Source organism: Camelina sativa, chromosome 12 (assembly GCF_030686135.1).
Source record: "Camelina sativa cultivar CO46 ecotype springtype chromosome 12, ASM3068613v1".
Classification (NCBI taxonomy): Eukaryota; Viridiplantae; Streptophyta; class Magnoliopsida; order Brassicales; family Brassicaceae; genus Camelina; species Camelina sativa.
Window position 1 is genome coordinate 29,833,263 of NC_141891.1, and position 52,165 is coordinate 29,885,427.

The following is a 52,165-nucleotide window of genomic DNA, read 5'->3' on the forward strand; positions in this document are numbered from 1 at the left end:
AGAGGTGTTCATGTAGGCGTTTTGATCTAGAGAGGATGCCATGCGTACATGCTATCGCAGCCGCATATACGGCCAACGTATCAGTTATAAACCAACACCATCCATACTTCCGCAGAGACAGCCTCTGCAGTGGGTATGCGGAGGCGATAATGCCGATAGATACATCATGCATCATTCCTACTGATATTACACCGTCCAGATGTAAACCGCCTTTTGTTAGGAATCCTCCAGGAAGGCCAAAGATGACGAGGAGGAAGTCTTTTGTCGAGGTTGCGTTGGAGACGAAGCGGCCCCGCAAACAGCATGCTTGTTCTCAGTGTCAACAGGTTGGCCACAACCGTACAACATGTCCAGCTAATACGTAGTGCATGGGCGACAATAGACGTGTTATCTTTAATTGGCGTGAGGATAATACTCTTTTTTCGTAAGTGCCAACATAGCTTTTTGTAACATGTTTATGATGGCCCTTTTTAATTTCTAAGCCCACATTTTTGTTTAACTATAATTGTTGGAGAAATTGTTGCCGGCTGCCCTAAATGGGCCTATTACTCGTGTGGGCTTTTTAGAAATCTCAAGCAAACGGTTTTCTGTTTGAATAAGAAGCTTTTTAAAGCGAAATATATCTGTTTGTGGGCTTTATATAGTCCATTAGAGAGGACATAATTCGATGGTTGGATAGTGTTGACATGTTCACTTATCGTAGATAACTATTGTTATGTACGTACATATATTGCGGAGTACTAAATTTTATATTTTGTTGACAAAACATAACCATATATTATCCATAATCAGCGTAACATTGGGTTCATTCAAAAGTACAAACACACCGGGGAAAAAAAAGTTAATAAATTGCATAGATCTGTGCCGGTTCTTTAAATAAATATGGTCCCTGAGTTCTCCCTTTCGCCCATATGGTTCCTTTATTCTCAAGGTACTGCATTCTCCCCTACGTGCTCCATTATATGTTCTATATAGTAACGTTCAGCGATTTCAGATCTGCGGTAAATATAGAAAGTGTATTAACGTATTTGATAGTAGCAACAAATACAATTAGGTCTTTTAGTAGGAAAACAAAGAGCTTACATCTCCTTGTGATGTTCCATTCCCTCGAAATCTGGTTTTATATAGAACAGCGAAGAGGCGGTTGTGTTGACGAGGCAAGGAGCACCTTCAGAACATTTACAAAATTAGTTGTATATGGTTTCACAAGGCTGGTTTCCTTATGTGATCTATCAAATCGAACATACCTTCGTAGCTTCCAACCTTCCAGAACCGCAAAATACAAAAGACAGGTTCGGATGTAAAAGTAAGATGACACCCGAGTGCTTCCCAAGCATTTATGAAGCGAGCAGCATAATCATCTAGGGCACGACACTTGAGGGTTTCATTCCTACGATTTTCTCAGGTTAATATTGAACGGGAATACAAAATAACTTTAAATGTAAATGTATTGAAAAGGTAGCACAAATCTCCTTTACCTCCCATTCAGTAGGGTGAGGACAACTTCATTGGCCGCATTTGCCCCCTCGAGTAATCTTCTATCTTCCACCCCAACTACACACCCACAGACATCTGATTCGGGGTAGACACATACTTTAAATGTTATGACCTATGTATTTTGATATGAAATTGTCTACTAACCTATTTATTTAGTATGAGGCCTAAAAACTAGTGATAATCACAAATATATCAATTAGCAAACGTTTTTAACATTGTTTCAAACGATTTGTGTAATTGAAAATTGAAGATAAGCGTACCGAATGATACGGGATGGGTAATTCTCCCTCGAGATATATCACCCAAATCTTCGAAACGGAAGTAGTGTTTTTGATTCACCAGTGAGAGCAGGCCCATCGTCGACTCATCAGTAAATTTGATTTGGAAAGGATGATGTGTATTCCTCTCCCTAAGTGTTGGCTGGATGACCTTGAAATTCCTAATTTCATACCAATCACCATCAAAGATATACTTCCTCATTTTCTTATAGGTCCCTGGTAAAAACGCCACCTCGATTGTGTCACCCTACAAATTGCATATCAATTGTGTAGAAGACCACTGCGTTGGTTAACAACTTCGTGCAAATATTTTACAAAGCAAAGTGGACTAACCCGTGTATCAGCAAGGAGCAGAACCCGCTTCCAAAAGAACTCAGTAACATACCACGAATTCAAGACCTTCGCTTGGATAATCTAATTCGTTTTTCCTGGTCTAAGATCAGCGATGGCATCAACTCTAAACTCCATGGTTTTTTCTGATAAGATCCTGTTACTCGTGTCTACCCTGGGTTTGGAAAGGAGACAGGGTGATGCTATTTAAATAAAACAAAACGTCGCGACTCTTCGCTTTCTTTGTTTTTCTTCGGGTTTATATTTCAAATTTACTTTAATTCGTAGTTTACATATTAAAAAACCATAATTTAATTGCCGGTCCAGCAACATTGGAGGCCCAATGCGAAAAGAAATTGTATTGTTTACTTTTAAATTGTTTTTCTCAGTAAGGCCGATGTAATTTTTGAAATTTTTAAATGGGTCCTCAACTCAAACTCTAAAAATTGAGGCCTTCTGATGTGCGTTCGAATGGGCTTATTAAATTTGACCGAATGTTGTTTGAGTTTAAGAAATAAACAACAAATCCATACCGAATGGGCTTATTAAAATTGAGGCCCGATACCTTGAAATCATAGGGATGTGAACACTTCCCGACTTCACCAACCGAATGCACAGTAGTAACAAAACAATACATTTCTCGTACCAAACGTAAGGACCCATGTACCCACACACACTTTGTTGTACATACACAATTGGCAGATATATCTATTGTGTATAGTTCTTTTGCAAGATAGAACAGTTACAAAAGGAAAGGAAACAACATCAAGTGGTACATGCTTAAAAATAAGTAGAAGAGAAAACCATTGAAACAAAAGGCCGGATTCAGTCCGCGTAAAGCCTATGACGTAGATATTAGTACTGCGTTTATAACAGAAGGCATTTAGATGAAACGTTTAGGGCGAAACATCTAAAGAGATAATATAACTAAAGGATATAGATTTCGCCAACCACCAAAGGCCGCAATTGTTGCACACCATGTCATAGTCTCGATAGTTGAGAGAGTACAGACCATGCTCCAATAAACACAATTTAGCACATTCCGGAGAAGGGATCAAAGGGGCAATCGGATAGACGAATGTATCCTTGTACGTGTTTTCTCGCGCCGTCTGATATCTACCCAGCAACATGAACAACTCCCTGCCCAAAATCCTTGTTTGAGTTGTATTTAGTTGGTAGTGGTATTCCAAAAACATGTAAAGATAATGACCCGCCATGTCGAGGTTCCCATGTAACATAGAAAAAAATCCACATGCTAGTGTGGCATCATCTCTTGCGGTACGTTACGAGTTAGAAGTGCAATACCTCCCTCAATGTCGCTTTCCTCGGCAACAACCCGGAGACCTTCGTAATAGATTGCCTTTTCGTTCCCAGCATCAAGGCATTTTTCGAAGATACGCCAGTGCATCCCTTCCTCTTTTATTCTACGATTTCGATGATGTAATTTTTGGAACCAAGAAGGATGGCAAGTAATGCTGGAGATGTTAGCATCCTTGAGAACTTGAGGCCTAAGCGCTGTTTTGACTCCTCGAGGTCCTGCCTTGACTATTGGAGCTAGGTAGTTCAAACCATCAACTGCGAGAAACCCGAAGATGATAATCAACATCTCATCTGGTAGATGAGGCATTTTTTGAGACGCTGACGCCATCTTGCTGTGATTTTTCAGTAGGAACTACAACTTGTACAGAAGGGTGTTTGAAGAACACAAAGTTCAGGTTGCACTCAGTGGGACTGGTAATTATAATTTATAGAACGCTAACGAGATACGTATTTAGCTAACACCCTACCCGTTTATTGTTGTAATGCGCCGAGACAAACGTCACTTACTACTGTTTAATTAAAACTCGCTGAGATAACACGACTTGGGGGGTAGGAGTTGTCACTTCGTCCAACCTACTGCTGTCATGTCTACCCTAACTAGAGCCTAGCGGAATTTAAGAGAAATAATTGTCTAAGTAGTCTATAACGCATTTGACATCCGTTATTATGGTGGCGCCACGTATATACTAATACGAAATAGAAGAATCTGCGTCAGCGGATATATTTATAATTAATTTGCATAAAGGGGGTTTTGCTCACCCAAACAGTAATTGCATAAAGGGAGATAATACCTGAACTATTCCTTCCCATTCTACGAACACGCAAATTGCAAAATCTAATACGTACAAGGCCTAAAGTATATACTATTGTACGTACACTGAAATTATAAACGTTGTTATTACACTAATATCTTTCAGGTTGTGTACGTCTTAGTATTATATATAAGTGGTTTTGCAATGGGTAGGTACGAGTTTTAGGCACCCAACCTCTTAGTTTTCGTAAACAACATATTAAGTAGCGATAGATTCCGCGTTCTTATGAAGGATACAACCTAGGTGTTACATGAACCAAAATGGTAGTACAACAGGGAGACATTGTAAACGGATTTAGTTGCCGTAGAAGGATTCTAGAAGATATAAGAACTGCGTTGAAAACATGATATTCGTTACATATTACGTTTAGGGCGAAACATATTATGAGAAAAGTAACTACAGGATCTCGGACATAGCTTTTGCCAACCACCAGAGGCCGCAATTTCTGCAGCCAATGTCATAATCTTCATACCATTTGTTTTTGAAACCATGCTTCAATAAACACAATCGACCACATTCCGGAGAAGGGATAAAGGGAGCAATAGGATAGACGAATGTGTTCCTGTATGTGTCTACTCGCGCCGTCTGATATCTACACAGCAACCGGAACACCCCCTTGGCCAGAAACCTTGCTCGTTCCGATTTAAGTGGGTAGTGATGTGAATCAAACAGTTGAAGAAAATGTCTAGCCATCTCGTAGTTCCCATCTAACATAGAAAAAAACCCACAAGCGAGTGTCGCTATAGATTCCGCGGGAACATTACGAGTTAGGAGTGCGATACCTTGCTTAATGTCTTCCACTTCGGCAACAACCCGGAAACCTTCGAAAAAAATTGCCTGTTTGTTGCCAGCATCTAGGCATTTATTGAAGATACGCCTGTGGATCCCTTCATTTTGGACTCTACCATTTGGGTGATGTGGTGCTTGAAAGCTCGTCGGATCCCAGCATAAGCTGAAGATGTTAGCAACCTTTAAAACTTGGGGAGAGAGCGCCGTTTCTACACCTCGATGACCTGCCTTTAGTATTGGAGCGAGGTACTCCAAACCATCAACTGCGAGAAAGCCGAGGATTTTAATCAATATTTCATCGGGTATATCGGCATTTTTCGAGTTGCAGTCGTCATTTTCACTTGATTTTTTTAAAACAATGTTTCGTATGTGTTGCAACTTGTGGAGGGTACTCTAAATAAAGGGAGAGTTGTAGTTGGGAGTTGCAGGGTTTTTAATAATTATGGCAATGAACGGCGACATGCATAAGTGCGCCTTTTAAGCTTTTTTTTTTTTTAAATCCGCGTGATGTTACCAATCAAGACATATTCTGTAGTTTTAGTTTTTTTTGGAAACGCAAAATTACTGTTGCGGTTTCCAAAACAGTTAACACATGAACCGCATATACTTGGAGCCCATGAACCGCATATACTTTACCCAACTACCATTTACCTAGCGGTTTCATAAATTCCGCACTGAACAAAGCAATAATTTGATTTTTCTTTTTTGTTTAATACTAATACAAGTTACAAATCCGCACATAATTCGACATAGAGAGAGGTCAAACTATAGCCTAAATACGTAGTAATCATTGTTCCATACGAACCATGTGTGAATATATTATTTGTTCACACCCTTAGTTCACACTGTGACCAGATTTCGTAACTTAGTAATGATTACAAACACATCATGTTAAACGTACTCATCAAGACACATCGATGAGATATAAGTCACATCCCTCTACTTACTTGTTAAACAACTCTTCTACGTCTTCCCATATAAGACTTTTGCGGGTATCAGTTGTCACATCGCAGTTGCCAACTGGTGTCATGTCTGACAATAGACGTTAAGCTGAGCGGGTAGTGAATAATCGAGATTGAGATAGTAGATTATAGTAGTAGACTTCAAATCCGTAATATGGTTATGACACGTGTATACTAATAGGGGATGTGGGGGATTATATATGGTTATGATGTAAAGAGGCCTAAAATATTCCAACCGGCCCATTAAGATTCTCAAAACGACACTCCATCTATATTGTTAGTGGATGTTTATAAACTCTTAATAATTAGTGGTTTGATGTTACCTCGCCATCTTGTCACGCAGTTATATCAAGTATCATTTATATCCATACCAAATACTTCCCCAACCATATCAAACGATTGTATTATAAAATCGTTTGCATTACAATGTGCACATAATACTTTCACTACAAATATGACCAACCCAAATCTTCCTGACGATCTGTTGGCGCGAATAGCTAAACTAATGGCAGCAAAACACTGGTGGTACATGCAGTCACTCCTACGTTCGGGAAGTAGAGGCAAAACTATAGTTTACCGTCGCGACGTCTTGAAAGAGGCAAACATCTTCAACATGTGCAGTGACCCCGATGATATCATGTTTGGTGGTCGACACCGGAAGTTTTTTGAAAGGTGCCTTGATGCGGATAATCCAACGGCCATATATTATGAAGGCTTTCGTCTTGCAACAAAAGATGGGGACATTGAAGGGGCCGTAAATTTACTCCTGCGTAACGTACCAACACATGCCGACGCTACTCTTGCGTCTGCCATGTTGTGCATCTGTAAAGGGTCCGGAGTCCAGGCGGGTCATTTGCTTCAGCTGTTTTCTATAAAACACTACCCACTTGACTCCGAAGAGGTTGGAGATATGTGTGAAGAACTCATCACTGAGCTTATTCACTATGGAGCATCACACAATACAACTTATGGTGTGTTTTTTGACTACCCTGATGATGGGGAAATAACAACTCCTGCGTGCGCACTAAAATGCGCGCTCTCAATGAGGAAGGAAGACGTACTCAATATGGTGGGCCCTTACAAGCATCGTTGCAGGAAATGCACAATCTGGTGGTGCGCTCGCCGAATTAGTCAAATGCTTTGGTAGTTTTATAACGAAACATGTTTGCATTTCCTCGTTTCCGTGTACACCCTATCTCCTATCAATTCTAATTTTAATATTAAACGAAGTATTTTGTCATCGATGCACCTTTGCAGAATAAGTCAAGCTAATAAACGTAACCACGAACTTTGTTAGATGTGATAACTGGCTATTAGTTTTAGTAAAACTAATAGTTTATCGAATATCTTATTCTGTACGATACATGGCTAAGACCTACATCAACAGTTACATGCACGTGTAGCTCGAATTGCATATTACCCTTTCATACTTAAAATTGAAACCACTATATTTAATATATAATATAGGGAAATTAACAATGTGTTTGTATCTAATAGTAGTCGTATTTAATGCAATGACATGTTGGTATTTTTAATGCAATGGCCAACTGATTTGACGTCCATATAAGTGAATTTTAATCCATATGACTTGCAGGGTTGTAGATGTCAAATATCAGTTATGTAATTTTACTTATATACGTACACGAGTACCAAAGAACCAACATAGCTTGTTGAATACTTTTGGCGTGGCTAATAAACATAATTGAATCATTACATTTTTATATAAATATATTCCTATGCAATCAGTACATTTTACTGTTAAATACCATCGAATTAATTACCTGTTATAGTAAAAATAAAATTACCACTGTTCTCACTATATATAGATGTGTGTACGTAAGAAGATGTTTTGTTCCCTACACACAGCAAATACCATCCACAGCCCATATCGTCTCCAACAAAATAAAAAACAAAAACAAAAACAATGAACACCCCTCCGAACGAGATATTCCTGGCCATCAAGCTGCCAAACCCTACAAGCCTCCTTGTCAATTTTATTCCCGTATCTGTCACTCCTATCCCCGTATTGGTCGAGGCGCTGAACACTGTCGACCTCCAAACTGTTCAACTTCGTCCGTTCATCACGTGGCCACAGTCCATCACTATGGAGTCTAAGTTCAGGCCCTACTTTGAGCTTCTCCTATACAGGGGCCACATCGTAGCGAACTATCTTGACGGCGTCAGGCTAGCTTCAAACTCCCCCACCTTTGCTGAAGGTATGGCAAAGCTACGCTATTTTGCACCAATGGATCCGTATGCGAATTTCGCTTATGTGCTGTTCGCAACGTTTACCGGCCAAGTGACAGAGGCCGAGGCGTTTGGCAATATTTTCTGGTTCATGGTCCCTCACATGACCACCGCCGTTGAAGTCGCTGGCCTGGTTATGTACCATGTTGCGAACCTCCATCTCGGTGGTCCCCTTTTTGAAGTGAGATCGTCGCCTTCTCTCCTCCACCGCCGTAGGTGTACTTGCAGTAGCTACCTCACTGGGTGTAAGTCCTGTTTTTTCTACTGGTATGCACAGGAGTTGCGCCCGTTCTTTTAAGATCCTCTTTTCATGTTTTTATTTTTTTTGCGGATTAACCTTAGTGACGATGTTTTCAACTAGGTTAATGTATAAATATTATGTACTTGATGGTTGTTTTTTTCTTTTTGGAACCTCGAACCGTTATCCGGTGTATGCCGGAGTTTATTTTATAATCAACGTATGTATTCTATTTAGTGTTATCCCGCCATCGTACACGGTGCCACACCTATGTATTTGTGTACGTACAACGTAACAGGGCATCGTACATAAATACATAGTTGTACATGGGGAACCTTACTAGTTCTATTGTGTGTGACGTGTACGTACACATGGACTAGTCCCGTTCATATCGTCTTGTTTTATTTAATAACATACCCTACAAATTATCGATGTACGTACCACCGCTCATATAAGTTCACATGTACGTACCAGACGTATACAACAGCACATTAAAAAAAAAAAAAAATAAACTTTAAAGAGCAGCCATTGGAGATTATACAACTAAAGGATTTCACATATAGATTTCGCCAACCACCAAAGTCCGCAATTAGTACACAAGATGTCGTAATCTCGAAAGTTTATAGAGAAGAAACCGGATTGGATACAACAAATGGCGGCACAGTCCGGGTTAGGGATGAGGTGAGTAGATGGATAGACGAATGTATCCTTGTACGTGTTTTGAATTGCCACCTGGTATGTAAACAACAGGCGAAACACAGACTTGCCTACAAAGCTGACCCCATGCGATTTGAGAGGAAAGTGATGTGCATCAAATAAGTGAAGAAAATGAACCGCCATCTGTTCGCTTCCATATAAAATAGAAAAGATACCACATGCCAGTGTTGCCTCAGCGTCTGCGGGAACGTTACGAGATAGAACAGAAATGCCTCGCTTGATGTCTCTCTCCTCCGCAACAATCCGGAGGCCCTCGTAGTAGATTGCAACTTCGTTTCCAGCTTTGAAGCATTTTTTGAATATACGCCTATGAATCCCTTTATCTTGAGGGCCACCATTTGGGTCGTCTGACGTTTGGATCAATAACGGATCCCAACAGATGTTGTAGATGTTTGCATCCTTTAGAACATAGGGGTCGAGCACCGTCTTCAGTCCTCGCCGACCCGACTTCAAAATTGGAGCAAGGTGCGACAGCCCATCTACTGCGAGAAGCCTACAGATTTAGAGTAAAATATCATCAGGGAGATATGGGAGCTTATTGTGTGCTTTCGGCATTTTTTCTTTTTTTTGAGATTTCGTTATCGGAGCTATTATATATGCTTCAACAATAAAGGAGGTAGGTTGTGAAATTCGTATATAAACTGTACAATATAATTACTCTGCGTGTCCTTTTAGCACAATGCGTATTGAAGAATAAGTTACACAGAGTAATTAGTTGGGAAAAGGTGTACGTAATGCTTACGCAACATCATACTGGTTCACACGATAAAGGTTTTTCTCTCGTCGTCTTGGTAACCAAAAATATATACTGTACTCGTTGGGCAAAGTTTATAATTATTACTTGCTTAAAAAGTGATCAGTAAACACTATGATGAGATAATAGTCATTTCAAAATATAAGTAAGAATGATTTTACACAAAAGAAGATGTCAAATCCCTGCATGTACTTGTCGCATTTAATGCTATAGCTATTGGCTGTTCCGGACGTCAAATTGGAAAGTTGTGTAGTTCGTATATAATTTGTCTCAAATCCGGTTTGTAGAAAAAGACACGTTTCCGTACTAGCATATTTTACAAATAAAATTACACGAATTCTCTAACTTTATAAATCAAATATGTGGCTGTTCAAGATAGATATTATTTTTAACTACAGTTTATTTGTCTTTTTGTGGTTAATGCATGAGAAAGACATGCATAAATTGTATACCTTTTTATTATGCTCTTCGCCCTTAATCTAGAAAAGCTAAATATTTGATCTACCTTTACTCTGCTTGTAAATCTGAAACCGCTAATAACCGAATATTATTTAAAACAAGCCTGATTAAACCATCTCTTGAAGTGTTTATCACAATTATGGTACAGGGTTTCGAATTGAGGGAAACATAATTTTGGTCTATCGATGCTTGTTAACATTTATGAGTTTAATGGTTAAGGTGTGGGCTTAGCGATATCCTCTTTCGTTTTGGTCGGGATCTCGTTATTAATTTATGATTCCCGGTTATTTGTTAGTCTTGTAAATATACAAACTATACATATGTACGTATACTACATTGGGAAGGTACGTACATTTAGGGTCTTATTAAACGGACACCATAGAAAGTTGAAAGGCCGCGCCGTTTCGAGATTTCGCTCTCCGTAAATATTTAAATTGCTCTCAACCTTCGTCAAATCCTAACATAGTTTAAAGTAAGAGATATCCAAAATCTGAGATCACCATGAGCTTCAGAACCGATCGTATTGCTGAACTGGACCGTGAGAGAAGGAATTGGTGTTGGTGTATCCACGCCAAGGTGTTGAACGCTTGGTCGATTCACGAATGCTTTATAAAACGAGTTCTCCTCCTTGTGGACGAAGAGGTTAGTTGAACAAGTCTTTCTTAATTCGCTAAATCCAACAGTTTTTGATGTATAACAATTTATATGTTATGAAGGGTTCCACAATCGAAGTGGCGTTTCTACAAGGTGAATACCCAAATATCCCGCCAAACCCTGAAATCGGTTCCTGGTACGATATTCGGGAGTTTAAATTAATCAATCCAACTCTTAAGGAGAGGAATACTCATCACCCATACCAAATCAAGTTTACGCATGAGTCAACCATGGATGTGATCCAACCTTTGAATCACAAAAATTACTTCCGCTTCGAGGATATCGATGATATAACTCGTGGCAGAGTTACTCATCCCGTTTCTTTCGGTATGTTTTATCTATAATTTCTTTAATATGTATATATTAATGTCCGTGGAATTATGAACTTGCGATGGTTGCTGAGATTCATTTAGTGGTCGTTTGGTCAGTTGAGGACGTTACTTTTAAGTGTATCATTTGCAAAAGTACAAAATAAACGTTACATCCCCATTTTATTTTCCCCCCCTTAGATGTTTGTGGGTGCATCGTAAATGTGGACGTCATAAGAAGACGTTACGATGGCAGGTGTATTGAAGTTATCTTCACTCTCCTGAATGGCAGGTTAAGTACCTATTATGCTATAGACATAGTAATATACATATATATATTGGAACTTCATAGGTTTAAATTTGAAAGCAACTGTGCGTTAATGCAGGAATGAAAGTGTCAAATGTCGTCTCACAGACTTCTATGCCCATCAATTCCTCTCTGATTGGGAATCAAAGGGATGTCATGTTCTCCACAAATCCGAGCCAGTGTTTTGTGTCTTCTGGTTCTTTAAGGTTGGGAGTTATGAAGGTACGTCAGATGAAATTGTTATTATGATAGAAGCAAGTACATGTAATTTGTCTAGCAACTCAATTACGTAATTGTGTGTAGGCGTACCATGTCTTGTACACACCAAAGCGTCTTCTAAATTCTTCATTCGAGCAGATTTCGAAGGACTTGGCCATCACAATTATTATATTAATAATTGGTATGAAAGCGTATGTGTTCTTATCTGTTCAGACTCTCACATGTACATTTAATTTTTTAAACTTATAGAAGTGAGTTTGCTGCACAACACTACATTAACAATGTGATGGGACACGATGGGACAACAATTGAAACAATTGCCCAGGAAGCAGAAAGCTCCGGAACCCATACAAAATCTGCACGGACGTTCGTCAGACTGTCCGCGGAATGAGGAATGAAAAACAAACGAGAAATAGAAATCAAATGTTGTTTTCTATTTCAAATATTGGTTTAATTTCGTGAGAATATGTACAATGGTTTTATTATTAAAACGTACTCTATCCTATTTATTTAATATTCGAATAATTGTTGAAATTGAGATAGAAAATAATAGGGAGAGTTTTGAATATTAAAATTGTTATTATTAGTAGCTATTTCACAAAAATATTAGTAAATGTTTATTTCTTTTTGGACATTAAATAAAGTAAAAGAAATGACGGAATGCTTGTACTATCTCCTAATAATAAGACGAATGTTTGTATTATCTTATCAGAAAGATAATTTATTCCCCACACCATAGTTGATGTACGTTGGAAGTCATAATATATTGTGATAGTCGTCTACGTACAGAAGCTTAAATAATCGTACAATCAATACTAGTGAATAGCAACCCTCTGGATTGATCTACTTGAGAGGAAGTGATGATAATTATGTAACTGGATACACATCAATTAAACATAATGATGAGAAAACTATCATATCTAAAGCAACAATAAATACGACTCTCTTCGAAGTTGTCACATCAGAGAACCTACAAATGTCATAGTCTAGGCTTAGGGTTAGCTGATGGTTGAGTTACAGCCGATATTTAACGAATACGAATATAATGAATTTGAAATCCGATAACATGAAAGTGACACGTGGTTCGCACTACTTATATGTTTTAGTAATTATAATCGAGTAGGCGTGCATGAGAGCTCATAAATCTAAAATGGGTTCCTTCGTAATTAAGTAGTTAACAAAAGGGTAATTTAAAACGAGGTCATAAAGAAAGTAGTATAAATTTCCAGGATTTTCGCCAAACTCCCCAACCACCTCTCACATCGTAGGTTATATTAGTGGGCAGGCGGCAGTTTCCGTCTATTTGGTTCTGCACATATTGCTATTAGTTAACTGAACTCCCAAAAAATGGCGTCTGCTAGCCGTAAGAAGATTGATCTGCCAGACGAGATGTTGATAAAAATAGCCAAGCATCTCGTAATTGATGGGTTCTGGCGCCTTGGCCCATTATTAAAGGCTGGTCGGCGAGGAGTGGATGCGGTGCTTGCCCCAGAAGTTCTGAAGGTTGCCAGCATCTACCACATCTGTGAACATCCTTCTTCATTCCAAACGACAAGGAATCCAAATGGTGAACACCAGGAAGAAGGGATTCACAGGCGTATTTTCGAAAAATGCTTGAAAGCAGGGAACAGCATAGCAATCTACAACGAGGGCCTACGGATCGTTGCCGAGGAGCAAGACATTCAGGGCGGTATCGCACTACTAAAAAACAACGTCCCCGAAGATGCCGAGTCCACTCTTGCATGTGGAATTTTCTCTATGTTATATGGGGACGAGCAGATGGCGGTTCGTTTTCTTCACCAATTTGATGCACATCACTATCCACTCCAATCAGAGGGAGTTCGGCTTATCGGGGAAGATCTGTTCCAACGGTTGAGTATGTTTAAGACGGCGCGTAAAAACATGTACAAAGATTCTTTTGTATATCCATCCAGTTCGTTGATCCCTTTCCCGGACTGTGCCATGAGTAGTTGTTTGAGATGGGGCAGGTTATCGACCGACACACGTTATTATGACATCATCTGTGTAAATTGCGGAGTGTGGTGGGTGGCCAAATCTATTTGTGAAATCCTCTAGGTGTATCGTCGGTTCCCTTCTGTGTTGCGTTTCATCTCCCCACGTATGTTTCATTAGATAATTAAATTACTATGTAATGAAGATGTTAATTAACGTGGATGACAATCGGTGTCGTTTTGGGCGTTTTGCTCATTTTAATCCGAAAATGTCTAGTAGATGTCGTATTGCTCCTTATATTCCTAAATAAATATCAACAGTGCAGTGAAGACGACGTGTACTTAGTTTCACCGGGCAAACACACCAACAAATATCAACACTGCCGCCCAAACATATTTTTACCATTAACAAACATAAGAGAAAAAAAAAGTACAGCTTTACAAGGCCTCGAACTCGTGACACTGAAGGACACTCATGGCCAATCCTATCACTGTACCACCGCACCGTTTTTGATATTGAATCCCCTATAATCGGTAATACAATCTGTAGCATAAAGCCCTTGGTATATCGGCACTGTATCAAGCTTACGACGCCGTTCGCAACTATTGGAAAACGACACAACTTGGAAAACTTCATGTTGTTTTTCAATACAAAAAACGACACAATACAGAAAGTTCTATAAAAGGCCAACCGAATATAATAGATATATTATAAGATTCAGGGAAATTAGGGTTCATTGAACTGATTTGGGGGAAACAGAGAGAGCCGCTGCCGTAGATGTTGGATTAGATTTTGAGAGTTGGATATTCGGATAATAGTTTAAAGTTCCTCTTTTCTTTATTTTCACTCCGTCAATTACGTTATCAGTTTCGTTCTTAATGTTTGCTTTGCCAAACACGAGTCCAGTCAAGTATGACGATGCGGAGTATGGGATCCCGGCTGTTTGTTACTGTGGTGAAACGCCAAACCTACAACCTTCTTTTACAAGGACAAACCCAGGGAGGCTTCACTACACTTGTAGAAATAGAGAGGTAAGTGATTTACAGTTTCGCCGAGGTTGATTAAAGATCAGATTTATTTGCATAATTTAACTTTCGTGTAAAAAAATATTTTTAAATTAATGCAGGATGGGGACTATCACATTTTTAAATGGTGGGATGAAGCTATGATGGAGGAACTGAAAACAGTGAAGGAAGATATTCTAAAGTTAACTAGTTTGAATTTGCGTGAAGCGCTTCAGGCACAAAAAGAGGACATTGCTAACATCTTAAATATGCACAAGGAAAATCAGATGGAGTTGGAAAGGATGAAGACGTTGATTGCGTACAAGAGTGATGGATTAATTATGAAATTAAAACTGACCAATGTGTTTGTTGCGACTTTGTTTATAGTAGCAACAATGACCTATTTCTTAATGTAGTTTTGTCGTTTTATTAGAGTAGTATTTTGGGTTGTGGGTTAATTGTTTGAAATCAAGTTATAAACGTTATATTTGGTTTAGTGACATATTTTGTCGTCTAAAAAAAAGACTGTTTGGAACCTTGTCGTGTTAATATTATCGACCAAACCCTTCCAATTAAACATAAACATTTGTACACGTTTGTACACATACGTCTAACATTAAGGGTCGGCAGTATTAGGAAGATGCTTACCAAATTAAAATAAATATATATAATTAACCATGCGTATTACACACAAACATTTTACATCAAAATATTCCTATCCACGTTAGATAGATTGTTTGGATGTAGGTAATAAAGATAATATAAAGAGTTCAGCAACGTGGTTTAGAAGTTTATAATGTAAGCAACATTGACAAATGGAAACATAGGCTACGAATCGTCTTCACTCCGCTCGCGCTGGTCGAAGTATTCCAACCGGAGTTTGAAATCTCTAACCTCAGGGAAGGGTGGTTCAAATATCACTTTAGAAACACCCGGTTGACTAACCACTTCCATCCCTCCTGCGGTGTGGAAAAATAAGGAAAAAGGGTAACCAAAATTAGTATTATGAAGTAATCTTATATTGAAAAGGTGATTGAATTATTTTAAATACGTTTGCCTAATCCGTACCTCCATCCTTAAACTTGGGCCTCCAGAATCGCAAGACTACAACTGGTTTGCCTCCGCATAGCCAAAAATTGCGGGTGAAATCATCGACCATTTCATCATAAGCCACACATTGCAAGTGATGACCCCTACCCAAAGAGACACCTTACGTTAATAGGACGGTATATCTTTAAAGTGTGTGAAAGCTAATAATCGCCAAAACGACTCACTCGAGATTCGTCAATGAAAACCGTTTCAACCGGGTCCTCTCGGCAAAACGTGGAGCAGTTGGATCGTCCACCAATATTCTTTGTTCGACGTGAGTTACTTGCCCCATCGTATCTATGGTTTCATTTCATTAGAATTATGGTATTGGATTTGATATTAAAAAACGTAACAACACAATGCAACGTTACCTAAGCAGCAGTTCTGGGTCCAAGGAGGCCATCGTTCATAAATTTGGTCGAAGGGGACGTAGTCGATGTAGTGATTGGTCGACAAGCAACGAATGTTGTCCACAACCGTCCTAGCAGTGAATATGATCCGGTAGTTGGAAGCTACGACCTTCACAGCGGATGTGTCGTCAGTGACGACGAAATTAGAGAAGGTTTTCCACAAACCCTCCTCAATCCCCGCAGAGAACTGGGGCAACAGGTCCTCGGTGATTGTTGCCTGCATCTTATCGCCCTAAGAATACGAAAAAAGTTCAACCATGATCTACATGAATCATTTAATATTAAGTGCATATAATATGATGATGAGACGAGTCACTTACGAACACATCCGAAACAACCATTTCGAAGGTGACGATGTTCGCTTCTCTCTTTCTCCACTTGCGGATGATCTTAACAGAAACCTTCCAATCAGAACGCTACGTCTGGAGATCAGATAGCCTGTCGAAATGCACCATGACTTTGTTGCACTTATGTTTACTTAGTGATGTGATATTTTGGTTTTTGAGAGACGAATACATACTTCAACGGGTGTGTATTTGTCTTCTTATATAATCCGCGAAGAAACACAAACGGATGTATCATATTGTGGTTTTTCAAACGTCGTGACTGCAATCCAGACAGATACATAGCATTTAGATAATTAACACGTGTAACAGCCGGTTAAGCGAAGACGATACATCGCATGCACCACTTAATTATGACCCTATAGTCGACGTTATATATAGCCGGAAAATATATTGGTTCATTTAACAAACCAATTCAATGTAAAACTTTATAAAACATCAAGGAATAGATCTCATCTGGTATAAACTGACAGATAAAGGCTGATATATAGTGCAAATGAACCAATAACGTTGAAAAACAGTATATTATGAATAAAAATAATTAAAGACAAGCTCAGCCATTGCACTGTGTATAAATAAAAAATTATTTTTAAATAGTTTAGTAGTAGAGGCAAAATCTTCTTTCTTGCTAATAGACGGAAAACTGACGCCTCAGCTGCGACGGCGGAATCTTCTGTCCGATAGGGTTGTTTTACCTCCCAATTTCTTGAATCAAGGTGTTTAGATCTGGGATAAGTACTACAAAACGACACTCCCTACAAGTCGGCGACGGAACATTTAAGGAAGAAGAGATTACAGAGGTCGGGTGAAATCAGAAAAAGGCGAGTAGTTTCGATCCCTCTATCATCACCGGTGTTGAATCAGAAGGTAAGTGTTTGTCTTGACTTCCTACTTTAAATTGGAAGAGGGATTGTTCCCCCAAATTCTATATTACGTTGGAAGAGTATATAGCAAATACAATTAAGTATCGATTTGAGTAGCCCAGGATGTGAAATCAATGAATAGTTTTGTATTTGCGGCGGGCAGAGGCTAAATAACCCTAATCGTCAACAGAAGTGAACTTTGGTAGACATTGGTATTAGGGTTAATTGGTTTAGTGTACGTACATATTAATATGGTATTAGGGTTACTTCGTGGTGATAGGATGGATCCCGAGGCTGTAGAGATCGTTCCTCAATTGAGCTTGGATCTACCGAGGAGGTTATTTGCTCTTGACCGTTACCCTCTCAAAACCAAGATAAATGCGTATTCAAAACCGGAATATCTTTCTACAATATCGAGGGTGCTGAGTGGAACAAAGGAAATGGAAAACTTGTTAGAGTCTCCATTTGGGCAGCTTTTTCGTATCCCTGCTAACAAGATCTCGTTCTCCGGTAAACTTGTTCATGGATTTGTTTGCCGTCAATTGGTGACCAAAAAGCGGCATGAGATGTGGATTGTGTTTGGTGGCAATCCAATCAAGTTTGGTTTACAGGAATTTGCAGAGTTGACAGGGCTCGAATGTGGGAATTATCCTAAAAAGAGAGATGTGGAAAGAGCTACAAAAACGGATAAAGGATGTAAGACTGTTTGGGAGGTTCTATTCGGGGAAAACATGGAACCAACGATCTCCGAGTTGGTAAAAAGGTTGGAGACTGAGGAAATGGAATCGTGGCAGAAACTAGCTTTAGCGCTGATTATAATAGTTGATGGAGTTCTAACATGCGCCACGCAACCAGTAAAACCAGATCCGAAGACAGTGGAGATGACCAAGAATATTGATTTTTTTTTAAAATATCCATGGGGAAGGTTGTCATTTGAACGGACGCTGGAGACTATAACAGGATTTAAATGTCCAGCAGACGTAGACAGCTTAGTAAAAACTTTCAAGCAACAATCAGTTGCTGTTCATGGATTTCCTCTAGCACTCCAGCTGCTGGCTTTCCAATCTGTCCCTGCAATTGCAAGATTAGTACCATCTGACGTTCAAGATCAGGCGTTTAATCAAAGATTGATCCACAATCTGGCTAAACTGCGGCCAATCAAGACAGCAGACATCTTCGCATGCGAGGCTGCTAAAGAGGTATGTACTTATCCCTTGTCTATCAGATATAATACGTTAACAACCTGAATCTATAAGTTCCGTAAAATGTATATATTTTTGTAATCATATTATAGGTGGTTATTAGACGGATGGTTGGTAGTGGGGATCATTGTGATAGTCGAGAATTGGCGTGGCGTGACGAAGAGGAAGACCATCAAGTTGACAACATTGAAAATCTTATTAAAGCAGGCCACAAATGGGATGAGGCAATATGGATGGGAGGTGATGATAGGTGTCCAAAACAGACACGTCCCGAAGAGAAAGGTATTAAAAACATTTATACATTACAAAGGGATACACTATAAAGTTAATTTTTTAAAAATTAATGGTTAATTAGTGATATAGTTACAGTTGACTGTCGGAAGAGGAAAAGTGCAGACACCGCAACAATTGACAATAAGAAAGAGAAGAGCACGAGAACTGATGCGCGACCGGGGGGTACGCACGTTGTTCATGAACGTTTGGACGATGACCAATTTGAAAGGTTTAAGGCGGAACTATACCGGTTCTACAGGAAACAAGAAGCTCTGATGAAGGAAAATCAGGCAAACATGGAGATTTTCGTACGTACAGAGATCCGCAAGGAGATTAGAGCTGCACTATTAGAGGTTAAAAGAAACGAACATGAGGAACCTTCTGACGCTTCGCATACAGTTTCAGAGAAGAAGTATTCAAAAAAAAAAAGAGGGAGAGAAGGTCAGAAACAGGGGATGCGCTGCCACTGCTAAGGTTGATATGACAAATAGTTCAGTACTCATATTAATGAGTGGGTCACCGATAATAACGACTGTGGCCTGAACGAACCATCCCCGGACAATGGAGTTAATGAATGTCGCTAAGATTGTGACGTGGGGGACATTGCTGTCGAGTTATCACGGAATGGAGATTACAACACTAAATTCGTAATAAAGCATTGTCCACCTTTAATTGAACAGATATTGCTGCAGCTGAATACTAAAATGGAACCTGATCTGCATTGTAACAAAATGGTAGGTCAGGAAGTAACCATAAAAGGGATAACCATCTGTGGGTTTCATATATATTCGGTAATTTGTTTATCTCCTCTAATCTACACGTGTGCAAAATTTTGCTTCTAGCAACGGACCTACTACGAACACGCGTCTTAAAAGTTTCATTATTTTGAATAGGAGGATGGGAAAGAACTGCATCAAGAAGGCGGGAAACTTGAGTTCGAGTGGTTTAACAGTAACGGAGGGGACAGAAGACGTCAGGAAGGCGAGTCAGATGAGGGTTGTAACAAAACCGAAATACCTGTAGAAAATGAAACTGCAGTTGACGGTGAACAAGAGGCAAGTGTCTAACTTTGGTGATTTTGAGTATTTGTGACATTTGTGTACGTAAGTATGAATCTATGTACGTACACCTTATTAGGCCGAAGTCCAAGCACTACAAATTGAAAGCGATGGCATGGAGGGCTGTAACAAAACTGATGGACATGTACAAATAGAAACAACAGTTAACCTCCAATTGTGCAAACTTATTTTTTTATTTCGAATATTTGCCATATTTATAGTGTCTACTAAGATGGTCCAGTGTACGTCACAACTAATGTATGTACGTGCATCTTATTAGGCCGGAGACCAAGCAATACCCAACGAAAGCGATGTCGAAGAGGGCTGTAAAGAGACTAGAGGTCAACCAGATCAAAGTCCCGGGGAGGAATGTATTCCCGGTGAGTCAGACAATTTAGTGCCGCAGACGGTTATTATTGTGGATGAAACAGGACGGGCTGAGATATTGATAATGGAGATACATGCGAGTCAACCATCCGAAGCCATAGTGATTAAAGCAGGGTCGGTTTCATACGACCCTATGGAAGATGTTGCCAAATTCACCGAGTTGATAAAACAAGATAATGTGTAAGTGTAGTATATATTACTCCGATGACATATTGATATCCTCAATCATTGATATAGGGTATCCATAATTAAAAAATTGCACAGGGTACACACCTTTTTCGGATTCCGCAAGGCAGATATCCTATTCTTCTCTACTCTTATATCGTCTCAAAAATGGGTCCATAGTCAGGTACATATTTTAAACTTTAACTACACGATTTTGGTGTGTTCATGGTTTCTTGTTGGATTTAAATCCCACAACGGGTTTGCATTTAACTGCATCTGCAGCACATGGAGATGATTGCCCTAACGCTGTGGCACAAAAACGGAGAAGAAATGATAAAACAAGGACCATAATTTTGGACGACGTTCTGTTTTACGAGTTGACAAGAAGGTTCCAAGCATTCAACAGGAGCACAGCGAAACGGAATTTCAGATGGGATGAAGTACTCATTGACATTGTCAATGGGGAAAGGATGCACCACGAACCAAGGTTGAAGTGGGTTACAGATGTCGACGTTATATATGCTCCAATGAACTGGAAATCTAAGCATTGGGTAGGAGTGGGCATAAATCTTATAACGAGACATGTTTCCATTTACGATCCTTTGATGACCTCCACCAGAGAAACCCTTGTAATGTCCCGGATCAAGCCGGTTTGTGAGATGATACCGTACCTACTTCAGAGGGTTATCGATGTCAACTACCCTCTCGATCCATTTACCGATGAAAGGGTTAGCCTAGTAGGACAAAACTTGAGGACGGGAGATTGTGGACCTTTTACTATGAAGTTTTTAGAACTGTTGAGCATGGGTAAACCGATCACTGATTGCTTGAAGATCTACGACAACAATATTGACAATTTCCGAAAGAAGTTCGCGATGGACGTCTACGAAGCTGGTATTGGTCCAATAAATTAAGTAGCGAATAAACATTCTTCCTGGTTGTACTTATTACTTTCACGCAGGTGGTCCATATGATCCGTAACAGTCTCTTAGGATGATTATGGTTCGCTGACTTTGAATACAATTTAATTGCCTCGCTCATCATATCATAGGATTGCCAGTAGGGACAAGTTAGTGTGCTCATAATGGATAGAAACTAAGCACCAACCATCCACCTAAAAATAAAGTCTATAACGGTAGAAAAACGTACGTCTGTACACAGACCATAATAAGGCTGTTCCTTAGTTGATGGTACGTACATATATGAATATACGTACGTCTGTACACTGACCATAATAAGGCCGTTACTTAGTTGATGGTACGTACACATCTGATAAAGGCCTAACATATACTAATACTGGTTAGAAAGACGTCATAATGATACATATCTACACCCTCCAATATACAAAAAACACTACACCTGAAGAGGGTTTACAAACAACCGATAGGAGCTATTTGAGTGACCAGACCTCGGAAAATCTAAGAACGACATCCTCAAATCCCACATGTTACCAAAATAATGACCAAACACGCATCTTCTATTAGCAACACGCGTAAAATCAATCTTCAATTTTGCAAAATCATACTGCTCCGGTAATGTACATGGAACCTCTTCAACTTTTTGATCCCGAGTTGAACTCAGCTTCTGGATAATCTACTGTCTCCAACGTAGCATCTAGTTGGAGAAAGCAGTCTCGGTCTGGGACCTCATCAAACACGTCTGCAGCAAGTTTCATCCTAATAGAAGGCATGGCCGCATCACATAGGCCTGTGTAATTTACTCCAAGAGCTATACACTCTAAGCACTTCAACGTGTACACACCACAGTCACCTTGTTGATAGTTCTGTGGGAGTGTTTTCACCCGGTAGTAACTAAATGCCGCCGCCCCGATATGCTCATCTTTGTACCTCCGGTTATATGCTTGTATCAAGCGTGGAATCATTTTTGCGAACGGCTTGCACTTCTTTTGTAGACTCTCGTCGGTTCTACCGCTGTTTATGCTATCGTAAACTCTTAGCCTCCGCTGGACTAAGTCAGCTTCGATGGCTACCCAATGGTTGTTATCGAGGTTGTATGGGAAGAGCAGGGTGTCTACATCGTCAACCCACACTTTGTTTGTCATTCCGTATTTTGGCAGCCTTCCCACGTACGTCTCAAAACAACCTTCTCCAAAAACCCATTGATTAGAGGCTTCCATTTTAGGGAATTCGAGTGCCTACATACTAACAAACAAAGGATCGAGAAAAGCAATACGATCTGTTTTATATGGGGATGGTGTTTGCGTCCCCCTAATACGGAACATATGCATACATGTAACCATGTGCTGCAACACGAGTGACATCTATCAGGCATTAGTATACCATAGTTAACTGCGTCAAATGTTATGCTACGAAGCTTACCGCATCCCATAACCAGCCGAATGTTGTAGTTGGCCACAATTGTTTAGGGGTCAGGAGGCGAAAATAAAATTCGGCATTTCCAGTGGAAGGTACTTTAGCCCTGAATACCAAAATTAACAAATCAGTTATAGATCGTAGTCCTCAAATCCGAATATAGACACTAATTATATAAAACTCTAAATGAAGACTTACAAATCATCAGTTAGGAAGGACATCAGCTTTGCAATTTTCTCAGGACTTGCCTCACTAAAAGGATCGTACACTGCGGGAGATAGGACTACAATGTTGCTTTCACGTCGGGTCATTAATGCAGCTCGCATTGATTCGTCATTAGGGTTGGTGCCCACTGGATCTACTAATAGAAGATCAAGCTCTCTTGATGGAGGAAACACCTTTTGTAACAAATATGCAAAATACATGGCTTTCTCCTTATCTTTCACTGTATGAGACGATGCACGACTCCTGGTCTCATTGGTTAAATCCACAACAGATTCGCACTTTCGATCCGACGAGCGAGGGTTACCACCACTTACCGGATGGATAACATTAATAGGAACGGGTTGAGCACCTGCTCCATCAACTTTGTCATTATACTTTGCTCTTTTATCGCCTTCCTCTGTCTCCCAACTCTGTACTCTTTTGACACGCTGTACACTGTCTACCATCTGCTTTGGAATTCGCTCTACACTGTCCTCTGGTTCGATTTTAATACTCCCAGACCACATTACCTTATCCTTAATGGCTAACGGATTCCTAACACAACTAGCAACTTTATAACCATCCTTGTCCGAATGCTTTATCTGATATAGCCATGACTTGAAACAAAAGACATGTATTTGACGTTATTTACAAGACATTTGAAATATAATATGACGCTGTTAAAATAGAGACAAAGTATACAAATTGCTAAATTGTGTGTACGAAAAAAATCATATATCAAAATAATTACAAAATTAATTATACAACTTCACAAAACTGAAATTGATATTGTTTCCTCGAATATATAAATACAATGACTTCATACTGAACAATAGATATATAATAACAATTTTATCAATACGGTACGCAGATCATACCTCCTCTATTTTTTGTTCGTCATTTCTTAATGTAAGAGGTCCTTGCGTATGCGCTCCTCCATCCGTTGTGTTGATAACAACTTTCTTCAATAGTTGAACGTCACTCTCAAAGTTACCCATCCTACTCTCCATACCTTGAAGTTTGAACACAACTTCCGCTATTGCTCTAGAAAACGATATCTGAATATTATCCATTTTCGCCCCTAGTGTTTCAACCATAGTAAATAACCTTCCACTACCATCTTCACCCTGCACACCTGAATGCTTATCTCCAGACGCCTTCTCTGCTGAACATTTGTCCCCAACACTTTCTTTCTGCTCCTTCGCATTATTGGGGACATTACGGATGCTGGTTGGGGCTGTTTCAAGGAAATCATCGTCACTTACCCCTGCAACATGTTGCCTCCTCTCCCTCTTCTTCGTATGTTCCCCCTTCCTTTTTTTTACACAATCCCATTCTCTTTCATCCACTCTTTCATCCACTTTGCCATTGATCACGTCTAACAGCAGATTATCCAGTTTCTTCTTCAAACCTTCTCCTACACCATACACACAATACTGTCCTGGCCAATCTGGATATATAAACTCTAAAGGTTTAGGTACTAAATGCTTCACCTGAAGCTGCATTTCAGATACCATAACTTTTAATAATCTATCACAAAGAAAAAATGCAGACAAATAATGTATACGTAAATTGAAGGCATACCTCCCCATTATTAAGGAGTTTGCTCCCGGATATGAAGGCTTCGATATCCTTCCTTGGCATCCCTCCTCTCCACCTTAACAGAGGCAAATCTGCACCTTCTCTTACATTCCTGTAGCTAGCCCCCAGCACCTTCACGCTCTCAAATGCCCATATCAGCAATACATGGACACATCCATGGAGGGTATAAGCATTGTTAGGTAACCCAAGGACTTTGATGGAATCAACTAAACTCTTGAATCCAACCCTACCCCATTGAAAACTCTCAAATGCTTCTTCATTCAACGCCCGTTTAGCGTATTCCAGAGGAATCCGACTGTTCCTTGATAAACCAAGCACTCCAACATGAACAAGATACAACCGAGCTATCTGCGTCTTCATTTCATCAGACCACCCACGGCAGCTTCTCAAACCCTCAACTAGCTCCTCCCAGTTGGGTCCATTAAAAGCTTTCACCTTTAAAGCCGCCCATAAAGGTGTATGATCGACTTCAAACTCTGTTTCATCAATCTTCTCACAATTCAAACCACTAATTTCTTCATATTCATATAGAGAGAACCTCAACGGCTTTCCTCCAACCAAAAACCATACCTCCGAAGGAATGTTTATTGCCAATTGATTGGACAATAGATAATGGATGGTCTTCCCACAAAACAGGTAGTCTGATTCGGCTAGATCCAATAGAACTCCCAGCTGCGAATTCTTTCTTATTTTGTCATACACCTCATCACCAACAAAGCCTTTCAAACCACCAAGATTGGACAAACTACAATCGTGGTGCATGCTTCTCATTGGCAGTGGAAAATTACCAACCCCATACAACCTACTTGGATACCTCTTGCTTGACCCCATATCTACGACAGAAGCTTTAGTTTAGTTATTAATTCAATATCACAAAACATTTGTTGCTTAGATTAGCAACGAAGCAACATGAAGTCACACAAATATCTTCCGAAAAACAGAGCTCAACAACATACAGAAAACTAACATACAATACACAAGGCCTACTATGTAATACTCGGGTATAAGAAAACAGTAAGCAATAGAGACTAAACCACGATATAGAAATTTACCTCTGAGCAAATCGCTTTATTTCCCTCCTCCTCTACTTCAAACCACCTCGCCGTCAACTCGCCGTCAGTGGTCCTCCAGCCAAACGTCCTCCACACAGATTCTTTTCACGCCGCAAGCTATCTAAAAATAGCTGATCTCAACCCAACAATCGTAAGACAAACAACACAAAGATTCAAGAGATCGACTTAGGTTTTTGATCTTTTTATTTTCCCCTTTTACGATCTTCGTTTTAAAAGAGAATGGCATAAATCGTAATAAAACACACAACTCAGATATAGAAGTAATTTGCAAACTTTTATGTGTTATTCTAGTAACACAGAAATCTCAATGTGTTAGTCTAGTAATAAACCTACTTTTATGCAATATTCTAGGTAATTTCCCTTATTTCTTTAACAAAAGATTTATAGGTTCTTAAAAATAGTTTTAATTTTATTACTTTCTATAAAATTGTTTGGAGTGTCTCATATTTGTCTATAAAATTATTTTAATATGAGACACTCCAAACAATTTTATAGAAAAGTAATAAAATTAAAACTATTTTTAATCTGCTGTTAGACGTGATCAATGGATAATCTGCTGTTAGACGTGATCAATGGCAAAGTGGATGAAAGAGAATGGGATTGTGTAAAAAAAAGGAAGGGGGAACATACGAAGAAGAGGGAGAGGAGGCAACATGTTGCAGGGGTAAGTGACGATGATTTCCTTGAAACAGCCCCAACCAGCATCCGTAATGTCCCCAATAATGCGAAGGAGCAGAAAGAAAGTGTTGGGGACAAATGTTCAGCAGAGAAGGCGTCTGGAGATAAGCATTCAGGTGTGCAGGGTGAAGATGGTAGTGGAAGGTTATTTACTATGGTTGAAACACTAGGGGCGAAAATGGATAATATTCAGATATCGTTTTCTAGAGCAATAGCGGAAGTTGTGTTCAAACTTCAAGGTATGGAGAGTAGGATGGGTAACTTTGAGAGTGACGTTCAACTATTGAAGAAAGTTGTTATCAACACAACGGATGGAGGAGCGCATACGCAAGGACCTCTTACATTAAGAAATGACGAACAAAAAATAGAGGAGGTATGATCTGCGTACCGTATTGATAAAATTGTTATTATATATCTATTGTTCAGTATGAAGTCATTGTATTTATATATTCGAGGAAACAATATCAATTTCAGTTTTGTGAAGTTGTATAATTAATTTTGTAATTATTTTGATATATGATTTTTTTCGTACACACAATTTAGCAATTTGTATACTTTGTCTCTATTTTAACAGCGTCATATTATATTTCAAATGTCTTGTAAATAACGTCAAATACATGTCTTTTGTTTCAAGTCATGGCTATATCAGATAAAGCATTCGGACAAGGATGGTTATAAAGTTGCTAGTTGTGTTAGGAATCCGTTAGCCATTAAGGATAAGGTAATGTGGTCTGGGAGTATTAAAATCGAACCAGAGGACAGTGTAGAGCGAATTCCAAAGCAGATGGTAGACAGTGTACAGCGTGTCAAAAGAGTACAAAGTTGGGAGACAGAGGAAGGCGATAAAAGAGCAAAGTATAATCACAAAGTTGATGGAGCAGGTGCTCAACCCGTTCCTATTAATGTTATCCATCCGGTAAGTGGTGGTAACCCTCGCTCGTCGGATCGAAAGTGCGAATCTGTTGTGGATTTAACCAATGAGACCAGGAGTCGTGCATCGTCTCATACAGTGAAAGATAAGGAGAAAGCCATGTATTTTGCATATTTGTTACAAAAGGTGTTTCCTCCATCAAGAGAGCTTGATCTTCTATTAGTAGATCCAGTGGGCACCAACCCTAATGACGAATCAATGCGAGCTGCATTAATGACCCGACGTGAAAGCAACATTGTAGTCCTATCTCCCGCAGTGTACGATCCTTTTAGTGAGGCAAGTCCTGAGAAAATTGCAAAGCTGATGTCCTTCCTAACTGATGATTTGTAAGTCTTCATTTAGAGTTTTATATAATTAGTGTCTATATTCGGATTTGAGGACTACGATCTATAACTGATTTGTTAATTTTGGTATTCAGGGCTAAAGTACCTTCCACTGGAAATGCCGAATTTTATTTTCGCCTCCTGACCCCTAAACAATTGTGGCCAACTACAACATTCGGCTGGTTATGGGATGCGGTAAGCTTCGTAGCATAACATTTGACGCAGTTAACTATGGTATACTAATGCCTGATAGATGTCACTCGTGTTGCAGCACATGGTTACATGTATGCATATGTTCCGTATTAGGGGGACGCAAACGCCATCCCCATATAAAACAGATCGTATTGCTTTTCTCGATCCTTTGTTTGTTAGTATGTGGGCACTCGAATTCCCTAAAATGGAAGCCTCTAATCAATGGGTTTTTGGAGAAGGTTGTTTTGAGACGTACGTGGGAAGGCTGCCAAAATACGGAATGACAAACAAAGTGTGGGTTGACGATGTAGACACCCTGCTCTTCCCATACAACCTCGATAACAACCATTGGGTAGCCATCGAAGCTGACTTAGTCCAGCGGAGGCTAAGAGTTTACGATAGCATAAACAGCGGTAGAACCGACGAGAGTCTACAAAAGAAGTGCAAGCCGTTCGCAAAAATGATTCCACGCTTGATACAAGCATATAACCGGAGGTACAAAGATGAGCATATCGGGGTGGCGGCATTTAGTTACTACCGGGTGAAAACACTCCCACAGAACTATCAACAAGGTGACTGTGGTGTGTACACGTTGAAGTGCTTAGAGTGTATAGCTCTTGGAGTAAATTACACAGGCCTATGTGATGCGGCCATGCCTTCTATTAGGATGAAACTTGCTGCAGACGTGTTTGATGAGGTCCCAGACCGAGACTGCTTTCTCCAACTAGATGCTACGTTGGAGACAGTAGATTATCCAGAAGCTGAGTTCAACTCGGGATCAAAAAGTTGAAGAGGTTCCATGTACATTACCGGAGCAGTATGATTTTGCAAAATTGAAGATTGATTTTACGCGTGTTGCTAATAGAAGATGCGTGTTTGGTCATTATTTTGGTAACATGTGGGATTTGAGGATGTCGTTCTTAGATTTTCCGAGGTCTGGTCACTCAAATAGCTCCTATCGGTTGTTTGTAAACCCTCTTCAGGTGTAGTGTTTTTTGTATATTGGAGGGTGTAGATATGTATCATTATGACGTCTTTCTAACCAGTATTAGTATATGTTAGGCCTTTATCAGATGTGTACGTACCATCAACTAAGTAACGGCCTTATTATGGTCAGTGTACAGACGTACGTATATTCATATATGTACGTACCATCAACTAAGGAACAGCCTTATTATGGTCTGTGTACAGACGTACGTTTTTCTACCGTTATAGACTTTATTTTTAGGTGGATGGTTGGTGCTTAGTTTCTATCCATTATGAGCACACTAACTTGTCCCTACTGGCAATCCTATGATATGATGAGCGAGGCAATTAAATTGTATTCAAAGTCAGCGAACCATAATCATCCTAAGAGACTGTTACGGATCATATGGACCACCTGCGTGAAAGTAATAAGTACAACCAGGAAGAATGTTTATTCGCTACTTAATTTATTGGACCAATACCAGCTTCGTAGACGTCCATCGCGAACTTCTTTCGGAAATTGTCAATATTGTTGTCGTAGATCTTCAAGCAATCAGTGATCGGTTTACCCATGCTCAACAGTTCTAAAAACTTCATAGTAAAAGGTCCACAATCTCCCGTCCTCAAGTTTTGTCCTACTAGGCTAACCCTTTCATCGGTAAATGGATCGAGAGGGTAGTTGACATCGATAACCCTCTGAAGTAGGTACGGTATCATCTCACAAACCGGCTTGATCCGGGACATTACAAGGGTTTCTCTGGTGGAGGTCATCAAAGGATCGTAAATGGAAACATGTCTCGTTATAAGATTTATGCCCACTCCTACCCAATGCTTAGATTTCCAGTTCATTGGAGCATATATAACGTCGACATCTGTAACCCACTTCAACCTTGGTTCGTGGTGCATCCTTTCCCCATTGACAATGTCAATGAGTACTTCATCCCATCTGAAATTCCGTTTCGCTGTGCTCCTGTTGAATGCTTGGAACCTTCTTGTCAACTCGTAAAACAGAACGTCGTCCAAAATTATGGTCCTTGTTTTATCATTTCTTCTCCGTTTTTGTGCCACAGCGTTAGGGCAATCATCTCCATGTGCTGCAGATGCAGTTAAATGCAAACCCGTTGTGGGATTTAAATCCAACAAGAAACCATGAACACACCAAAATCGTGTAGTTAAAGTTTAAAATATGTACCTGACTATGGACCCATTTTTGAGACGATATAAGAGTAGAGAAGAATAGGATATCTGCCTTGCGGAATCCGAAAAAGGTGTGTACCCTGTGCAATTTTTTAATTATGGATACCCTATATCAATGATTGAGGATATCAATATGTCATCGGAGTAATATATACTACACTTACACATTATCTTGTTTTATCAACTCGGTGAATTTGGCAACATCTTCCATAGGGTCGTATGAAACCGACCCTGCTTTAATCACTATGGCTTCGGATGGTTGACTCGCATGTATCTCCATTATCAATATCTCAGCCCGTCCTGTTTCATCCACAATAATAACCGTCTGCGGCACTAAATTGTCTGACTCACCGGGAATACATTCCTCCCCGGGACTTTGATCTGGTTGACCTCTAGTCTCTTTACAGCCCTCTTCGACATCGCTTTCGTTGGGTATTGCTTGGTCTCCGGCCTAATAAGATGCACGTACATACATTAGTTGTGACGTACACTGGACCATCTTAGTAGACACTATAAATATGGCAAATATTCGAAATAAAAAAATAAGTTTGCACAATTGGAGGTTAACTGTTGTTTCTATTTGTACATGTCCATCAGTTTTGTTACAGCCCTCCATGCCATCGCTTTCAATTTGTAGTGCTTGGACTTCGGCCTAATAAGGTGTACGTACATAGATTCATACTTACGTACACAAATGTCACAAATACTCAAAATCACCAAAGTTAGACACTTGCCTCTTGTTCACCGTCAACTGCAGTTTCATTTTCTACAGGTATTTCGGTTTTGTTACAACCCTCATCTGACTCGCCTTCCTGACGTCTTCTGTCCCCTCCGTTACTGTTAAACCACTCGAACTCAAGTTTCCCGCCTTCTTGATGCAGTTCTTTCCCATCCTCCTATTCAAAATAATGAAACTTTTAAGACGCGTGTTCGTAGTAGGTCCGTTGCTAGAAGCAAAATTTTGCACACGTGTAGATTAGAGGAGATAAACAAATTACCGAATATATATGAAACCCACAGATGGTTATCCCTTTTATGGTTACTTCCTGACCTACCATTTTGTTACAATGCAGATCAGGTTCCATTTTAGTATTCAGCTGCAGCAATATCTGTTCAATTAAAGGTGGACAATGCTTTATTACGAATTTAGTGTTGTAATCTCCATTCCGTGTCAAATACTTACATCGGATACGATTTTAGTTGGTGATAACTTGACAGCAATGTCCCCCGCGTCACAATCGTGGCGACATTCATTAACTCCATTGTCCGGGGATGGTTCGTTCAGGCCACAGTCGTTATTATCGGTGACCCACTCATTAATATGAGTACGGGTTGTATCCTACGGTCAAATATATAAAGCGTATATGATAGGTGCATAAGCATAAACACCCCCATTACGTTGATTGAGTCGTATTCTAAAGAGGATCTTGTTGTCCATTACCTGGCCTCCAACTAAAGAGTCACCACTTACAGTGTGTTGACCATCTATGGCATCCTTCGAACCATCATTATTCCGATCACCCTGTGCACACCACGATAGCAACATAAATTAATATATGTAAGTAGTGAGAAAATTACTACCCTTAAGCTATTTGTCATATCAACCTTAGCAGTGGCAGCGCATCCCCTGTTTCTGACCTTCTCTCCCTTTTTTTTCATAACCATTACTGAACTCATTCTTCTAAACTTTATAGTTTTCCCTCTTTTTTTTTTTGAATACTTCTTCTCTGAAACTGTATGCGAAGCGTCAGAAGGTTCCCCATGTTCGTTTCTTTTAACCTCTAATAGTGCAGCTCTTATCTCCTTGCGGATCTCTGTACGTACGAAAATCTCCATGTTTGCCTGATTTTCCTTCATCAGAGCTTCTTGTTTCCTGTAGAACCGGTATAGTTCCGCCTTAAACCTTTCAAATTGGTCATCGTCCAAACGTTCATGAACAACGTGCGTACCCCCCGGTCGCGCATCAGTTCTCGTGCTCTTCTCTTTCTTATTGTCAATTGTTGCGGTGTCTGCACTTTTCCTCTTCCGACAGTCAACTGTAACTATATCACTAATTAACCATTAATTTTTTAAAAAATTAACTTTATAGTGTATCCCTTTGTAATGTATAAATGTTTTTAATACCTTTCTCTTCGGGACGTGTCTGTTTTGGACACCTATCATCACCTCCCATCCATATTGCCTCATCCCATTTGTGGCCTGCTTTAATAAGATTTTCAATGTTGTCAACTTGATGGTCTTCCTCTTCGTCACGCCACGCCAATTCTCGACTATCACAATGATCCCCACTACCAACCATCCGTCTAATAACCACCTATAATATGATTACAAAAATATATACATTTTACGGAACTTATAGATTCAGGTTGTTAACGTATTATATCTGATAGACAAGGGATAAGTACATACCTCTTTAGCAGCCTCGCATGCGAAGATGTCTGCTATCTTGATTGGCCGCAGTTTAGCCAGATTGTGGATCGATCTTTGATTAAACGCCTGATCTTGAACGTCAGATGGTACTAATCTTGCAATTGCAGGGACAGATTGGAAAGCCAGCAGCTGGAGTGCTAGAGGAAATCCATGAACAGCAACTGATTGTTGCTTGAAAGTTTTTACTAAGCTGTCTACGTCTGCTGGACATTTAAATCCTGTTATAGTCTCCAGCGTCCGTTCAAATGACAACCTTCCCCATGGATATTTTAAAAAAAAATCAATATTCTTGGTCATCTCCACTGTCTTCGGATCTGGTTTTACTGGTTGCGTGGCGCATGTTAGAACTCCATCAACTATTATAATCAGCGCTAAAGCTAGTTTCTGCCACGATTCCATTTCCTCAGTCTCCAACCTTTTTACCAACTCGGAGATCGTTGGTTCCATGTTTTCCCCGAATAGAACCTCCCAAACAGTCTTACATCCTTTATCCGTTTTTGTAGCTCTTTCCACATCTCTCTTTTTAGGATAATTCCCACATTCGAGCCCTGTCAACTCTGCAAATTCCTGTAAACCAAACTTGATTGGATTGCCACCAAACACAATCCACATCTCATGCCGCTTTTTGGTCACCAATTGACGGCAAACAAATCCATGAACAAGTTTACCGGAGAACGAGATCTTGTTAGCAGGGATACGAAAAAGCTGCCCAAATGGAGACTCTAACAAGTTTTCCATTTCCTTTGTTCCACTCAGCACCCTCGATATTGTAGAAAGATATTCCGGTTTTGAATACGCATTTATCTTGGTTTTGAGAGGGTAACGGTCAAGAGCAAATAACCTCCTCGGTAGATCCAAGCTCAATTGAGGAACAATCTCTACAGCCTCGGGATCCATCCTATCACCACGAAGTAACCCTAATACCATATTAATATGTACGTACACTAAACCAATTAACCCTAATACCAATGTCTACCAAAGTTCACTTCTGTTGACGATTAGGGTTATTTAGCCTCTGCCCGCCGCAAATACAAAACTATTCATTGATTTCACATTCTGGGCTACTCAAATCAATACTTAATTGTATTTGCTATATACTCTTCCAACGTAATATAGAATTTGGGGGAACAATCCCTCTTCCAATTTAAAGTAGGAAGTCAAGACACACACTTACCTTCTGATTCAACCCCGGTGATGATAGAGGGATCGAAACTACTCGCCTTTTTCTGATTTCACCCGACCTCTGTAATCTCTTCTTCCTTAAATGTTCCATCGCCGACTTGTAGGGAGGGTCGTTTTGTAGTACTTATCCCAGATCTAAACACCTTGATTCAAGAAATTGGGAGGTAAAACAACCCTATCGGACAGAAGATTCCGCCGTCGCAGCTGAGGCGTCAGTTTTCCGTCTATTAGCAAGAAAGAAGATTTTGCCTCTACTACTAAACTATTTAAAAATAATTTTTTATTTATACACAGTGCAATGGCTGAGCTTGTCTTTAATTATTTTTATTCATAATATACTGTTTTTCAACGTTATTGGTTCATTTGCACTATATATCAGCCTTTATCTGTCAGTTTATACCAGATGAGATCTATTCCTTGATGTTTTATAAAGTTTTACATTGAATTGGTTTGTTAAATGAACCAATATATTTTCCGACTATATATAACGTCGACTATAGGGTCATAATTAAGTGGTGCATGCGATGTATCGTCTTCGCTTAACCGGCTGTTACACGTGTTAATTATCTAAATGCTATGTATCTGTCTCGATTGCAGTCACGACGTTTGAAAAACCACAATATGATACATCCGTTTGTGTTTCTTCGCGGATTATATAAGAAGACAAATACACACCCGGTGAAGTATGTATTCGTCTCTCAAAAACCAAAATATCACATCTCTAAGTAAACATAAGTGCAACAAAGTCATGGTGCATTTCGACAGGCTATCCGATCTCCAGACGTGGCGTTCTGATTTGAAGGTTTCTGTTAAGATCATCCGCAAGTGGAGAAAGAGAGAAGCGAACATCGTCACCTTCGAAATGGTTGTTTCGGATGTGTTTGTAAGTGACTCGTCTCATCATCATATTATATGCACTTAATATTAAATGATTCATGTAGATCATGGTTGAACTTTTTTCGTATTCTTAGGGCGATAAGATGCAGGCAACAATCACCGAGGACGTGTTGCCCCAGTTCTCTGCGGGGATTGAGGAGGGTTTGTGGAAAACCTTCTCTAATTTCGTCGTCACTGACGACACATCCGCTGTGAAGGTCGTGGCTTCCAACTACCGGATCATATTCACTGCTAGGACGGTTGTGGACAACATTCGTTGCTTGTCGACCAATCACTACATCGACTACGTCCCCTTCGACCAAATTTATGAACGATGGCCTCCTTGGACCCAGAACTGCTGCTTAGGTAACGTTGCATTGTGTTGTTACGTTTTTTAATATCAAATCCAATACCATAATTCTAATGAAATGAAACCATAGATACGATGGGGCAAGTAACTCACGTCGAACAAAGAATATTGGTGGACGATCCAACTGCTCCACGTTTTGCCGAGAGGACCCGGTTGAAACGGTTTTCATTGACGAATCTCGAGTGAGTCGTTTTGGCGATTATTAGCTTTCACACACTTTAAAGATATACCGTCCTATTAACGTAAGGTGTCTCTTTGGGTAGGGGTCATCACTTGCAATGTGTGGCTTATGATGAAATGGTCGATGATTTCGCCCGCAATTTTTGGCTATGCGGAGGCAAACCAGTTGTAGTCTTGCGATTCTGGAGGCCCAAGTTTAAGGATGGAGGTATGGATTAGGCAAACATATTTAAAATAATTCAATCACCTTTTCAATATAAGATTACTTCATAATACTAATTTTGGTTACCCTTTTTCCTTATTTTTCCACACCGCAGGAGGGATGGAAGTGGTTAGTCAACCGGGTGTTTCTAAAGTGATATTTGAACCACCCTTCCCTGAGGTTAGAGATTTCAAACTCCGGTTGGAATACTTCGACCAGCGCGAGCGGAGTGTAGACGATTCGTAGCCTATGTTTCCATTTGTCAATGTTGCTTACATTATAAACTTCTAAACCACGTTGCTGAACTCTTTATATTATCTTTATTACCTACATCCAAACAATCTATCTAACGTGGATAGGAATATTTTGATGTAAAATGTTTGTGTGTAATACGCATGGTTAATTATATATATTTATTTTAATTTGGTAAGCATCTTCCTAATACTGCCGACCCTTAATGTTAGACGTATGTGTACAAACGTGTACAAATGTTTATGTTTAATTGGAAGGGTTTGGTCGATAATATTAACACGACAAGGTTCCAAACAGTCTTTTTTTTAGACGACAAAATATGTCACTAAACCAAATATAACGTTTATAACTTGATTTCAAACAATTAACCCACAACCCAAAATACTACTCTAATAAAACGACAAAACTACATTAAGAAATAGGTCATTGTTGCTACTATAAACAAAGTCGCAACAAACACATTGGTCAGTTTTAATTTCATAATTAATCCATCACTCTTGTACGCAATCAACGTCTTCATTCTTTCCAACTCCATCTGATTTTCCTTGTGCATATTTAAGAGTTAGCAATGTCCTCTTTTTGTGCCTGAAACGCTTCACGCAAATTCAAACTAGTTAACTTTAGAATATCTTCCTTCACTGTTTTCAGTTCCTCCATCATAGCTTCATCCCACCATTTAAAAATGTGATAGTCCCCATCCTGCATTAATTTAAAAATATTTTTTTACACGAAAGTTAAATTATGCAAATAAATCTGATCTTTAATCAACCTCGGCGAAACTGTAAATCACTTACCTCTCTATTTCTACAAGTGTAGTGAAGCCTCCCTGGGTTTGTCCTTGTAAAAGAAGGTTGTAGGTTTGGCGTTTCACCACAGTAACAAACAGCCGGGATCCCATACTCCGCATCGTCATACTCGACTGGACTCGTGTTTGGCAAAGCAAACATTAAGAACGAAACTGATAACGTAATTGAAGGAGTGAAAATAAAGAAAAGAGGAACTTTAAACTATTATCCGAATATCCAACTCTCAAAATCTAATCCAACATCTACGGCAGCGGCTCTCTCTGTTTCCCCCAAATCAGTTCAATGAACCCTAATTTCCCTGAATCTTATAATATATCTATTATATTCGGTTGGCCTTTTATAGAACTTTCTGTATTGTGTCGTTTTTTGTATTGAAAAACAACATGAAGTTTTCCAAGTTGTGTCGTTTTCCAATAGTTGCGAACGGCGTCGTAAGCTTGATACAGTGCCGATATACCAAGGGCTTTATGCTACAGATTGTATTACCGATTATAGGGGATTCAATATCAAAAACGGTGCGGTGGTACAGTGATAGGATTGGCCATGAGTGTCCTTCAGTGTCACGAGTTTGAGGCCTTGTAAAGCTGTACTTTTTTTTTTTTCTTATGTTTGTTAATGGTAAAAATATGTTTGGGCGGCAGTGTTGATATTTGTTGGTGTGTTTGCCCGGTGAAACTAAGTACACGTCGTCTTCACTACACTGTTGATATTTATTTAGGAATATAAGGAGCAATACGACATCTACTAGACATTTTTGGATTAAAACGAGCAAAACGCCCAAAACGACAACGATTGTCATCCACGTTAATTAACATCTTCATTACATAGTAATTTAATTATCTAATGAAACATACGTGGGGAGATGAAACGCAACACAGAAGGGAACCGACGATACACCTAGAGGATTTCACAAATAGATTTGGCCACCCACCACACTCCGCAATTTACACAGATGATGTCATAATAACGTGTGTCGGTCGATAACCTGCCCCATCTCAAACAACTACTCATGGCACAGTCCGGGAAAGGGATCAACGAACTGGATGGATATACAAAAGAATCTTTGTACGTGTTTTTACGCGCCGTCTTAAACATACTCAACCGTTGGAACAGATCTTCCCCGATAAGCCGAACTCCCTCTGATTGGAGTGGATAGTGATGTGCATCAAATTGGTGAAGAAAACGAACCGCCATCTGCTCGTCCCCATATAACATAGAGAAAATTCCACATGCAAGAGTGGACTCGGCATCTTCGGGGACGTTGTTTTTTAGTAGTGCGATACCGCCCTGAATGTCTCGCTCCTCGGCAACGATCCGTAGGCCCTCGTTGTAGATTGCTATGCTGTTCCCTGCTTTCAAGCATTTTTCGAAAATACGCCTGTGAATCCCTTCTTCCTGGTGTTCACCATTTGGATTCCTTGTCGTTTGGAATGAAGAAGGATGTTCACAGATGTGGTAGATGCTGGCAACCTTCAGAACTTCTAGGGCAAGCACCGCATCCACTCCTCGCCGACCAGCCTTTAATAATGGGCCAAGGCGCCAGAACCCATCAATTACGAGATGCTTGGCTATTTTTATCAACATCTCGTCTGGCAGATCAATCTTCTTACGGCTAGCAGACGCCATTTTATGGGAGTTCAGTAAACTAATAGCAATATGTGCAGAACCAAATAGACGGAAACTGCCGCCTGCCCACTAATATAACCTACGATGTGAGAGGTGGTTGGGGAGTTTGGCGAAAATCCTGGAAATTTATACTACTTTCTTTATGACGTCGTTTTAAATTACCCTTTTGTTAACTACTTAATTACGAAGGAACCCATTTTAGGTTTATGAGCTCTCATGCACGCCTACTCGATTATAATTACTAAAACATATAAGTAGTGCGAACCACGTGTCACTTTCGTGTTATCGGATTTCAAATTCATTATATTCGTATTCGTTAAATATCGGCTGTAACTCAACCATCAGCTAACCCTAAGCCTAGACTATGACATTTGTAGGTTCTCTGATGTGACAACTTCGAAGAGAGTCGTATTTATTGTTGCTTTAGATATGATAGTTTTCTCATCATTATGTTTATTTGATGTGTATCCAGTTACGTAATTATCATCACTTCCTCTCAAGTAGATCAATCCAGAGGGTTGCTATTCACTAGTATTGATTGTATGATTATTTAAGCTTCTGTACGTAGACGACTATCACAATATATTATGACTTCCAACGTACATCAACTATGGTGTGGGGAATAAATTATCTTTCTGATAAGACAATACAAACATTCGTCTTATTATTAGGAGATAGTACAAGCATTCCGTCATTTCTTTTACTTTATTTAATGTCCAAAAAGAAATAAACATTTACTAATATTTTTGTGAAATAGCTACTAATAATAACAATTTTAATATTCAAAACTCTCCCTATTATTTTCTATCTCAATTTCAACAATTATTCGAATATTAAATAAATAGGATAGAGTACGTTTTAATAATAAAACCATTGTACATATTCTCACGAAATTAAACCAATATTTGAAATAGAAAACAACATTTGATTTCTATTTCTCGTTTGTTTTTCATTCCTCATTCCGCGGACAGTCTGACGAACGTCCGTGCAGATTCTGTATGGGTTCCGGAGCTTTCTGCTTCCTGGGCAATTGTTTCAATTGTTGTCCCATCGTGTCCCATCACATTGTTAATGTAGTGTTGTGCAGCAAACTCACTTCTATAAGTTTAAAAAATTAAATGTACATGTGAGAGTCTGAACAGATAAGAACACATACGCTTTCATACCAATTATTAATATAATATCAATTTACATCTCCTTGTGATGGCCAAGTCCTTCGAAATCTGCTCGAATGAAGAATTTAGAAGACGCTTCGGTGTGTACAAGACATGGTACGCCTACACACAATTACGTAATTGAGTTGCTAGACAAATTACATGTACTTGCTTCTATCATAATATCATTTTCATCTGACGTACCTTCATAACTCCCAACCTTAAAGAACCGGAAGACACAAAACACTGGCTCGGATTTGTGGAGAACATGACATCCCTTTGATTCCCAATCAGAGAGGAATTGATGGGCATAGAAGTCTGTGAGACGACATTTGACACTTTCATTCCTGCATTAACGCACAGTTGCTTTCAAATTTAAACCTATGAAGTTCCAATATATATATGTATATTACTATGTCTATAGCATAATAGGTACTTAACCTGCCATTCAGGAGAGTGAAGACAACTTCAATACACCTGCCATCGTAACGTCTTCTTATGACGTCCACATTTACGATGCACCCACAAACATCTAAGGGGGGGAAAATAAAATGGGGATGTAACGTTTATTTTGTACTTTTGCAAATGATACACTTAAAAGTAACGTCCTCAACTGACCAAACGACCACTAAATGAATCTCAGCAACCATCGCAAGTTCATAATTCCACGGACATTAATATATACATATTAAAGAAATTATAGATAAAACATACCGAAAGAAACGGGATGAGTAACTCTGCCACGAGTTATATCATCGATATCCTCGAAGCGGAAGTAATTTTTGTGATTCAAAGGTTGGATCACATCCATGGTTGACTCATGCGTAAACTTGATTTGGTATGGGTGATGAGTATTCCTCTCCTTGAGAGTTGGATTGATTAATTTAAACTCCCGAATATCGTACCAGGAACCGATTTCAGGGTTTGGCGGGATATTTGGGTATTCACCCTGTAGAAACGCCACTTCGATTGTGGAACCCTTCATAACATATAAATTGTTATACATCAAAAACTGTTGGATTTAGCGAATTAAGAAAGACTTGTTCAACTAACCTCTTTGTCCACAAGGAGGAGAACTCGTTTTATAAAGCATTCGTGAATCGACCAAGCGTTCAACACCTTGGCGTGGATACACCAACACCAATTCCTTCTCTCACGGTCCAGTTCAGCAATACGATCGGTTCTGAAGCTCATGGTGATCTCAGATTTTGGATATCTCTTACTTTAAACTGTGTTAGGATTTGACGAAGGTTGAGAGCAATTTAAATATTTACGGAGAGCGAAATCTCGAAACGGCGCGGCCTTTCAACTTTCCATGGTGTCCGTTTAATAAGACCCTAAATGTACGTACCTTCCCAATGTAGTATACGTACCTATGTATAGTTTGTATATTTACAAGACTAACAAATAACCGGGAATCATAAATTAATAACGAGATCCCGACCAAAACGAAAGAGGATATCGCTAAGACCACACCTTAACCATTAAACTCATAAATGTTAACAAGCATCGATAGACCAAAATTATGTTTCCCTCAATTCGAAACCCTGTACCATAATTGTGATAAACACTTCAAGAGATGGTTTAATCGGGCTTGTTTTAAATAATATTCGGTTATTAGCGGTTTCAGATTTACAAGCAGAGTAAAGGTAGATCAAATATTTAGCTTTTCTAGATTAAGGGTGAAGAGCATAATAAAAAGGTATACAATTTATGCATGTCTTTCTCATGCATTAACCACAAAAAGACAAATAAACTGCAGTTAAAAATAATATCTATCTTTAACAGCCACATATTTGATTTATAAAGTTAGAGAACTCGTGTAATTTTATTTGTAAAATATGCTAGTACGGAAACGTGTCTTTTTCTACAAACCGGATTTGAGACAAATTATATACGAACTACACAACTTTCCAATTTGACGTCCGGAACAGCCAATAGCTATAGCATTAAATGCGACAAGTACATGCAGGGATTTGACATCTTCTTTTGTGTAAAATCATTCTTACTTATATTTTGAAATGACTATTATCTCATCATAGTGTTTACTGATCACTTTTTAAGCAAGTAATAATTATAAACTTTGCCCAACGAGTACAGTATATATTTTTGGTTACCGAGACGACGAGAGAAAAACCTTTATCGTGTGAACCAGTATGATGTTGCGTAAGCATTACGTACACCTTTTCCCAACTAATTACTCTGTGTAACTTATTCTTCAATACGCATTGTGCTAAAAGGACACGCAGAGTAATTATATTGTACAGTTTATATACAAATTTCACAATCTACCTCCTTTATTGTTGAAGCATATATAATAGCTCCGATAACGAAATCTCAAAAAAAAGAAAAAAATGCCGAAAGCACACAATAAGCTCCCATATCTCCCTGATGATATTTTACTCGAAATCTTTAGGCTTCTCGCAGTAGATGGGCTGTCGCACCTTGCTCCAATTTTGAAGTAGGGTCGGCGAGAACTGAAGACGGTGCTCGACCCCTATGTTCTAAAGGATGCAAACATCTACAACATCTGTTGGGATCCGTTATTGATCCAAACGTCAGACGACCCAAATGGTGGCCCTCAAGATAAAGGGATTCATAGGCGTATATTCAAAAAATGCTTCAAAGCTGGAAACGAAGTTGCAGTCTACTACGAGGGCCTCCGGATTGTTGCGGAGGAGAGAGACATCAAGAGAGGCATTTCTGTTCTATCTCGTAACGTTCCCGCAGACGCTGAGGCAACACTGGCATGTGGTATCTTTTCTATTTTATATGGAAGCGAACAGATGGCGGTTCATTTTCTTCACTTATTTGATGCACATCACTTTCCTCTCAAATCGCATGGGGTCAGCTTTGTAGGCAAGTCTGTGTTTCGCCTGTTGTTTACATACCAGGTGGCAATTCAAAACACGTACAAGGATACATTCGTCTATCCATCTACTCACCTCATCCCTAACCCGGACTGTGCCGCCATTTGTTGTATCCAATCCGGTTTCTTCTCTATAAACTTTCGAGATTACGACATCTTGTATACTAATTGCGGACTTTGGTGGTTGGCGAAATCTATATGTGAAATCCTTTAGTTGTATAATCTCCAATGGCTGCTCTTTAATTCGATGGTATTTAACAGTAAAATGTACTGATTGTATAGGAATATATTTATATAAAAATGTAATGATTCAATTATGTTTATTAGCCACGCCAAAAGTATTCAACAAGCTATGTTGGTTCTTTGGTACTCGTGTACGTATATAAGTAAAATTACATAACTGATATTTGACATCTACAACCCTGCAAGTCATATGGATTAAAATTCACTTATATGGACGTCAAATCAGTTGGCCATTGCATTAAAAATAGCAACATGTCATTGCATTAAATACGACTACTATTAGATACAAACACATTGTTAATTTCCCTATATTATATATTAAATATAGTGGTTTCAATTTTAAGTATGAAAGGGTAATATTCAATTCGAGCTACACGTGCATGTAACTGTTGATGTAGGTCTTAGCCATGTATCGTACATAATAAGATATTCGATAAACTATTAGTTTTACTAAAACTAATAGCCAGTTATCACATCTAACAAAGTTCGTGGTTACCTTTATTAGCTTGACTTATTCTGCAAAGGTGCATCGCTGACAAAATACTTCGTTTAATATTAAAATTAGAATTGATAGGAGATAGGGTGTACACGGAAACGAGGAAATGCAAACATGTTTCGTTATAAAACTACCAAAGCATTTGACTAATTCGGCGAGCGCACCACCAGATTGTGCATTTCCTGCAACGATGCTTGTAAGGGCCCACCATATTGAGTACGTCTTCCTTCCTCATTGAGAGCGCGCAAGTGCGCACGCAGGAGTTGTTATTTCCCCATCATCAGGGTAGTCAAAAAACACACCATAAGTTGTATTGTGTGATGCTCCATAGTGAATAAGCTCAGTGATGAGTTCTTCACACATATCTCCAACCTCTTCGGAGTCAAGTGGGTAGTGTTTTATAGAAAACAGCTGAAGCAAATGACCCGCCTAGACTCCGGACCCTTTACAGATGCACAACATGGCAGACGCAAGAGTAGCGTCGGCATGTGTTGGTACGTTACGCAGGAGTAAATTTACGGCCCCTTCAATGTCCCCATCTTTTGTTGCAAGACGAAGGCCTTCATAATATATGGCCGTTGGATTATCCGCATCAAGGCACCTTTCAAAAAACTTCCGGTGTCGACCACCAAACATGATATCATCGGGGTCACTGCACATGTTGAAGATGTTTGCCTCTTTCAAGACGTCGCGACGGTAAACTATAGTTTTGCCTCTACTTCCCGAACGTAGGAGTGACTGCATGTACCACCAGTGTTTTGCTGCCATTAGTTTAGCTATTCGCGCCAACAGATCGTCAGGAAGATTTGGGTTGGTCATATTTGTAGTGAAAGTATTATGTGCACATTGTAATGCAAACGATTTTATAATACAATCGTTTGATATGGTTGGGGAAGTATTTGGTATGGATATAAATGATACTTGATATAACTGCGTGACAAGATGGCGAGGTAACATCAAACCACTAATTATTAAGAGTTTATAAACATCCACTAACAATATAGATGGAGTGTCGTTTTGAGAATCTTAATGGGCCGGTTGGAATATTTTAGGCCTCTTTACATCATAACCATATATAATCCCCCACATCCCCTATTAGTATACACGTGTCATAACCATATTACGGATTTGAAGTCTACTACTATAATCTACTATCTCAATCTCGATTATTCACTACCGGCTCAGCTTAACGTCTATTGTCAGACATGACACCAGTTGGCAACTGCGATGTGACAACTGATACCCGCAAAAATCTTATATGGGAAGACGTAGAAGAGTTGTTTAACAAGTAAGTAGAGGGATGTGACTTATATCTCATCGATGTGTCTTGATGAGTACGTTTAACATGATGTGTTTGTAATCATTACTAAGTTACGAAATATGGTCACAGTGTGAACTAAGGGTGTGAACAAATAATATATTCACACATGGTTCGTATGGAACAATGATTACTACGTATTTAGGCTATAGTTTGACCTCTCTCTATGTCGAATTATGTGCGGATTTGTAACTTGTATTAGTATTAAACAAAAAAGAAAAATCAAATTATTGCTTTGTTCAGTGCGGAATTTATGAAACCGCTAGGTAAATGGTAGTTGGGTAAAGTATATGCGGTTCATGGGCTCCAAGTATATGCGGTTCATGTGTTAACTGTTTTGGAAACCGCAAAAGTAATTTTGCGTTTCCAAAAAAAACTAAAACTACAGAATATGTCTTGATTGATAACATCACGCGGATTTTAAAAAAAAAAGCTTAAAAGGCGCACTTATGCATGTCGCCGTTCATTGCCATAATTATTAAAAACCCTGCAACTCCCAACTACAACTCTCCCTTTATTTAGAGTACCCTCCACAAGTTGCAACACATACGAAACATTGTTTTAAAAAAATCAAGTGAAAATGACGACTGCAACTCGAAAAATGCCTAATATACCCGATGAAATATTGATTAAAATCCTCGGCTTTCTCGCAGTTGATGGTTTGGAGTACCTCGCTCCAATACTGAAGGCAGGTCATCGAGGTGTAGAAACGGCGCTCTCTCCCCAAGTTTTAAAGGTTGCTAACATCTTCAGCTTATGCTGGGATCCGACGAGCTTTAAGGCACCACATCACCCAAATGGTAGAGTCCAAAATGAAGGGATCCACAGGCGTATCTTCAATAAATGCCTAGATGCTGGCAACAAACAGGCAATTTTTTTCGAAGGTTTTCGGGTTGTTGCCGACGTGGAAGACATTAAGCAAGGTATCTCACTCCTAACTCGTAACGTTCCCGCGGAATCTATAGCGACACTCGCTTGTGGGTTTTTTTCTATGTTAGATGGGAACTGCGAGATGGCTAGACATTTTCTTCAACTGTTTGATTCACATCACTACCCACTTAAATCGGAACGAGCAAGGTTTCTGGCCAAGGGGGTGTTCCGGTTGCTGTGTAGATATCAGACGGCGCGAGTAGACACATACAGGAACACATTCGTCTATCCTATTGCTCCCTTTATCCCTTCTCCGGAATGTGGTCGATTGTGTTTATTGAAGCATGGTTTCAAAAACAAATGGTATGAAGATTATGACATTGGCTGCAGAAATTGCGGCCTCTCGTGGTTGGCGAAAGCTATGTCCGAGATCCTGTAGTTACTTTTCTCATAATATGTTTCGCCCTAAACGTAATATGTAACGAATATCATGTTTTCAACGCAGTTCTTATATCTTCTAGAATCCTTCTACGGCAACTAAATCCGTTTACAATGTCTCCCTGTTGTACTACCATTTTGGTTCATGTAACACCTAGGTTGTATCCTTCATAAGAACGCGGAATCTATCGCTACTTAATATGTTGTTTACGAAAACTAAGAGGTTGGGTGCCTAAAACTCGTACCTACCCATTGCAAAACCACTTATATATAATACTAAGACGTACACAACCTGAAAGATATTAGTGTAATAACAACGTTTATAATTTCAGTGTACGTTCAAGAGAATGTACGTTTAGTGTACGTACAATAGTATATACTTTAGGCCTGGTACGTATTAGATTTTGCAATTTGCGTGTTCGTAGAATGGGAAGGAATAGTTCAGGCATTATCTCCCTTTATGCAATTATTGTTTGGGTGAGCAAAACCCCCTTTATGCAAATTAATTATAAATATATCCGCTGACGCAGATTCTTCTATTTCGTATTAGTATATACGTGGCGCCACCATAATAACAGATGTCAAATGCGTTATACACTACTTAGACAATTATTTCTCTTAAATTCCACTAGGCTCTACTTAGGGTAGACATGACAGCAATAGGTTGGACGAAGTGACAACTCCTACCCCCCAAGTCGTGTTATCTCAGCGTGATGTGATTTATATCTCAGCGAGTTTTAATTAAACAGTAGTAAGTGACGTTTGTCTCGGCGCATTACAACAATAAACGGGTAGGGTGTTAGCTAAATACGTATCTCGTTAGCGTTCTATAAATTATAATTACCAGTCCCACTGAGTGCAACCTGAACTTTGTGTTCTTCAAACACCCTTCTGTACAAGTTGTAGTTCCTACTGAAAAATCACAGCAAGATGGCGTCTGCGTCTCAAAAAATGCCTCATCTACCAGATGAGATGTTGATTATCATCTTCGGGTTTCTCGCAGTTGATGGTTTGAACTACCTAGCTCCAATAGTCAATGCAGGACCTCGAGGAGTCAAAACAGCGCTTAGGCCTCAAGTTCTCAAGGATGCTAACATCTCCAGCATTACTTGCCATCCTTCTTGGTTCCAAAAATTACATCATCGAAATCGTAGAATAAAAGAGGAAGGGATGCACCAGCGTATCTTCGAAAAATGCCTTGACGCTGGGAACGAAAAGGCAATCTATTACGAAGGTCTCCGGGTTGTTGCCGAGGAAAGCGACATTGAGGGAGGTATTGCACTTCTAACTCGTAACGTACCCGCAAGAGATGATGCCACACTAGCATGTGGATTTTTTTCTATGTTACATGGGAACCTCGACATGGCGGATCATTATCTTTACCTGTTTTTGGAATACCACTACCAACTAAATACAACTCAAACAAGGATTTTGGGCAGGGAGTTGTTCATGTTGCTGGGTAGATATCAGACGGCGCGAGAAAACACGTACAAGGATACATTCGTCTATCCGATTGCCCCTTTGATCCCTTCTCCGGAATGTGCTAAATTGTGTTTATTGGAGCATGGTCTGTACTCTCTCAACTATCGAGACTATGACATGGTGTGCAACAATTGCGGCCTTTGGTGGTTGGCGAAATCTATATCCGAGATCCTTTAGTTATATTATCTCTTTAGATGTTTCGCCCTAAACGTTTCATCTAAATGCCTTCTGTTATAAACGCAGTACTAATATCTACGTCATAGGCTTTACGCGGACTGAATCCGGCCTTTTGTTTCAATGGTTTTCTCTTCTACTTATTTTTAAGCATGTACCACTTGATGTTGTTTCCTTTCCTTTTGTAACTGTTCTATCTTGCAAAAGAACTATACACAATAGATATATCTGCCAATTGTGTATGTACAACAAAGTGTGTGTGGGTACATGGGTCCTTACGTTTGGTACGAGAAATGTATTGTTTTGTTACTACTGTGCATTCGGTTGGTGAAGTCGGGAAGTGTTCACATCCCTATGATTTCAAGGTATCGGGCCTCAATTTTAATAAGCCCATTCGGTATGGATTTGTTGTTTATTTCTTAAACTCAAACAACATTCGGTCAAATTTAATAAGCCCATTCGAACGCACATCAGAAGGCCTCAATTTTTAGAGTTTGAGTTGAGGACCCATTTAAAAATTTCAAAAATTACATCGGCCTTACTGAGAAAAACAATTTAAAAGTAAACAATACAATTTCTTTTCGCATTGGGCCTCCAATGTTGCTGGACCGGCAATTAAATTATGGTTTTTTAATATGTAAACTACGAATTAAAGTAAATTTGAAATATAAACCCGAAGAAAAACAAAGAAAGCGAAGAGTCGCGACGTTTTGTTTTATTTAAATAGCATCACCCTGTCTCCTTTCCAAACCCAGGGTAGACACGAGTAACAGGATCTTATCAGAAAAAACCATGGAGTTTAGAGTTGATGCCATCGCTGATCTTAGACCAGGAAAAACGAATTGGATTATCCAAGCGAAGGTCTTGAATTTGTGGTATGTTACTGAGTTCTTTTGGAAGCGGGTTCTGCTCCTTGCTGATACACGGGTTAGTCCACTTTGCTTTGTAAAATATTTGCACGAAGTTGTTAACCAACGCAGTGGTCTTCTACACAATTGATATGCAATTTGTAGGGTGACACAATCGAGGTGGCGTTTTTACCAGGGACCTATAAGAAAATGAGGAAGTATATCTATGATGGTGATTGGTATGAAATTAGGAATTTCAAGGTCATCCAGCCAACACTTAGGGAGAGGAATACACATCATCCTTTCCAAATCAAATTTACTGATGAGTCGACGATGGGCCTGCTCTCACCGGTGAATCAAAAACACTACTTCCGTTTCGAAGATTTGGGTGATATATCTCGAGGGAGAATTACCCATCCCATATCATTCGGTACGCTTATCTTCAATTTTCAATTACACAAATCGTTTGAAACAACGTTAAAAAACGTTTGCTAATTGATATATTTGTGATTATCACTAGTTTTTAGGCCTCATACTAAATAAATAGGTTAGTAGACAATTTCATATCAAAATACATAGGTCGTAACATTTAAAGTATGTGTCTACCCCGAATCAGATGTCTGTGGGTGTGTAGTTGGGGTGGAAGACAGAAGATTACTCGAGGGGGCAAATGCGGCCAATGAAGTTGTCCTCACCCTACTGAATGGAAGGTAAAGGAGATTTGTGCTACCTTTTCAATACATTTACATTTAAAGTTATTTCGTATTCCCGTTCAATATTAACCTGAGAAAATCTTAGGAATGAAACCCTCAAGTGTCGTGCCCTAGATGATTATGCTGCTCGCTTCATAAATGCTTGGGAAGCACTCGGGTGTCATCTTACTTTTACATCCGAACCTGTCTTTTGTATTTTGCGGTTCTGGAAGGTTGGAAGCTACGAAGGTATGTTCGATTTGATAGATCACATAAGGAAACCAGCCTTGTGAAACCATATACAACTAATTTTGTAAATGTTCTGAAGGTGCTCCTTGCCTCGTCAACACAACCGCCTCTTCGCTGTTCTATATAAAACCAGATTTCAAGGGAATGGAACATCACAAGGAGATGTAAGCTCTTTGTTTTCCTACTAAAAGACCTAATTGTATTTGTTGCTACTATCAAATACGTTAATACACTTTCTATATTTACCACAGATCTGAAATCGCTGGACGTTACTATATAGAACATATAATGGAGCACATAGGGGAGAATGCAGTACCTTGAGAATAAAGGAACCATATGGGCGAAAGGGAGAACTCAGGGAGTGTACCATATTTATTTAAAGAACCGGCACAGATCTATGCAATTTATTAACTTTTTTTTCCCCGGTGTGTTTGTACTTTTGAATGAACCCAATGTTACGCTGATTATGGATAATATATGGTTATGTTTTGTCAACAAAATATAAAATTTAGTACTCCGCAATATATGTACGTACATAACAATAGTTATCTACGATAAGTGAACATGTCAACACTATCCAACCATCGAATTATGTCCTCTCTAATGGACCATATAAAGCCCACAAACAGATATATTTCGCTTTAAAAAGCTTCTTATTCAAACAGAAAACCGTTTGCTTGAGATTTCTAAAAAGCCCACACGAGTAATAGGCCCATTTAGGGCAGCCGGCAACAATTTCTCCAACAATTATAGTTAAACAAAAATGTGGGCTTAGAAATTAAAAAGGGCCATCATAAACATGTTACAAAAAGCTATGTTGGCACTTACGAAAAAAGAGTATTATCCTCACGCCAATTAAAGATAACACGTCTATTGTCGCCCATGCACTACGTATTAGCTGGACATGTTGTACGGTTGTGGCCAACCTGTTGACACTGAGAACAAGCATGCTGTTTGCGGGGCCGCTTCGTCTCCAACGCAACCTCGACAAAAGACTTCCTCCTCGTCATCTTTGGCCTTCCTGGAGGATTCCTAACAAAAGGCGGTTTACATCTGGATGGTGTAATATCAGTAGGAATGATGCAGGATGTATCTATCGGCATTATCGCCTCCGCATACCCACTGCAGAGGCTGTCTCTGCGGAAGTATAGATGGTGCTGGTTTATAACTGATACGTTGGCCGTATATGCGGCTGCGATAGCATGTACGCATGGCATCCTCTCTAGATCAAAACGCCTACATGAACACCTCTTATACCTCAGATTGACAACATGCGTTGAGTTACCACCACTTACTTCAAATCGATCTTCATCAATTTCTTGAACCTTTAGACGCCTTGACTGTTCAATACGTGCCTATGAGTAAATCAAAGCGTAAGTTCATATAACCAAAACAACAAAACATATCCACTAACATTTTTCAGGCCTTCCGTTAACATATATATCGATGGATATGTTAATGAATGTCACACCTGTAACAGGTTCTCCACTCCTTTGGTGAGTAAAGTTGGCATTGCGGCAGCTTGTTTTCTCCTTGTAGCAAACCAACGTGTCAACATATTCCGAACAGCTTCTAGTAACTCTACAATGGGATAGGCTCTGGCAGGATTCAGTACTTTGTTTAGCGATTCTGCAATGTTGCTCGTGGTGAAGTTGTACCTATCACCAGGAAAGTGCGCCCTGCTCCACTTGGTTACATCTGCACGAACCAAGTAAGCATGCAGTTGCGGATTCGCTTCTTGAATTTGCTGGAAGATTTCTTCGAAATCAACTACACGGTACGCTGCAGCTGCTTTTTTTACCAGCCGGAATGTTTCGCTCCCACTAAATCTCAGGATAATATTCTTGTGAAGATGATAAATGCAGATTCCTTGACTTGCCAGGGGGTACACTTTAGCGATAGCTTTACCAATAGATTTATGCCGGTCAGATATCATTGCAAGCTCTTCATCATCAGGAATTACACTAGTTAATTGAGTAAAGAACCATTCCCACGACACGTCGTTCTCTGTATCAACAACCGCATACGCCAGAGGGAAAATATTAAAATTCCCATCTTGTGTTGTCGCTATCAGAAGAGTCCCTTTGAATTCACCTTTCAAAAAGGTTCCATCTACAACTACAACTTTCCGCATATACCTGAAACCCTTAATGCATCCAGCAATCGCAATGAAAACATACTTGAATCTGTCTTCTGCATCAACGACCAGTCTAGTAAGGGTCCCCGGATTAGAGGACCTCAGCCTGTATAAATATGCCGGTAATTCAGCGTATCCACTTTTAGGTGTACCCCTAACATACTCCCGCGCCTTTATAAGTGTACGATGTGCCTTCCAGTAGCCAAGCTATTATATGAAAATGGTCAGTAAAAGACATCAGCACTAAACACTATCAACTAGATCGAATTATATATATGTGCAGTGCAGGCCATAGAATCAACTAATTTCTGACAAACTCAGCAAACTTAAGCTACGATCTGTTTGTACACCCTATAAACAAGTACACTCACAGAGCCAACCATAAAACAAACATATTCAAGTATTCCAGTAGCCAACCTGTACACCATATCGTAGGTTGAGCCCATCCCCAACAAGATTTGGCACAACAGAACTTCCCACACCACCAACATAATCCTTGTATAATTGAGCTAGGATTGGTGGTTTAGCATTACGGCTACGGCCATATCGTTCCGTAACAGAGCAAGTATGTTCACGACAATATCTGCGAATATGAAACACCGGCGAATCACCCATGGTTGAAGCCCGTATTCTCCATTTACAACCTTTTACCCAACACTCAACGATTAACAAAACGGGCGTTGAATATCGAACATTGTAATCATATTTATCTAATACACTCAGCACCCTCAACCTTGCCACCAATGTTTCTTTGCTATCAAACTTATCCCCCACAGCAATATCACCACCTCCGTTTTCTATTTTGCGAACCTCCTTCTCAATTGCATCAGTTGCAGAGTTAGTCTTGCGGGTACGGTTATTTGATTCTGTGTTACACATATTTTCCTCTATACAAGACCCACCCCCAGGTCCGTCGTCCAATGATTCCTCTGCTTCATCCGGGGCGAAGTTGGTGTACAGCAGATAGTCTTCATCCCCTGAACTTGCACCATCGCTGTCGTCACAGTAATCAAATCTACTGTTGTCCTCGTCATCTGCTTCATCTTCATCTAGATCATTTCCTACATTATCTTCACCGTCTTCCTTCCGACTCTCGTACTCATCATCTTTCTCTCCCATTTCCTCTGCCACGC

General features: G+C 39.5%; 7 protein-coding genes and 1 long non-coding RNA gene across 8 annotated transcripts; 3 read left to right on the top strand and 5 right to left on the bottom strand.

The window, feature by feature from the left end:
* Window positions 1-926: 926 nt before the first annotated feature.
* On the bottom strand, window positions 927-1,977 carry LOC147931075 (uncharacterized). The gene is made up of 5 exons (XM_087477169.1): window positions 1,758-1,977; window positions 1,479-1,572; window positions 1,248-1,390; window positions 1,084-1,168; window positions 927-996 (listed from the first exon to the last, which is right to left on the bottom strand). The coding sequence occupies exons 1-5, from the start codon at window positions 1,975-1,977 to the stop codon at window positions 927-929; spliced, it is 612 nt and encodes a 203-aa protein (XP_087333295.1).
* A 13,699-nt stretch (window positions 1,978-15,676) lies between these two features.
* LOC147931076 (uncharacterized) lies at window positions 15,677-16,688 on the bottom strand. The gene is made up of 5 exons (XM_087477170.1): window positions 16,668-16,688; window positions 16,309-16,579; window positions 16,123-16,234; window positions 15,917-16,041; window positions 15,677-15,807 (listed from the first exon to the last, which is right to left on the bottom strand). The coding sequence occupies exons 1-5, from the start codon at window positions 16,686-16,688 to the stop codon at window positions 15,677-15,679; spliced, it is 660 nt and encodes a 219-aa protein (XP_087333296.1).
* A 1,117-nt stretch (window positions 16,689-17,805) lies between these two features.
* On the top strand, window positions 17,806-18,801 carry LOC147931077 (uncharacterized). Its single transcript, XM_087477171.1, has one exon. It carries the CDS (start codon window positions 17,806-17,808, stop codon window positions 18,799-18,801), a length of 996 nt encoding a protein of 331 aa, XP_087333297.1.
* Window positions 18,802-22,191: 3,390 nt separating this feature from the next.
* On the bottom strand, window positions 22,192-25,609 carry LOC147931078 (uncharacterized). The gene is made up of 7 exons (XM_087477172.1): window positions 25,349-25,609; window positions 24,761-25,267; window positions 24,504-24,675; window positions 24,055-24,413; window positions 23,171-23,778; window positions 22,979-23,078; window positions 22,192-22,794 (listed from the first exon to the last, which is right to left on the bottom strand). The coding sequence occupies exons 1-7, from the start codon at window positions 25,607-25,609 to the stop codon at window positions 22,192-22,194; spliced, it is 2,610 nt and encodes an 869-aa protein (XP_087333298.1).
* Window positions 25,610-32,499: 6,890 nt separating this feature from the next.
* On the bottom strand, window positions 32,500-33,495 carry LOC147931079 (uncharacterized). The gene has a single exon (XM_087477173.1). The coding sequence runs from the start codon at window positions 33,493-33,495 to the stop codon at window positions 32,500-32,502; it is 996 nt and encodes a 331-aa protein (XP_087333299.1).
* A 1,003-nt stretch (window positions 33,496-34,498) lies between these two features.
* Window positions 34,499-35,624, top strand: LOC147931080 (uncharacterized). Its single transcript, XM_087477174.1, has 5 exons — window positions 34,499-34,633; window positions 34,722-34,992; window positions 35,067-35,178; window positions 35,260-35,384; window positions 35,494-35,624. The coding sequence occupies exons 1-5, from the start codon at window positions 34,499-34,501 to the stop codon at window positions 35,622-35,624; spliced, it is 774 nt and encodes a 257-aa protein (XP_087333300.1).
* A 3,492-nt stretch (window positions 35,625-39,116) lies between these two features.
* LOC147931081 (uncharacterized) lies at window positions 39,117-39,576 on the bottom strand. The gene is made up of 3 exons (XR_015574425.1): window positions 39,421-39,576; window positions 39,255-39,339; window positions 39,117-39,160 (listed from the first exon to the last, which is right to left on the bottom strand). It is a non-coding gene; the product is annotated as an uncharacterized LOC147931081 (long non-coding RNA).
* An 8,322-nt stretch (window positions 39,577-47,898) lies between these two features.
* LOC147931082 (uncharacterized) lies at window positions 47,899-49,216 on the top strand. The gene is made up of 6 exons (XM_087477175.1): window positions 47,899-48,033; window positions 48,120-48,384; window positions 48,589-48,664; window positions 48,753-48,895; window positions 48,975-49,059; window positions 49,147-49,216. The coding sequence occupies exons 1-6, from the start codon at window positions 47,899-47,901 to the stop codon at window positions 49,214-49,216; spliced, it is 774 nt and encodes a 257-aa protein (XP_087333301.1).
* Window positions 49,217-52,165: the final 2,949 nt, after the last annotated feature.

Excerpts from the sequence above, each read along its gene's own strand:
- LOC147931075 (XM_087477169.1), bottom strand. The coding sequence starts at position 1,977 with ATGAGGAAGTATATCTTTGATGGTGATTGGTATGAAATTAGGAATTTC. Across the intron at positions 1,573-1,757 it reads TACCCATCCCGTATCATTCG|ATGTCTGTGGGTGTGTAGTT; the intron begins GTACGCTTATCT and ends ACCCCGAATCAG. Across the intron at positions 1,169-1,247 it reads GAAGGTTGGAAGCTACGAAG|GTGCTCCTTGCCTCGTCAAC; the intron begins GTATGTTCGATT and ends AATGTTCTGAAG.
- LOC147931078 (XM_087477172.1), bottom strand. The coding sequence starts at position 25,609 with ATGGGGTCAAGCAAGAGGTATCCAAGTAGGTTGTATGGGGTTGGTAAT. Across the intron at positions 24,676-24,760 it reads AACTCCTTAATAATGGGGAG|CTTCAGGTGAAGCATTTAGT; the intron begins GTATGCCTTCAA and ends TCTGAAATGCAG. Across the intron at positions 22,795-22,978 it reads TCGGCTGGTTATGGGATGCG|GCACTCGAATTCCCTAAAAT; the intron begins GTAAGCTTCGTA and ends GTTAGTATGTAG.
- LOC147931080 (XM_087477174.1), top strand. The coding sequence starts at position 34,499 with ATGGTGCATTTCGACAGGCTATCCGATCTCCAGACGTGGCGTTCTGAT. Across the intron at positions 35,179-35,259 it reads TTTTCATTGACGAATCTCGA|GGGTCATCACTTGCAATGTG; the intron begins GTGAGTCGTTTT and ends CTCTTTGGGTAG. Across the intron at positions 35,385-35,493 it reads GCCCAAGTTTAAGGATGGAG|GAGGGATGGAAGTGGTTAGT; the intron begins GTATGGATTAGG and ends TCCACACCGCAG.
- LOC147931082 (XM_087477175.1), top strand. The coding sequence starts at position 47,899 with ATGGAGTTTAGAGTTGATGCCATCGCTGATCTTAGACCAGGAAAAACG. Across the intron at positions 48,385-48,588 it reads TACCCATCCCATATCATTCG|TTGGGGTGGAAGACAGAAGA; the intron begins GTACGCTTATCT and ends GTGGGTGTGTAG. Across the intron at positions 48,896-48,974 it reads GAAGGTTGGAAGCTACGAAG|GTGCTCCTTGCCTCGTCAAC; the intron begins GTATGTTCGATT and ends AATGTTCTGAAG.
- LOC147931077 (XM_087477171.1), top strand. The coding sequence starts at position 17,806 with ATGGTATTAGGGTTACTTCGTGGTGATAGGATGGATCCCGAGGCTGTA.
- LOC147931079 (XM_087477173.1), bottom strand. The coding sequence starts at position 33,495 with ATGGTATTAGGGTTACTTCGTGGTGATAGGATGGATCCCGAGGCTGTA.
- LOC147931076 (XM_087477170.1), bottom strand. The coding sequence starts at position 16,688 with ATGGTTGTTTCGGATGTGTTC. Across the intron at positions 16,580-16,667 it reads TGGTTGTTTCGGATGTGTTC|GGCGATAAGATGCAGGCAAC; the intron begins GTAAGTGACTCG and ends TCGTATTCTTAG. Across the intron at positions 16,235-16,308 it reads GACCCAGAACTGCTGCTTAG|ATACGATGGGGCAAGTAACT; the intron begins GTAACGTTGCAT and ends ATGAAACCATAG.